At 53.4% G+C, this 60,356-nt stretch overlaps 7 protein-coding genes across 8 annotated transcripts; 6 read left to right on the top strand and 1 right to left on the bottom strand.

Moving 5' to 3' along the window:
* Window positions 1-1,008: 1,008 nt before the first annotated feature.
* On the bottom strand, window positions 1,009-4,709 carry EVX2 (even-skipped homeobox 2). Its single transcript, XM_047082747.1, has 3 exons — window positions 4,283-4,709; window positions 3,066-3,358; window positions 1,009-1,731 (listed from the first exon to the last, which is right to left on the bottom strand). The coding sequence occupies exons 1-3, from the start codon at window positions 4,707-4,709 to the stop codon at window positions 1,009-1,011; spliced, it is 1,443 nt and encodes a 480-aa protein (XP_046938703.1).
* Window positions 4,710-13,683: 8,974 nt separating this feature from the next.
* Window positions 13,684-15,512, top strand: HOXD13 (homeobox D13). The gene is made up of 2 exons (XM_047082190.1): window positions 13,684-14,458; window positions 15,262-15,512. Exons 1-2 carry the CDS (start codon window positions 13,684-13,686, stop codon window positions 15,510-15,512), a joined length of 1,026 nt encoding a protein of 341 aa, XP_046938146.1.
* A 5,134-nt stretch (window positions 15,513-20,646) lies between these two features.
* Window positions 20,647-21,608, top strand: HOXD12 (homeobox D12). Its single transcript, XM_047082555.1, has 2 exons — window positions 20,647-21,220; window positions 21,370-21,608. Exons 1-2 carry the CDS (start codon window positions 20,647-20,649, stop codon window positions 21,606-21,608), a joined length of 813 nt encoding a protein of 270 aa, XP_046938511.1.
* A 6,596-nt stretch (window positions 21,609-28,204) lies between these two features.
* On the top strand, window positions 28,205-29,962 carry HOXD11 (homeobox D11). Its single transcript, XM_047082302.1, has 2 exons — window positions 28,205-28,985; window positions 29,727-29,962. Exons 1-2 carry the CDS (start codon window positions 28,205-28,207, stop codon window positions 29,960-29,962), a joined length of 1,017 nt encoding a protein of 338 aa, XP_046938258.1.
* Window positions 29,963-37,554: 7,592 nt separating this feature from the next.
* On the top strand, window positions 37,555-40,129 carry HOXD10 (homeobox D10). Its single transcript, XM_047085909.1, has 2 exons — window positions 37,555-38,509; window positions 39,852-40,129. The coding sequence occupies exons 1-2, from the start codon at window positions 37,555-37,557 to the stop codon at window positions 40,127-40,129; spliced, it is 1,233 nt and encodes a 410-aa protein (XP_046941865.1).
* Window positions 40,130-43,677: 3,548 nt separating this feature from the next.
* Window positions 43,678-45,081, top strand: HOXD9 (homeobox D9). Its single transcript, XM_047086029.1, has 2 exons — window positions 43,678-44,494; window positions 44,840-45,081. Exons 1-2 carry the CDS (start codon window positions 43,699-43,701, stop codon window positions 45,079-45,081), a joined length of 1,038 nt encoding a protein of 345 aa, XP_046941985.1. The 5' UTR covers window positions 43,678-43,698.
* A 6,241-nt stretch (window positions 45,082-51,322) lies between these two features.
* On the top strand, window positions 51,323-52,740 carry HOXD8 (homeobox D8). Of its 2 annotated transcripts, none has more exons than XM_047084869.1 (2): window positions 51,323-51,917; window positions 52,305-52,740. In XM_047084869.1, exons 1-2 carry the CDS (start codon window positions 51,323-51,325, stop codon window positions 52,595-52,597), a joined length of 888 nt encoding a protein of 295 aa, XP_046940825.1. In that variant the 3' UTR covers window positions 52,598-52,740. The 2 variants fall into 2 exon arrangements, with proteins under 2 accessions (XP_046940825.1, XP_046940823.1); XM_047084867.1 differs by having other exon boundaries at window positions 52,302-52,740.
* The last annotated feature ends 7,616 nt before the right edge of the window (window positions 52,741-60,356 follow it).

Below are 60,356 nucleotides of genomic sequence, written 5' to 3'. Positions count from 1 at the left end.
TCAGGATAATATATATCTAGAGATTCAAGTATTTCCCAGATCGAGTGGAACCCGGTAGTTGGAAAACTGAGCTGGAAACGCTTCTTCAAACATTACAACGATCTGTCAATCTTACCCCTCCCCATTCTTTCGTTTCTCTTTCCTTTTCTGGCCAGGCTGTGGCACCCTTATTAGCCATTGCTTTCTGCTTAAAATATGCAAGACGCCTGCATCCCACACCAAAAGATCAAAAGAGAGAACAGCGGAGGGCCGAGAGGGGAGGCGAGACCACCACTCCTTCCTGCCTCGGCTTTGCCCTTCCCCGGGCAGGAAAGACCGCCAGGGCCCCCGCCGGCCTTGCTCCCGCACGCGGTAAACCATCTCACGAACACCCGCAGCCGCCCGCGCTCTCCGTCCGCCCTCCTGGCCTTCTCAGACCTCCCTCCCTCCGCTCCCCGCGGACAGGGCCCCTAACAAGCTCAGGCTGAGAGAAAAATTGCCACCTCTCCTCACCCTCGTGTAAAGAAAAGAAAGGATGGAAGAAAAAGAGCAGCCGCAGGAACCTCGGGGGCGACTTGCCCTTCCGCACAAAGCACTAGCGCACAGCATTCCCCCCTCTCTTTGTTGTGGCTCTCCGTTGCTTCTGGCCACGTGGTTCAGGGGGGCTTACAGCCAGGACCCCAAACCTCTGAGGACCAGTTTGAGGGCTAGGGGATTGTCTTCGGGAAGACCAAGAGCTCCGGACAGAGGCGGGAAACGGGGCATGGGCGGTGGGAAACACTTAGAGGAAAAGATGCTGCTGGGTAGCCAATACAAAAATAGAAATCATTTGAGGGCACACCGCCGGGTTTTTTGCGCGGCTCTTTCCCCCAATTCGGTCGGGGCAAGTTCCCTTCGGCCTCCCGCGCCGGGGCGCCCCCTGGCGGCAGCTTTGGCAGCGGGCAGCGCGCAGAGGGCACGTAGGCGCGCGGAGGGCGCGGGGGCGCTCAGGGGACCCCCGGGCACGGCCCCCTGGCGGCGGCGACGTAGTTATCTGGTGAGCGGTGCCTCGTCCCTCTGGTCCGGCGGGCTCACGGCGGTCTTGCTAAGCACGGCGGCTGAGTAGGGCAGGAAGCCGCTCTCGGAGCGAGGAGCCGCGGCGCTGCAACCGAAGTCCGAGCCGCCGGCGGCCCCCGCGCCGCCGCCGCCGCCACCCCCGCTGCCGCCGCCGCCACCCCGGGAGCCCAGGGCCGCCGCGGCCGCTGCTGCGGCCGCCGCGGCGGATTGACTGCTGTGGCAACTGAGGCACGAGCAGGGCGCGGAGCCGCCGCTGGGGGGCGCCCCGGCCGCCGCGGCCGAGGAGGCCGCAGCCGCCGCAGCTGCTGCAGCCGCGGCGGCCGAGGCCGCGCTGTTGAGCCCCGCGGCGGCCGCGGGCGTCTGGTAGAGGCCCGGGTGGCGGAAGCTGCACAGCAGCTCCGGCCGGGAGTAGGGGTGCGAGAGGGCACGGAAGGTGTCCAGCGGGCGGATGGAAGTGGCGAAGGGCGACGAGGCCGCGGCCGCTGCGCCGGAGGCCGCAGCCGCCGCGGCCGCAGCCGTGACACCCACGTGCGGGTAATAGTGCAGCGGCACGTGCGAGTGGAAGGGGTAGGGCAGGCTTCCGGTGGCGGCCGCGTGCGTCATCATGTAGGTGTAGAAGCTGGGGTCGGCCGGGTGCGGCCACGACATAGCCAGGCGCTGCCGCTTGTCCTTCATGCGCCGGTTCTGGAACCACACCTGAAGGGAGAGCCGCACCGCGGCCCGAGTTAGGGAGTGCCCTGAGGCCTCAGCCCCCTCCCTGGGCCTCTGCACCCTTCTCGGACCTCCGAAAGGCCTGACCTACTCCCCTTCGACCCGGCCCAGTTTGGAGACCCCCTACTCTCCCAGCTGGCAGTGAGGGAGGCAGTGGGAACAGGAGTGGGCACACCTTCCTCAGGAAAAATAATCTTCTGCCTTGTGTCCGACTGCTGCAGCTCCTGCTCCCTTACTCTCCGCTGCGTTTTACGGTTCCCAACGCAACCTTCCCTCTCCTTCCCGCCACCCACTGGTGCCCAGCCTTGCTGAGCACCGGTCTCTCAATCCCAGGATTTGCACGGGATTCTAGGCCACCGTTGAAGAGGGGCTACCGCGGCAGCTTTTCTAAAAGGTCGCCGCTCGAGGTCTTGAGTCCTCTGAGCTGCAAGGGCCTGCCCCAAGGGCACGGGTACGATTTTGATACTGAAGGGATGATTTTTGTTGGAATCATTTGCCTCAAGTGAGTGGCGGGAACAACATCCTCTTAAACTGGGAAAGGGACTGTTACACCCCTCCCAAGACAGTCTAATGAAGACATCACTCGTCACAACTCTAAATTAAAGAAAGCCCGATCAAACCAAAGGGAGACTTCCACAACCTCCCTTATCCGTTGGAGCTTCCTCTTTGCTTTTTCTAGAGTGTGAGATCCTCCGCCAAGCGTTCGCCAAATCGCCCAACCTCCCAGCTATCGCTCCCAGGTTAATAAAATTAATCACTTAGAGATATATAAGTAAGGACAATTTCGTTGTAGTCTCCCTTCCCCAGGAGGTTGCTTTTTTCCTGCTGCCCAGGAGAAAAAATGTTTAGGAAACTACTTTCTGAACCCAATCGATTTTTAAAATACAGTATTCCTTCCTCCATGTTGTAACGATTTATGTGGAAAATAAATCTCCAAGATCAAGAGCAGATGAAAAGTTTCACCTAGGGTTCGTGCCAGAGGAACAAAGACCAGCCGGCTTTGCCGCCGAGGGGAAAGTGGGGCCATGGACATGGGCTAGGGGCACCTGGGCAGGCGGCTGGGCAAAATTGAACAGAGGCCAGTGCTTCCGGCATCAGCTCCGCCATTCCCCGGGCTTCCCAGGTCAGCCAGGCCGGCCAACCCTTCGGATGCGGCAGCTGAGAAACAAATACACCAATTCCGTTGGTGACTCTACCCCGCAGATTTTCAGGCCCTCAGCTAAATGTGGCCACCCAGGAAAGAGAAAGGAGAAACAAAAACCAACCCAGACCCCCCCCCCCCCGGGGAGTCTAGAAAAGGCGCGTGCTGGAATCGATACCTTGATGGTGGTTTCGGGCAGGTTGAGCGCAGCGGCCAGCTCACACCGGCGGGGCCGCGACACATAGTTCTCCCTGTAGAACTCTTTCTCCAGGCGCGCGATCTGTTCGCGGGTGAACGCCGTGCGGTAGCGCCGCACCTGATCCGCGCCAGAGCCGGAGCCGCCCAGCGACGCGCCCCCGCCGCCGCCGCCGCCGCCGCCGCTGCCGCTGCCGCCGCCTCCATGCAGGCTGCCAAGGCCGGAGCCCGACGCAGACGTCGTGGTGCCCGCGGCGGAGCCGCTCTCCGAGTACCCTGGCAAACAAACGGCCGACAGCGCGAGAGTCACTGTAGGGCCGAGATCTCCGCGCTGGAGCTGAGCGCGGATGGGGGAAGCCGGGAGAGAAAGGCAAGAAGCTGCCTGAATTGATGGGGTCTGTCATGCTTACAAATTGCTGCCGTGAATGGAATCAATAAAGTTTGGGGAGCCCTTCTTAACCAAATAATAGGAACTCAATTAGGAAGTTTCTTTTTTTCTTAATAATTAGAAATTTTCAACTCAGGAGGAAAAGTGGCCAAGGGAAAATGCCTACATCTAGGCGTAGTTTGGTAAACTCTAGGTTTACCATGGTCAGGAGATGGCAGGGCAGCTTTCTGTAGGGTTTCCAACCATTCTTTGATGGTCTTTTGGGTTTGGTTAAAAATATTTTTAGAATTCAAAAGACAGCAGCAGCTCAAACCCGAACCATTAGGGGGTGGACTCTACTTTTCAACTCTTTCTCCCGCTGACCCAAGCGGGTCTCCCAGAGGCGCCCGGCGAGGCTCCCTCCGACTTACTCAGGATGCCCCCTCCACTCGGCCTTGGGGAATCAGGGGCAAGGGGGGTTCAGAGCAGCTACCCGGGGCACCCTTCCCTTAGCGCGACTCAGCGGTTGGCTAGAGGTCGGCCAGCTCGCATGGGCTTTTAGACCAGCCCGAAGAAACATTTTCACAGACTCGGGCGAAGGCGGGCGGGCGGGCGGGCCTGGAACCTCCCAGGCCTGCGCCTCGCTGGGAGGCTCAAGGAGCAGAGCAGGAGGGCAAGGTTCCCAGCATGCGTCCCGCCCCCGTTCGAGCCCGCTGGGTGCAGCTTGCCTGCGGAGGGTCGGTTAGGGGCAAAGGCAGTAGGAAGGACCAGCAGGGGCCGCGGAAGAACCGGGAGGATAGGACTAGAGAGCGCGGCAAGGGCGGCGCGGTTACCTTTGCCATTGTTTTCCTTGAGCGGCGCGGCAGCAAGGCCGCCAGGGGAGCGCAGCGCCGAGCAGCCCACCTCCACGTCGCTGCTCATGTCCGCCTCGGCGGCCGCCTCTGAATAATGACCCGGCTTTTTACGGCCTTCGGCGGCGGACGAGATTTCGGAGGAGACGGTGCTTTCGCTGCCCGGGTGCTGCAGGTTGAACAAAGTGTCTATTTCGAATTTGCCCTTGGCAGGGAGGTCTCCCAGAGCGCCGTGCAGGGGGGCGGACGGCAGGCGCGGGCTGAGGCGAGCCGGGTGCTGCGAATTTTCCAGGGCCTCGAGCACAGCATTGCCAGCCGAATCGGATAAATTGGAGAACCGCTTGCCGGTCGTGGGGCTGTGCAGCCCCCTCTCCATCAGAATCATCTCTTTTCTTATTCTTTCCATCATCTCAGCTTTCTAAAAAATGTCACAGTGGCCCGGCTGTCCCGTCCTAATGATGGGCTGCGCCTAGGGCTAATTCTCATTCAGCCCCAGCGAGCGCCTCTAAATATTATTATCTCTTTTGGAGGGAGGCGGAAAAATTGTGGGATGCCAGAGCGAGGGAATGACTGGTCAAAATGACCCATACATCCTTCCGAGCCCGAGATGTCATTCATCAAAAAGTAGCGCTCGCTCGTCATTAAGGTACGAATGACGCCGTTCGAATAATCATTTATTGTAACAGGTTTATAAGCAAATAAATACACGCTCCTGTCAGTGGGTAATGAAGGCAGCTTCGGAGCAGACAAATAGATCCAGGTAGGAGGCGAGAAGAGACAAGAAGTGAGGAGGAAGGCTCCGGTCCTTTGCCCGCTCAGAGCCGGTTCTGTTCGCCCGGGGGTTTGGCCTCGGGGGTGAAATTGACAGTCTGATTAATAGAGCGCGCCGCGGCACATTTCCCCCTTCATTTAGGGGCATCATTACGCTCTCAGTTTGCTGGGTTGCCCCTTAGGTCCTAATCATGCAGCGCCTTCCTCATTTTTCCTCGGACACAGATACGTGTTAAATAATAGATAATGCTTTGATTTTCCAGAGTAGATCGTCGGGAAGGTTTTTTTTTTTTTTTTAACATTTACAAGCGGGAGGGGGTAAGGGAGGGGACAAGAGGGAGGATGTAGAAGAGTTGCGTAAGGAGAAGACCTTGCGCTCCTGTCTGGATTACTTATCTTTCGAATTTTAGAATCAAATATGTATTTTATTTAACAAATAGGATGCCTAATTTTCTCTCTCCCCACTGCTTCGCCTCAGCGTGGCTGTTCTCCTCCCACCCCAGCTGAGAGAGAGAGAGAGAGAGAGAGACTGAGAGAGAGACAGAGAAAGGGAAAGGAAATATCATAGAGTTTTGAAAGCACTTTAGTGCTACGTGGCTGGGGAGGTGCGTTGGGCCCGCGCCTCCAAACGGAAATCATTAGGTCCTCTCTGATTTTTTAACACCGTTTGCAGAGTGAGTACTGAACTTGAAGTCCTGGGTTTTTTACTTTTATAACCCTGCTGATGGATAGGCTTCTCGCCTACGCATTTTCCCTGGGGGAAATGAACTCGGCTGGACGATTTCATAGTAGAATTCGACAGCTAACTTTAAACACAGTCGGGATTTACAACGCCATATGGGCCGCCCCAGATCCACTTTTTGCGTTGCCAACTTTCCCCCTCCCTCCTCAAATCGAATTATTTGTGGCAAAGTTGCCGAATTTCTAGGTCAAAGGGGGAAAGAAGGGACTTAGCTTCCTTCCCCTACCATCCCGCTATCCTCCCTTCTCCACTGCTCTTTCTTCTCTCCTTCCTCTCCTCCCCCAACCAGGCCTCTTACCTGTGGCCCTGAGTATTCCCGGTGCTGAGCCCGGGCGCGGAGAGTCGCGGACCAGCCTTGCTGCTGCTTCTTGCGGCCTGAGCTTGGCGGCTGAGCCTCTTGGCGATAACTTTGATGGTCATAATGACGCCGGTGGCAACCATTTTAACGAAGATCAATCTTCACTCAAGGCCGTTGCACATCTCCTCCTGCGCTTGCGCCCCACCCTGTCCGGACCCCCAATGCGTGCGGGTCTGCCAGCCAGCAGCAAAAGAGGAGAATCCGCGGCCACAGGCGGGAACGAGAAGATAGGGACAGGACACAGAGGTCGCCTGCAAGCTTCCGAAGCGGCCGAGAGACCCTGGCAATCTGGGCGCCCGGAGCGGGTCTTGCATCCTCGCCTCGGCGCCAATTCAGACCCCAACCCAGCCCCCCTTCTTCCTCCGTGCCGCCACACCCAGCACATTGGGGTGTGTTAGGGGCAAACCCAGAATCTATTTGCCCATCTCTCCGTTGGCGCTTTCCTTTTAACCTTGAACCCGTTGGGGGCGCGTCAGGAATGTAAGGGGAGACGAGGTGTTAAATATATTTATATACATTTATACACATAGTCAATGCCAAAAGTTTCTCTCCTGTTCCCCTCGGCGCCAACTTACTTCAACAACGCGAGCTTTGCTTAGAAAATCAATTCCACCTCTTTAGGTAATAAACGGAATTCTCCCCCAAGGTGAGAAATGGAAAGCTGGATAGGCACGCGGTGGCTACAGAGTTGGGGGGGGGCCGCGGAGGGGGCGTCGGGAACCCAGAACATGACTTGACTCAGCGTCCGCCTCCCACCCTATCCTCGAGGCCACACGACTCCGAGCACTATGACCCCTCCTCGAGCCGGCTTTCTGGCCATTAACGCGGTCAAAGATTAGTCTTGTGGACTCCCCCACCTCTCCCTCCTTGCTCCACAGTCCAGGCCCCCAGTTCTGCCACCTCTGGTAGGGTGCTCCTGGCAAAAAGAAGTCGCTGTCCCAGGAACCTGGGAAGGGTACCCTCTCCCTAGTCCCACTTGCTTAGGGAAATGAATGGGACATTTCGGTCCAGGCTTGGGTCCGTGGGTGGCCAAGGCCCTGGCGGGGGTGGGGGGGTGGGGGTGTGATCTGCGGAGGCGCGACCCGGGCGGAAGTCGCAGATGCCTTTATTGCTGTCGTTTGGCGCCCCCGTCTGTTTTATTCGCGGTTTCGGCAGCTGAGAGCTGCTTTCAATCGCAGAAGCCGCCGCTGGGGGCTGGGGTGCGGACGGCAACCCCTTCCTCCTTCGCTCAAGGCTTCTTCCCTTCCTCTGGGACCTCACGCCTCTGGTCCCAAAGCCTTCGCCAAACCGGACCTCAGGCTGTTGAAAAGGTAAAACACCGTTTCTAGGCGACACCTTCATTCATTAGTGGGTTTGAAAACTATTTTGCACCTTTTAAATAAAAGTAATATTTCATATTCTAGCACGTTTATTATAAAAGGTACACTGGAGACCATGTCAGAGAAACTATTCACAGTAAAAGACACATAATTTTCCCCTAAACCGTGTTTAGCAATGTTTCACGGGAGACAGTGAGCACTCCGTTACAATATTTAATGTTCCTTAATTTATTTAGATTCCATACCTACTAGTATAGTAATATTGGGCAATTTATTTATAGCTTTTACACTAAAATTACACGTGCTTTTTACATATATTATCTCCTCTAAAGCTCACAGCAACTCTCCAGATCCACTCTATTACCCTTTTACTGAGATGAGAAACTTTCCACACAGAGAGGTTGAAGGACTTGCTGATTTAAACTTTTCTCTGATAATATCCAAGTTATATATCCAAGTTTAAAAGCTTTGGGGCAGCATTTTTGGTTGATTTTTTTTCATTTTACATATTTCTTCTTTAAATACAGGCCCACCTCAAAAACATTGAGCGTGTATAGAGGGTAGTGAGAAGATTAACATTTGTTGATGTTTGTTAATGAAATGCCCAAACCGTGGACCTCTCTCCAGATTGCAGAGGTTGAAACTGAGAATGGGCCTCTCAAGTGTTCCTAGTTTTTAGACGTAGAGTCCGGGCTATATCAAGGCCTCCTACCTACTACCAAGGTACAGGACTCACTCAATAAAACAAGACAGGAATCCAACCCATGCCCCCGTGGTTTGGCAAGAATTTTTAAGGTGCATTGGGGGGGGGTTGGGGGGGGGGAGGAGGGCCTGGGAAGGGCTTTCTCCAAAGGGACTGAAAAAGCACTTTTTGGTCGAAAGGAGGAATTACATGAAAGAGGTCTAATTTTTGTCTGTGTGTTAGGCTTCCAGACTAAATATTTGTTTCTTGAGCAGCAGCAGGTCCTCCGAGGTGAAGTGGTAAACACTTTTGGCCTTCGACTGAAGGTAATAAAAATTTGTCCAGGCTGCCCGAAGGGAGGGCGCCGGTAAAACCGGAGTTGTAACGGGAGACCCGCGTCCGCCCGGGCCTGGCTTCGGTCTTCCGCACGGTAGGCTCCCGGCCAAGAGGGCCCAAAACCCGCAGGCCCGCATCGGGACGCAAGCTCGTTCGGGGACTGGGACCGCCTGGGTGTGGTGGGACCTCAGAACCGCTAAAGCCTGGGCTTCGAACCACTGGTACATTTTCTTTTGGGTAAATGCAGTCCCCGCGGCTTAAGGCTCGGAGGTTTCGGTTTATAAGGGAAGGAGCCTCGGCTTCGGCGACTCCAGGCCAGACTCCTTAGTGGCAACTTTTTGCTGCCATCCCTCGGCAGGTCGTCCTCACGTTGTCTCTTATAGGTCTCTCTGGCTGCTTCTGGTTGTCCTCTTCCCGCTACAATTGCGCACCCTACCAGGGATGACCAGGGAATGGAGGTAGGGTACTTTCTCCCTGGACTCTGGGGCTGGCCGCCTGAAGCTTGTGCGCCCTCGGACGCTACAGGAAAACTTGCAGGGACATCTAGCGCCAGGCCTGAGGAACTGCGAGCTGCCCGGCCGGGAAACTAAGCCTGACCACTTGCCCCTCCCCCTCCCTCCCTGCGCGCCCCCCCCCCCCACCTTCGTAGTTAGGCATTTCCCTATCCTTCATCCCTTCTCCCTGCTGGTGACCACACGTGGATTCCTCATAGAGACCGCGGGCTCTGCGTAATAGACACACACACACACACACACACACACACACACACACACAGACGGTGGGGAGAAAGAGAGAGAAACATTTATTTTCTTTCATCTCCAAAGGCCCACAGAGTGAGCACTTACAGGACTTTAGTTAACAATGACATTGCTAGAGAAGTGTATCCTGAGAACAATCCCACACCTTGAGATACAGGACAAAACAGTAGAAGATTGCAGTCCCAGCTTTTGTTGTGGAAAAAAGCAGCAAGTCACCAGTATCCTCGAGCTCTGGGCCCACCCTCCAATGCACTCTTCTCCAGGAGATTAGTGTTTCTCTAAGAGGGAAGACTCTTGCTGTGTTTAATTTTTGCCAGGGCTGAAGGTGTTGTCTTCATCCCAAACAAGGGCCCACTACCCTGTGGGAGGCAGACCTGGGTTCATCAAATAGCGCTTCAGGTTTAGAGAGCGTTCTGTTGTCGCTGTTGCAGACAATTTACATTTAATATAGACTAATTGTATTGTCAAATTCAAATGGAATACATCTCAGACATAGAAAGTGCCCAAACTGAGGATTCCACTGTCTGGCTTTTGCTAGAAACACCTTTCTTTACCCTAGATTTGTTGTTTAAAATTAAAAAATTATATATCCAACCCGAATGAAATTGGGTATTGCCTACAGAGAGAAAATTCACTTCAAAGTTGGCAGGGTACAGACTTGGTTGAGAGTTAGGACATTCTCCAGCCAGTTCCGCTGGATTTAAGACTTTATTTTGGAATTAAGACTTTATTTCTACACTGAATTGTTGGCTTCTTATGAGTTAATTAGGAAGGTGTCTTGCCTTTCCCGGTGTGACCATCAAGGAAAACACTTTCAAAGGAATTTCCAGCACCCCGCTCTGATGGGACTTGGTAATTGTTATCCTACCCTAATGGTCAGGATTATGTGGTTAATTGAGCTCACTGCTGTCTTGGCTAGCAGAGGAACTTATGTTCATCAATAAATCTAAATCGCAGCCTTCACCCACCCATTCCCCAACCCAGGACAAGGACATGATTTGAAAGATCGTCTACAAGGAGGACAAGGGAGGATGTAACTTTCAGAACCTTATTAATTCCCAAAAAGGGTGCCTATGGAAAGAGAGGAGAGAGAAAAGCAAGTGATGGGAAAGGAAGGCAGAGCTGACCTCTCTCTCCCTCTCTCCCTCTCCCTGCTGCTCCCTTCCCTCAGTGGGACCTTGGGCAATGAAGCGTTTCTCACTCAAATCAGGAAATGTGACAAAACGGGTTTCACTGAGTAACACATCAGTGTTTGGAGACATTTCTGTCTGGTGGCAAAGGATTTTCATTTAACAAAGATTATGCCTGTTGTTAAAGCCCCAACATGATGCACCTCCACACATACACAGGGTTCAGTCTGTGCTCCTGGCCAGTAAAGAAAATTATTCCCATTAGGTTTAAACCTAAGATCAACTCGGACACAAGGGTACACAAGCTAAATGAAATGTTTCCACAAATTCAGCCTCAAAATTCCTCCACTACCTACCACCCCTGGCTTGTAACCTATGTGTCTTATTAGTTCATAAACACAGCAGCCCTGACTTTGCTTGGTACTCAACCACAGCCCTATGATCCAATAGTAGCAGCTGCCCTGGGGTGCTGGGTCCAGTCTGAACCTCTTTCCTAAGGGGAATCCCAGTAGGGTCCAGTCTGAACCTCTTTCCTAAGGGGAACTGGCTCCCCCAGTGCCGTGACTTCGAAGGCTGTACTGGAAACAGGTTCAGCGGCAGGGTAGCAAGAGCCAAAGCTCCTTGTTGTTCAAAACCTCCGTCATCCCTGAACATCCGCTAGGATGGGCAGAGAAACCCCAAATCCTGTGAAAGTCCCCCAGGGCAATTGGAGGCAGGGCCATCATTGAGAAGCCTCTTTCAATTAGAGCATTAATGTCTTTCAAAAAGAACATGAATTGGGACTTTACTCCCAGTCCTGCACAATTTAATTTGCTGCATGGAAAATCAAACCAAAATTGAAGGGCTGTCTCAAATCAGCAAAACCTGACAAATTCTTCCTTCCTAGCTTAATTTCATTTTCTTCATTTTTTTGGCGTATAATCGGCTAATAAAGTGTATCAGATAGAATATGGCATAGAGGTCCCGGTGTGCAAAATCACAGGGATATTTAGTTTTAAAAGACTGAAAGTTCATTGGTGCCTGTTATGTCTTAGAAATTATTTCAACAACTTTGCTTTTTGAGGTCACAGGGAAAAAAAAAACTTTTAAAGATGCCTGTATTTTCTCTGAGAAAAAGCAAGGAAGACAAAGGAAAAATAAGTGTTTCAGGGCAGCATTCCATGACTGGTTTGGTACCAAAATTGTTGGGTAAAGACGACCCAGCCAAACTCTTTCAAAAAGTCCGCAACTCTGTCACCTGGCCCCGCTGGTGTTTTAAAAACGCCAATTCAGCTTCCGTTACTAACTTTTGCCTCCTTGTTTCGAGTAACCAAAATTGCTCTCACCAGCAAACTTCGATTCCCTATGACTTTCTAAAAAGGCTCAGCCCCCTCTGACTCAAATTTGATCATGAACACATCTAGGACTTCAAAAAGGTCAAATTCCCCTGCTTTTCCTTTCCAGCGCCCCTCTCATAACTTTCCCCTTTATTTGAGCCTTTTATGGTTACTGCGTTTTGCGTGTCAACACTCCCAACACCAGCAGCCCACCCTGCAATGCCAGGCCAGGCCCAGGAGGGCCTCTTTGGCGTTTTTACTTGCCCCATCCAGTCATGTCTTGGGTCCAGGAATGGCAGGGCTGGGTGACAAGCTGGCTTCACCAATCAAGGCTCAGGGGAACAATTTTCTCGGAGATGGGCTGACCTGGGGAGTTGATGCTACAGAACCAAATGGGCTCACTCTGAGGGCTCCTGAACCCCACCCAGCACCTTCAACTCCTCAAATGAAACGTTGCTCCTAAGGTGTAGCCTTAAGTCTACAGCCGGACACATACCAGCTCCCCATTAATGGCTAAGGTGGGGGGGCGGTGCTGGGGCTCTGTGTCTGAGAAATGGCACGAAGGGATGAATCCGGTCAGGGCTGTGATGCTTGTCACGGGAGCCCACTTTATCCGGGAGACCAGACCCACTTGCTCTGGCTGCTCCTATCGGGAGCCCCAACTTTGCTCGCGGGGGGAAAAAAAAACTGCCTTCCTAATTTGCCCCTCTCAGTTCTCTGCAGTTGGCAGCTTGGAAAAGAAAGCGAAACAAAGGTCCCTGGGAAAGTGAAGTTTTCAATTAATTGGTGTGAGTAATGGGCGGGGGCGGGTGGTGGCTGCAAAATGCAAGAGGCAGTTGGGCTGCAGGGGAGGCGCAGAAGTTTCGTGGCGGGCAGCAGAGTGGCTTTCTCCAAGAGCTTTCCACAGGGTCTTGCTGCTGGCCAGGGGAATCTGAGCAAGGGCCGGGGAGCCCAGTTCGGGAGGCGACTCCCGGCAGGCCTGAGTGTAGAGGCGAATAGTGTGGACCAGGCATCCGTCCTTTTCTCCCTGGGGCAGATCGTCACGTTCGCCGCGTCAAGGCCGAGTCTTTTCGTCCGCTTGACTTACTTGTAAGTCTCTGTCCCGGCACCAAGGGCGCTTCGTGGGCATTTTCCTGGTGGACGGTGTGTGTGTGTGTGTGTGTGTGTGTGTGTGTGTGTGTGTGTGTGTAGGGAGGGTCTGCTCCAATTGGTCTTAATTCGGAGGATCCTTTATGAGAACATGCGTGAAATGCCTTTGCCCGGTAGCAATGCTTAACGTAGGGAAAATCAGCTCCCTCGGGTTTGGGGTCTAGGTCAGCTAATCCAAGGGATCAAGCAACAGGGTCAAAAATCAGGCTGTTTTCACATCATTCTGACCATCTCTGTCCTTCGCCTTCGTTTAGTTGTACGGCTCGGGGATCCGAGGAGAGGTGGCAAAAACAGCCGTGGCCGAAACAAGCGGCAGGCCTCGGCGCCCTTCTCAGTCGCAGACAGGGCCTAGGATGGGCGGTCGCGCAATCAGCTCGTGGGGGTTGGCTTCGGCGCAAACGCCAGGGTCCAGAGGAGGGCGGGAAGGGGCGGTGGGCTGCGCTAGGGGCTGGGAAGGGGTAGGGGCCGGGGTGGGTGGGTCCTGCGGGGCCCGGGCCCGGAGCCAGACTCTCCCGCGCCCCCACCCCCACGTGGCCCCGCGCAGCCAATGGCGCGGCCCCGAGCGGGAGCCCTCGGGGAGGGAGGAGGCCCCCCGACCGGCCCAGGCCCCCTCCCAACCTGAACTTCGTTTTTATAAACGTCCCGCGATGAGCTAACCTGTTGGAGGGCGGGCGGGCGGGAGGCGGGAGGCTCGCAGAGGGAGAGAGGGCGAGAGGAAGAGGGCGGGAGCCAGAGAACGAGAGAGAAAGGGGAGGAAGCGCGCCGCGCCATGGTGTCCTGCGCGGGGCCGGGGCCGGGGCCAGGGCCGGGCCGGGCCGGGCCATGAGCCGCGCCGGGAGCTGGGACATGGACGGGCTGCGGGCGGACGGCGGGGCCGCCGGGGCGGCCCCAGCCTCCTCCTCCTCCTCCTCCGTGGCGGCGGCGGCGGCCCCCGGCCAGTGTCGCGGCTTCCTCTCGGCGCCAGTGTTCGCCGGGACACACTCCGGGCGTGCGGCGGCGGCAGCGGCGGCGGCGGCGGCGGCGGCGGCGGCGGCCTCGGGCTTCGCATACCCGGGGACCTCGGAGCGTGCGGGCTCCGCCTCGTCGTCGTCATCTTCGGCTGTGGTCGCAGCGCGTCCAGAGGCTCCCTCCGCCAAAGAGTGTCCCGCGCCCGGCGCGGCCGCTGCAGCGCCTCCGGGCGCCCCAGCTCTGGGCTACGGCTACCACTTCGGCAACGGCTACTACAGTTGCCGCATGTCGCACGGCGTGGGCTTACAGCAAAACGCTCTCAAGTCGTCGCCGCACGCCTCGCTGGGAGGCTTCCCGGTGGAGAAGTACATGGACGTGTCGGGCCTGGCAAGCAGCAGCGTACCGGCCAACGAGGTGCCCGCAAGAGCCAAGGAGGTGTCCTTCTACCAGGGCTACACGAGTCCCTACCAGCACGTGCCTGGCTACATCGACATGGTGTCCACCTTCGGTTCCGGGGAGCCTCGGCACGAGGCGTACATCTCCATGGAGGGCTACCAGTCCTGGACGCTGGCCAACGGGTGGAACAGCCAGGTGTACTGTGCCAAGGACCAGACACAGGGCTCCCATTTTTGGAAATCCTCCTTTCCAGGTAGGGGCGACGGGGGAAAGGGGTGGCCGGGAGGGAGGGAGGGAGGGGAGGGAAGAGGGAGAGAGAGAGCGCGAGAACGAAAAGAAAGCGCTAGTAGTGTATGCCCCTACTTGGGAGCTGCGCTAGTCCTCCTGGCCGGCCAGGGTTAACCTATGGAACAATTCGTCCAGTTTGCCTGAAATCTGTACATTTCTCCTTTGATTTCAACTGTCTTTCTCACAACCCTTTTCTTCTGCGTGCGGGTACAGGCCTGTTTTTCTCCCACAGTTGAAGGTCTTTGCGTGCCCTTTGCCCAGGCCTTGGCCCCTCCTCCCCAAAGAAGTGTCAGTGTTGGGCCCCACTTTTGAAGCACAGGTCTGCCCCAGGGTGACCACTAAGCTTCTAAGAGCTCACAACCTCCAAACACAGGAACACAAGAAATCAAAGCTTGAACAACAACAACAACAAACTGGATTTTTAAAAGACTGTTTGTATGTATGCCACAGGCATTTGCAGAAACTGTCCTTGTAACTGTCCACAATAACCATGCCATAAAATTGAAGGCTTGTTAAGATGCTGGTTTGAGAAACCATGATGATCCATCAGCATCAAATGGCCTTCACTTTGAAGTGTAAATAATCTTTCTTTAATAATGTGTAAATAATATGTCTGTGTAAACAATAATAAAATGCAAACAGCCTGGTTTTCTTTATTCTCCATACCCCTTCCGAATGTACACACACAGTCCCCAGTGGTGCCCCCAGAAACCCTGGTCTAATTTTTTTCGTGCTTTTTTTCTTTTTTTTTTTTTTTTTAAATACCAGGGGATGTGGCTCTAAATCAGCCAGACATGTGTGTCTACCGTCGGGGGAGGAAGAAGAGGGTGCCCTACACCAAACTGCAGCTCAAAGAACTGGAGAACGAGTATGCCATTAACAAGTTCATTAACAAGGACAAGCGGCGGCGGATCTCAGCCGCCACGAACCTATCCGAGAGACAAGTGACCATTTGGTTTCAGAACCGAAGAGTGAAAGACAAGAAAATCGTCTCCAAGCTCAAAGACACTGTCTCCTGATGTGGACCAGATTGGTCAAAGAGAATTTAAATGCTTTCAGTTGTCTCCAAAAGACCTTCGGAAAGACTTGAATATGTATTTAATTCCTCCCACCTCCCTGCCAATCATGGCAAATTTTGTGAATTGTTTTTCTCTCTTCCTCTATCAGGCTCTAAAACCTTTTGCTACCCCAACCTGACTTTGTAGTTCTGTTTCTTACTTGCTTATTATTGATTTTGTTCTTGTCTAGGTTTATTTTTTATGATGTTTTTAATGTTCTGTTTCTCCCTCCAGGCCAGTATAAAGGACTTGAAGTACTTTTGAATAATACCCCCCCCCAAAGAATTTCAGAAGTGCCATTATGATTTTAGGGTTTTATTCTCTTAAATTACTTCAAATGCCTGTTTCCAGCACTGATTATCTTCATAATCTATTAGGGCAGAACGATTTGCAGTCATTCATATCCTGTGATTGGGCAATTTAATCATTAGCTCTCAGCAGTCACCCTGAGGCAAGTGGAAACAGCTCTGGGCAGGCAGCGCTCTAAGGTCACTGGGAAAGTCTAAAAACAGTCGGCTGGAGGTACTCTGATGGCTTTAAAAGCAGCTACCTTATTAAATAGGGTTTGTATCGATATTGAAATGAAGACAATCTTCCCTACTTCGGATCTTTCATTTGCTGTTGTACTTCTATGTGTTTAGTATATGTCGTCGATTTGTGCTTTTATAATCTTTAATTTGAAAATAATTTGTCCTCACGGATGCCTTCATTTCCCCAGCTCTGAATGCAGATATTTAAATGGCTGCAAATGTAAGAGTAATCCATGGATGGTATAAATGCACACCTTCTCCTTGACCCTGGGTCTGTGGGACTAGAACTGAAGTGATCTCCTCAGTCCCCTGAAAGAGAATGAATCAATGTGGCCAAGGGTGGGAACTTTTGTCCAGAACCCAATGAAGAACTTGACTGTCTGAACAAATGTATTGAGCCCCTCTTGGAATTTTAAAACATCTAACAAATATGAAAATGTGGAGCTCTAAAGTTCAAGGTGGAAAAAAATGATGTGATGATAAGTAACTACTTTTTAAAGTGCTGCATATTTATACAACCAAGAGATATTTTTGTAGATGAAATGTCTGTGAGCTGGGATATGTGTGCAGTGCTTCAGGCATTTAAAAATGATTTTTTTTTATTCCTAGGGAGATGCAAATAAACAGAACTCTCTTGTTTCTTCGTCTTTTATATATTTTCTTTTTCCAAGCTTGTGTTACCTCTTGTGTTCTTATTTATTATAAAATCTTGTTGTCCTCAATATTATGATGTTCGCTATAGATGAAGGAAACTCAATACCAGTTCTACTCTCTGAAACTCCACTCCATTTCCGCCACCCCTCTCCACCGTTTTCCCTGTGGCTTTAACATAAGTAGTGATGTCTTTAAATGAGAATATAATTTGCGGTGTCTGAAATGGTATTTTTTACCGGACAAAAAAAAAAAACATCTCCAATAAAATTTTACTTCTCTTTCAATATTATCACTTTATTCAAATAGTTTTATTTTTTTAATCAATATGTATGTTTGTGTCTGGGTGTAGGAAATTGTGCTCACTTGAAGGTGTTCTTCCTAGAAAGGCTGTTATAAATATCTACTCTTGGAAGATCCTGAAATTAGACACATCCATATTTGGCAATTGAAAAAGAAACATTTCAGGCTGATCCCTTATCGCCCTTTCCGAGCAGCCTCCAAACAGCGTTTGAGGACTGAAAACCATAATTATACGCCCTAAACCTCTAGACGCAATTTTTAGGCCCAATGAACTTGCTTTTTTGAGGCCTTTTTGCCACTCAGGGAAATGGCCGCTGAGGAGCTGGGTGCCTCGTGTTGTTAGCGCCTAGGCACAATCAGTTTAGTGGTTGCTAACTTTTTGGTATGTTAGTTAAATACGCATGTTTAAAACCTCACACAGTATGTAAACTCTTATGGCGGGAGGGCTCCCTTATGGATCCGCTAGAGAAAACGCAGAGACCCAAGGTCCGGAGCTACTTTCGTTTTCTCTGGCCCGGCTTGATTTCTTTCATATCTTGCATCGATGGTTGGCTATGGGCGGCCAACTTCGTTTTAACTGGCAGAGATAGAGAGACACAGAGGGAGACAGAGGCAAACAGAGAGAGAACGGACTACGACTCAAATTCTGGAGAAGTAACCCTGAACAGAACTAACCCTGGACATAACTACCCCGACCTTCCACTTTAAGGAAGAGTTTCTAATTAGCATGTTGCTTTCCTCGCAAGATGTGCTTTCATCTGAAGCAGGCCTGTTTTCCCTTCTTTTCCAACGTCGTTTTCCCTCCTTTTTGGTAAATTCCAGACTCCAGGGCCGCACTCCATTTCCCAGGTCCATTTCTGAGGTTTCCTGTCGGATGCGGGGATTGCCTGGAGGTTTTCCTTTCATCCGTAGTTTGCTGGTCAGTTTACTCTGCCTAGGAGAAATGGGGAGGTTTGCTGAAGATTAAAACTGCTCAAATGCTCTCCGGTGGAATTTGAATTGATGGCTAAATCAATAACAGATGAAGACGTTGCTATTTATATGCATTCCTTTTATATTCCGAATTGAGGAGGGAGGAGAGGAGCCGGTAGGTGGCCGGAGCGCTGGTAGGGAGGCCCACGGGGAGCAAAGGCGAAGGGAGCTTGGGAGAGAGGCCTTTCTTCGGGCGGAGACCGAGAGGCCGCAGGGAGGACGCGTCTGAAACCTAGCAGGTTTGGAGTGCCGCTGGTGGAGACTCCAGGCCCGCGCGTCTACGCGTGATCCAGGAGGCGAAGGAGGCGTTTGCAGCCGGGACGCACCGCCAGACAAAGGGGCGGCCGCGACACTTCCCCGTGTCTGGCAGCCTGCCGGGTGCCTCTGACTCCGCTGTCCCCGCCAGCCTTGCTGCCACGATCTCCGGCTTTCCGAGACGCTTGGCGGAGCCTGGCAGCGGGCCGTGACCGCACGGGCTGGCGACCCCAGGCCGGCTGTGCCGCCCTTCACTGTTGATCTTGACCGTGCGGCGGCGCCTCGCCAGGCGTGGAGCTCGCTCGCCATCTCCTGGGCGGTCGGCGGCATTGGCAGAACTCGCGGTTTAGCTCCGCGGCCAAATCCTCTCCCATTCTCCAGCTCACCAGCCAAGCCTCCTGCCCTTCCCACCAACACCCCCACCCCGCCCCCGCCCCCGCCCCGCCCCGCCGGCAGTCCTCAGCTCCAAGCTCTTAGCTCCCAGCGTACAACTTTGCCTGTTGGACCTCGGAAATTACAAACCCAGGAGATAAGGTGGGGCAGATGGACACCATTCTGAGCCAAAGAGAAATGGAGGGAATCTAATTGTTCTAGTCTTTCATTGCTCACTTAGTGCCTTTATGTCTTTAGTCCCCAGGGGTAAACCGCTGCTGTGCGGCTGCCTAAGGGTCCGGAGAAGACACCCTTGGACTTGGAAATACCGGAGCATCGCTGCATGCTGAGACGGGAGGAGATGAGACTCCAGGGATCCCTGGAGCTGGAGCTTTTGGGCCTGGGGAGTCTGTAGCTCCTGGAAAACAGGGAGAGTTTCCCAAAACGAGAGCCTGGATCCCTTAAGCCCCTAAGAACTGAGGTTGCAGCTTATGGCTACACCTCCCCACACCCCCACCCCCAAGGATGGGGAGTGGAGTTTTTTTCCCTCTGTGTCTGAGCTGGTAAGGAAACTCTGACAGAACCCTGAGGAGTCTCGGACATCCCCATCCTCACCCCATACCCCCGCCCTAGAGCGGGAGGAAGAGACCGACTGCGTTCCCCAGAACCGCCCAATTGGTCGCCATAACTCACAATAAAGTCGCAGCGCGGTGGTCAGCCTTGCCCTCCGGCGGCGCCTGTGTGGTCTCCGTGCCGGAGCTGGCGGTCTAACCAATTCCAGCTTGGCTCGGGGACCGCGAGGAGGGCTGCAGGTTGGGGTGGCCGCCAGTCACGCGGCCGCTAGGTTTCTTGGGACCGAGGCAGGGGAGGAGGACCCATAGCCCTCTGGCCAAGCTAAACCGGAGGGCCTGCGGAGGGGGCTGCCGCATTGCCCCCGACGAGGGAGCGCCGCCCCTCCTGCTCAGGCCCCTGTTCTCCAGAACCCCGAACCCGCCAGCGGCCTTGGAGGCGCTGAGCGGAGCAACGCCGCTAGCCTGCTGCCTGGGCGAGCCGTGCTGTTCCCCCGCCGAGTGACTCTGGCTCTTCTGTCCTTCCACACCAAGTCCGGGGAGCTCGTTCTGCTCTGCCCGCTGCAGAGGAGATGAACAGCTTGGAGTTCTGGTTGGCAGGACGTAGTCGCCAAGGTGACTCCTGGCAATAAAAGGAATGTAGCCTTTGGCCACGATTGGCCAACGCAGCTGCCCCTTCCTGGGCCAGCATTCTCCACGGACCGGGATGGCCGCAAATTTCCTGGGAGCAGAGGACTTGGCCATAAAGAAGCACACCAGAATTGGTTTGAAACCACCTTCCTGGGCACCAAACTTGGGCAGAGTTTGTGATGCATTTCTCCTCCATCAGCAAACCTTTGGAGCATGCCGGGCTCAGGCCGTGTGTGGGTCCTCGATGCAACATGACCAGTGCAGAATCCTCTCCAGAGGGACAGGGGCAGGAAGAAATCGGCCTAGGAGTAGCATAGCTCAGGCCTAGGGACAGAGCTGGTGGCCCCACCAGACAGTGGACTCTCTAGACAAGCCTAGCCAGAGGTGCACAGCGCTAGAAAAGGCCTTGGCTGCAACTTAAAGCTCGTGGAAGCAAGCCTGGTCTAGGTAGCCAGTGGGAAGGGGGAGTGCAAAGCCAATCAAGACCAAGAAGGATCCCAAGGGACATTGGGGCAAAGGCACCCAATGTCCCCCGCTCCTGAAGCTGAGCCCGGAAACTCACAGTGGTTTCACCTTCGTTCCACGTTCCTTGGTTCTTCTGCCTGGCAGCCTCCTCCTTCTCCATCGAATATTGCGGGAGTTATCATAATACCCTGAAGGGGGGGAAAACGGGTCGGGGGATGTAGGCGGTGCTGAAATGACCGGCTTTGAAGAACCTGCAGGCAAAGTTTCGTCCAATCGTCTGAGCCTGTCCTCTTATTCCCGGTTGTAACTAAATACTGCTGCGAGCACAGCCGAAGCCCTTTGTTGGAGATGTGTGAGCGCAGTCTCTACAGAGCGGGCTATGTGGGCTCGCTTCTGAATCTGCAGTCGCCTGACTCCTTCTACTTCTCCAACCTGCGGCCGAATGGCGGCCAGTTGGCCGCGCTCCCCCCCATCTCATACCCGCGAGGGGCGCTGCCCTGGGCCACCACACCCGCGTCCTGCGCCCCAGCGCAGCCTGCCGGTGCCACCGCTTTCGGCAGCTTCTCGCAGCCCTACCTGGCCGGTTCCGGGCCGCTTGGTCTACAGCCCCTGGGCGCCAAGGATGGACCCGAAGAGCAGGCCAAGTTTTATGCGCCCGATGTGGCCGCTGGGCCGGAGGACCGTGGCCGTGTGCGGCCGCCCTTCGTCCCCGACTCTAGCCTGGCCCCCGCGGCCGCTGCTCTCAAAGCGGCCAAGTACGACTACGCGGGTGTGGGCCGTGCGGCAGCGGGCTCTGCAGCCCTGCTCGAGGGGACCCCCTGCGCTGCCGGCTTCAAGGACGACACCAAGGGCCCGCTCAACTTGAACATGACAGTGCAGGCGGCGGGCGTCGCCTCTTGCCTGCGACCTTCGCTGCCCGACGGTAAACGGTGGCCATGCTCCCTGGGCCAGTCTGGGCTGGGCTGGGAGGTGGGGTGCAGGGGAGAGTGTGCAGAGGGAGGGAGCCGCTGGGGGCGGGCAGACAACTGGGAGCAGCCGGCAGGGCTGACTTGGGTTGGGGCTGTGTTGCAGGCCTGCCGTGGGGGGCGGCCCCAGGGAGGACCCGCAAGAAGCGGAAACCCTACACCAAGCAGCAGATTGCGGAGCTGGAGAACGAATTCCTCCTCAACGAATTCATCAACCGCCAGAAGCGCAAGGAATTGTCCAACAGGCTGAACCTCAGCGACCAGCAGGTCAAAATCTGGTTCCAGAACCGGCGTATGAAAAAGAAGCGCGTGGTCCTGCGCGAGCAGGCGCTGGCGCTATACTAGCCCCCCGCGTGGCCTCGGCTGGCCAGGCCTGCCCTTTTAAGCCGAGGCCTGGCGTGGAGGAAGAACTGGGACTAGGGGCTTTTCCTTCCGCTCCTTCTCCGCTGGTCCCAAGTACCCTCCCACTAAGTCTACAGCCCAGGAGCCCTGGCCAGTTGGGCCTCCACGCTTTCCGATCTCTGGGAGGGGCCTGCAGAAGTTGCAGCACAACCTTGGCCTTGAGGCTTCCCAAGTGGGGGCCTGGGGTCACCTGTCCTAGCTCTTGTCCGGGGCATTTACACGGGGGCTCACTCTAGCACCCTTGTACTTGGAATTCTGCTTCCACCTAGACTCCCTTTCCTCTCCTCCCCAGTTCTTTTTGAATTTAGCAGGCACCTCACTAGAGCGCAGAGTGGAATTGAATTTAGGAAGGCCTCCGGGAAGGAGTAGAAAGGGCTGCGGGCCCAATTCTCTTTGCCACCAAAGCCGCTTGTGGCAAAGCCAGAATCGTGGCTCTGGAGTGAGGAAAGGGTGCCGCCCCTCTCCTGTCTGCCCTGGCTGCTTGCGGAGGACAAGAGCTACCCTAGACCTTCAGACTTGGAGAGGAAAGGCAAGGGGAAGAAGGCTGGGGTGGCTGGACAAACTCATGGACACCTCGGAGTTTGGGCTGGGCTGACCCTTCCAGCTGGGCAGAATGGGGTGGATACTTCCTTCCCATGGATTCGAGCAGGGAGGCTGAGGCTCCACCACAAACTGAAATCTCTAGACTGTACTGGTAAAACTCCCCTACGTCTCCTATCTCCTGATACACGCCTAGGCCAGAGCCCTGCACTCTGTAACTGGACTGAGCTCTGGTGAGGACAGCTGCTAGTCTGCTTTGAGGCTGGAGTGCACTAAGAGGTGGGGAAAACATCCAGGGGGAGGAGAAGGGAGTGAGCAAGGATAAGGGTGTCCTACATTCCAACTGTAAATATGGCTGTCCTGTCGAGGTGGGTAAGGGTGCGGACATGTCTTTCTTGAATTAGGATAATTAGGCAGAGGTGAGAGGCCCTCCAGTAGTCAGGGGGTGAAGGAGGAGGCCCTTCAAATCCTCAGCCCCTGGTCGCTGCTCTAGACCAAGTAGAGAGAAGTTCCTCTCTCTCACCCTCATCACCACCAGACAACCCCACTGGGGGCCTTTCTGTGCCTCAGCGCTATGCCCTTCCTGAGCCCATGCCTGGCCTGCCTCCATGGAGCCTGTAAGGCCCTGGGCCCTGCTGGGCTTGCTTTGTTGCAGCTGGGGTTCCTGAATGCCAGGTAGAGGTGTTTTGCATGTGCTGGGGTGTCCTGTCTTAACCTCACTGAAACCGAGCACCCCCCTCCAGCTCCTTCTACCATCCCCTACCTCTTTTCCCTCTCCTTCTGAGAAGTAGCGCCCCCCAACTTCAACTGAGATGTATGACAGCCAAAGAGTTGATTCCTTCCCAAAGTCGGATGACTTGTTTTTAGTGGGGGACTAGGCCCTAGATGGGGAGTGGGCACCCCACATAGCCCCAAGCCTCAGCCCAACTGACCTCAGTTGATGTTTTGACTAATTGCATTTTCTCTGCTATCTAATAGTTGTTGTGCATGTTTTATGTTGTTTTGATTTTGTCAAAAAAAAAAACCCACAATAGCTTGTACATATCAGATACATAGAAATGTTTTGAATGGAAATAAATATCCAAGTCCCAGCCAAGTTGTCAAGGGACTGATGTCAATTTTTCTAAACAATTCAGATTCCCTCCTAATGATTTTAGGCCACCAAATTCGTTTTTCTTTTCTGGTTGTGGTTTCACTGCGGGTGTTGACTGTTCATTAAATGAGAAAATGGCTTCCAAGTCGGTCAGAAAATGGTGCATAAAAGCCCATGAATAAAATGTGTATGAAACATCCAAGTGGGAGGAAAGGGGACTGTAGGCAGACTTGAGCTCGTCTCCAACCTTAAGGGAACTCTCCGCTTGTTGCACACCAGGGCTTCTGTATGTTGCCTAAATTCCTCAATTTTGAAGCTTGCTGTTATGGGGAGGGGGTGCTTGCCAAAATAGGAGGTTCCTCAGATCTCAATACAAAAGATCTCCTTGCCATGTTTTTGGTCAGGCTTCTTTCAAACAGGCTATGCCCTGTGGAAATTCTCCATGCTGGCACCTTTGCCTGGAGCCCAGCATGGTCCCTTGGGAAATGTGGCCTCGGCACCCTTATACGCCTTAGGAGCCTCCAGCTGAGGCTGGGAAAGCTGCCATCCTCTTGCAGACCCCAACTCCCAGCTAGCTCTGAGATGGAAACTAGAGAACTGTTAGCTTTTAGCAAGTGGAAGAATTAGCAAGAACCACTAAATCTCTAAGACCAAGTGTTCATGGGTTCCAACTCCCCTTTCCTGAAGCCAGTTTGATGTGTATGTTAAAAATATTTTTAAAGTAGCTCCTTTAAGAAAAACACAATGGTGGGGGGGTGGGGGGGTAGGAAGCCAGAGGCTCCTGAGGCCCTGTCTTTAGAAATGTTTTCCCATCTGATGGGGCTTAGGGAGGTGGTGGTACCCGGAGCCGGATCTCTCTCCCAGAACAAGGGAACAAAGGCGGAGGCCACACTCAGACCTCTCAGACCTCAGGTCCGGAAAGCTGGGTAAAAGACTAGGAAATCAGACTTAGATGCAGACCCTACAGTAACACAGAGAGACAGTTTCTTTCCCATGTATACCATTAAATCCCCATGTTCTTTCTCTTTAGCCTGGGATGTGGGGTGGGAGGAGAAATTCATGGAGACCACTCCCCAAAGAGATCGAAAGGATTCTAAGTGTAAAATCTTGACTGTTGGTTGGGGCTTCAGCAGTGTTTTTTCAAATCTATCCCTTTTACTGACCCGCACAAATACAAAGGCAGTGGTGTCCTCTCTCCTTTCCTAGCCGAAGTCCTATCAGGGATTTGGAACCACGACGAAATTCGTAAGAAACAAACGCCGAGAGAAATGATGCTGAAATCTGAGTGCTCAACATTCCCTCGCACAAAGACAAATGCGTCCTCCGAAATGCGGCAGTCCAGGCAGGCCTCTTGATCAAGAAAAAGGGTTTTAAACGAGAAAAAATGGCTTCGTCTGGCATTCAATCGGCTGCGAGCTCAGAGGGCCGACCGGGGGCTCTTAAGGCCTGGGGGCTCTTCCCGAGGGAGGCGGGCTGGGGAGGCTTCCGGGAGGCCGGCGGGTGGAGGAGAAATTCAGAACCGTTGTAAATATTCATGTCTGCGGGGGTGGGGGGGAGGGTGCCTCTTCACCCCGCCTCTCCCAGCTGCATTCACCACCACCCCCCCTTCGTGGGGGGGGGCACAGCGCCTGTCCGATCGTCCTTGGACAAAGGTGATCTCCCCACATTTTTGTTCTCCGGTCATTTGACTTAGGGAGTCCATTCCAAAGGTTCTGCTGGGAAGGGACTGGCTCTGGGTGTTTTCCCCCCGCGTTTCTCCTCTTCTTTCGTTTCCTAAAAGAGCATAAATAATTAAAGTTTGGCAGGGAGGAAAAGCTTTCTTGCAGAACTGTAGTGGCAATAAATGAAATGACTCAGAATCCCTTCCCCAGTCAGCTTTTACGAGGGCTGCCAGACAGTGTCTGTTCACGTTCTCCAGATACCAGGGGCGCCCTGACAAAGTTAAGGTCAAGTTAGTGTCTTATCTTGGGTGGCTCAAAATTACCGCATCGCGTCTGGGCGCTGCGCGGAAAGCTACCACTCGCGGAGCAGCTGGATGTGCCGGGAGGGTCGGATGCGCTCTCTGTGCTTCGAGTGGGGCCGTGCAGGCAAGGACAAGGCCACAACGCCGGAGTCTTCATGGTAGGTTCTCGCGGGACGCGCGGGTCGGGAGGCTGCGGTTTTCCTTAGGTTTCGGGGTGAGGATCGAGGAGGGAGCTAGGGCAAAAGGCCGTAGCGGGCCGGGCGGAAAATGAAAGCCCAAGGTTGGGTGTGGGGGCGGGGGTCCGCGCTAACGCGCAGAGAGGGGTCCGCTGCCCCTTCCCCTGTGCACCCGCGCGCCGCTGCAGATGGCGCACCCTCCCCCGCCAAAGCGCGGCTCCAGCCGGAGCCGCCATCGCCATGTCGTTGAACTTGAATGGTTCCGTCCTCCCCATTTCCCTCTTCGGCGGTCAGCAGGCTCCGCTTTGGGGGCAGCAGGCTGCCTGCGCCCCACCCCGTACGAAGAGAAGGTGCGAGAATTTTCCGCACTCCCAGACCCATAAAGACTCGGCTGCGGGGGTGGGGGTGGGGGGCGCAGCCGCTGCCCTGGGTCCTGAGCGGCCGCAGGGCCAGTGTGCAGTGTCCGGGGAGCCATTTTAGGAGAGAGATCCAGGGGCGTCGACCACGAACGAGCCCGAAAGGGAGAGGCTTGGGCGGGTGATGGAGATAGGAGGCAGATAAGTGTGCTGGCGGTCTGGACTGAGGAGAAAGGGGCGAGCGGGAATCTGGGCGAGGGTGCCAGCTGGGAGGAAGGTGCACAAAACGATGGGTAGTTTGGGGGGCTGGGGGAGCCTCCTTGCCCTCCAGTCGCCACCGACCTGTTTGCGCAGCGTTCGGAGGAAAGCAGAGGTGGGAGGGGGGCGGAGGAAGAAGAGTGGGAGGGAGAAAAGGAGGGAGGAGAAAGAGGAAGAGGGGGGGACAACGGCCAGAAAATAGATATGAGCTCCGATCACCCGCCTTTTCTCTGTCTGTCGGCATGGTGGGCAGAGCTCACCACACGGGCACTGCGGCAGCCGGGGCCAGGGAGGGAACCAGCTTCTCAGCCTGCGTCGCCCGCCCTGAGCGTAGGGTTGAGGCCCAGAACCCAGTTCTGGGATTGCCTGGGCAGAGGAATCTTGGGTACAGGGGCAACTTCTTGCCCTCGGTTCTGGGATTTGGGTTTGGGGAGCTTCTTTCTGAGAGACTGATTCTTTCCTTTGGAGAGCGCTGGCTCTCCCAGAGGCCGGAGTCCAGGCCTCGCCCGGCCCCACGGGCTAGGAAAGAGGGACACAGCGGCAGCGGAGGAAAGTGAGGCCTTGGGGCAAATGGATGGGGGGCCCTGGGGGTCAGGTGGTACAGGGAGGCTCAAGCAAGGAGGAAAGAGCTGCTGAGAGCACTCCCCCCTCCCAGAGCCACCGGACCACCTGGAGGAGCCCCTCAGTGATCATGCCGGCCCCAGGGCACCGCAGGAGCCTGGGGGAGACTCGGCGGCGTAGACGCGTAGGCCTTGGAGGGGCTCCGAAGCAAAGAAGGGGCTGGATGTGAGGCGGGCTGGTCCCAGTCCAGGTCAAAAAGCAGAGAGGGTGAGGAGGGTGGAGGCGCCAGTGGTTTGTCTCCGGTTGGTAGGGAGTGGGAGGCCAGGCACCTTTAGAGTAGGACTCCAGATCCTTTTGTTCACCAGACCCCCCACCTTCTAGAGGGGCATGGGGCGTCTCCGCTGGCTGAACTTCCTCCTTGCGTTAGCATTGGGAGAGAAAAGGCAGAGAGGCGACAGGGAGAGCACAGAGGTGGTGACACACAGCTAGGGCCAAGGAAGAGAGAGGATCAGGGGACAGAGAAAGGAAAGGAAACGAGGAAAGTAAGAGGAAGGAAGAAGGCAAGAGGATCGAGAGTCAGATGTTCTGCTGACTGAGCCAGCCAGACACCCCAAGGAGGCAAGAGGAAACAAGAGAAGGGAGTGGGAGAAGAGAAGACAGGAGAGAGAGATGTGAGAAAACTGAAGGGAGACGAAGGAAGGAGAAAGAGAGACAGGAACACAGAGAGGAGGAGAGAGGGCGAAAGATCCGAGTGGGCACCGAGGCCCTGGCCTGGGTGAGCTCCTGGTAGGGTTTTGGCGTGGGTTTTTTTCTGAGGCTGGCACTCGCGTTCCCGGGGTCAGGAATGGAGAGAGCCAAGTTATTCCGCGATAAACGCGCAGGGCTGAGAAATATGTAAATCAGGGCTCCTCGCGCCCCGAGAGTGGCGCAATTACGCCCCTTGAGCAAGAAGCAACAAGCTCCTGGCGGGCAAGCTGCAGAGGGTGGCGGCGTCGCGGGGGAGGGAGCGGCTGCAGGAAGAGGTGTGGGGGGTGGGAACCTCACAACCTCACACCTAGTCCCCTGTGCCCTGGGCTGGGGCTCCCCCCTCCGCTCTCCGCTTCTTTCCCTTCCCCCTTCCTCCCCCTTCCTCCCCCTCCCTCCTCCTCCCCGCCGGCTTCGGTCCGCGTACTTAAAGCGGCGCGGGCGGGCGGGCGCGGGCGGGCGGCCCAGCCGGGCGGTGGCAGATGCACCCAGCAGTGGCAGCCGCCGGCGGCGCACAGGTGACCGGCCTGCGGCGCAGCCTGGTCAGGGGGCGCCCGGAGAGTGCCGGCTGGAGAGGGAGACCGATCCGCCCCCAGCGCGCGCGTGTCTCGGCGCCAGGAGCCGTCCCGGGGCGTGTTGGCGAGAGCTGATATAGATATAAGGACATTTCTCTCCATGGCGTCACGTGACATAATTACCACCAGAATCAATCAAGATGAATTGCACGTCAGCGCCCGGTGGGGATTTTTGCTTAGTTGATCCTGGCCCAAGCCTCTTGTGCAATCGATGGCTCAGGTTGGCGGCGCGGGGAGCGGCCCGGGGCTCGCCGGCGCGCACGCCGCGGAGCCATGAACGACTTTGATGAGTGCGGCCCGAGCGCAGCCAGCATGTACCTGCCGGGCTGCGCCTACTATGTGGCCCCGTCGGACTTCGCCAGCAAGCCGTCGTTCCTATCGCAACCGTCGTCCTGCCAGATGACTTTCCCCTACTCTTCCAACCTGGCGCCGCACGTCCAGCCCGTGCGGGAAGTGGCCTTCCGCGACTACGGCCTGGAGCGCGCCAAGTGGCCGTACCGCGGCGGCGGCGGCGGCGGCGCGGGGGGCGGCGGCGGCGGGGGCGGCCCCGGCGGGGGCGGCAGCGGCGGCGCCGGGGGCTACGCTCCCTACTACGCGGCAGCCGCGGCGGCGGCGGCGGCGGCGGCGGCGGCTGAGGAGGCGGCCATGCAGCGCGAGCTGCTCCCTCCCGCGGGCCGCCGGCCGGACGTGCTCTTCAAGGCGCCCGAGCCAGTGTGCGCCGCGCCCGGGCCGCCACACGGCCCCGCGGGCGCCGCCTCCAACTTCTACAGCGCTGTGGGCCGCAACGGCATCCTGCCGCAGGGTTTCGACCAGTTCTACGAGGCTGCTCCCGGGCCCCCGTTCGCCGGGCCGCAGCCCCCTCCGCCTCCTGCGCCGCCACAGCCCGAGGGCGCTGCCGACAAGGGCGACCCCAAGACGGGGGCCGGTGGCGGCGGGGGAAGTCCCTGCGCCAAGGCGACCCCCGGCGCGGAGCCCAAGGGGGCGGCAGAAGGAGGCGGCGGCGACGGCGAGGGGCCCCCGGGGGAGGCGGGGGCTGAAAAGAGTGGCGGCACAGGTAGGCACCCGGTGCGGGGTGGGCGGCTGGGCCGGGGGGCCGCGGGCGCGGGGGGGTGGCGGGGGCCTCCCTCTGCTTGCGCCGTTTTATGTGCTGCTTTATAAGCGTTCGAAGGGGTTTATACATCCTATAAGATTTCCCGGGCCGTTGTAAAGTGTGTTTACGATAGGAAACCAATTTAGGTGGGCTTAAGGTAGACTTCGAGGGGACATTAATCGCTACAGAGAGCTTTTCCCCAGTTTGGGGGGGTGGGGTGGTGCTAGAGACCATGGAGTGAGGGAGGGGAGATTTCAAGCCACTTGGTGAGTGTGGACACTGGAGCCTCCTGCTTCTAAGGGGGGTGGGGTGGGGAGATCCTTGAACTGGACTTTATCCAAGCCTCTGGCTGACGCGCGCTGCTGGCTGGAGTCGGAGCAGATGCCCCGGCGCGCTCGTGTTTCTCTCCCTTAGGGTTCCAACTCAGAGCCTGCCTTGCCCTCTGCTTCTCCGCCTCTGTGCCAGTGTGTGTGTGTGTGTGTGTGTGTGTGTGTGTGTGTGTCCGGGCGTGTACACACGTCCACGCCCGCACTCTCCTGTGCCCGCCCATATATCATCCCCCACGACGCAAGCAGGGTCTTTCAGCTGCGGCAGGGGACGTCCCCAACGGGCCGAGGCCTGGCCCTCGCTTGGGCCTGGGCCGCAGGGCGGGTGGGGGTGGGCAGTCAGCGGTCTCTCTCACCTCTTGGTTTCTTTGCCTTGCAGTGGCCCCCCAGCGGTCCCGGAAAAAGCGCTGTCCCTACACCAAGTACCAGATCCGCGAACTGGAACGCGAGTTTTTCTTTAACGTGTACATAAACAAAGAGAAAAGACTCCAACTCTCTCGGATGCTCAACCTCACTGACCGGCAAGTCAAAATCTGGTTCCAGAATCGAAGAATGAAAGAAAAGAAACTGAACAGAGACCGTCTGCAGTATTTCACTGGAAACCCCTTATTTTGAGAGCTCCAGGAAGCACCCCTCTCCCCGAGCCCCACTCACCCACCCTCCTCCCCAGCAACCTGCCCTCGGCAGGCCCAATGTCCTTGGGTTTAATGACGCCTCTTCTCTGTGGAACTCCACGATTCCTTCCCACGGTCAACTCGGGACCTCCCAGCGACCACTGCTGCCTGCGGACGAGGCCGGGGACTTGGCCGAATGGATCCTAATAAGGGGAAAATGGTAAATGCAAACGTCCCTTTACAATTTTACCGCCAATGTGCTGTTGTTCTCCCTCCCTCACTCTGAGTCCCCGTGGGGACGCTGTGGGATCTGTAGAGAGTTTAGGCCGCTGGGTTGGTTGGAAGGCACTTGTTTTTGTTCTGAGTTTAAGGGACCCGACCTTCCCCTTTGGTGAATGCAGATTATTTAAACTCTGGGAAATGTACCTTTGGTCTGTCGTATCGAGGCATAAGTCACTGTGTTTTGTGTGAATAAATGGTTTCTAGTAAAATGGAGGTTACAGCTTCAACACACTATATGATTTTTTCCTCTTTAAAGAAGTTTATTGTCTGATTAGGGTATTTTAGTAGCCAGAACCTTCTCCCATATGCAACTGAAAATCCAAGTGAAATGTTTTTTGATCCTGCTGAAATAAGAGTAGCTCTCTCTCACCTTCTCTAGGTTACACTCATTTTAAAATTCACTCTAGAGATGAATTTCTGAATCGAGGGTGGGACCCAGCCATGGTGGTGCTCCTTCCTCCAGGCAATGAGGCTGGGAGAGCAGGACCTAGGAAGGACGTCTCCTCCCCCCTATTTCCCAGCTTAGTGAACTTGGAATTTCTGAAAAGGCAAAAACCATTTAAAAAAAAAACTTGTTAGACAATCCAAATTCACTCTTAACAAGCTGTCAAGGAGCCAGGGTCCCCCCCAAAAGAAACCAAGATTAGAAACCTTCATTGAAAAAAAAATAATTTGCCACAAGGAAGTTACCAATGGTGGAGAGGGCTTGGGGTCCTTGCTAGTGTCACAGCGGGCCTGCAGGAGAGGAGGTAAGACCCCTCCCTGCAATAGGGCCTGAGGCTGCAGACCCACTCCTCACTGCATTTATCGCTTCAAGTTAAAGAATGTGGTGGGGGCTGAACAGCACTTTATGTTGCAGGGCCAGGCCAGGCTGTTTACAAAACCTTGAACTGTCTAGACAACACCATAAAAGCCAAAGTTCTAAACAGCTTAATTGGGTTATATTATACACCTTCTGGTGGGCCCAAAAGAGATTTCCGCAATGTGCAATAAACTGTAGGAGTGAGAAAAGCATCTCTTTCTCTGAAAAAAGTAAAGTGAATCTTATGACTCTTAACCTCTCCTAAGCCCAAAGTCAAAAACAAAACAAAACAAAACCATAAGGTGTACAGGACCCCATCCATCTTCAGAGGAGGTATGCATTTCCAAATGCAAAATTTTTTTAATTGCCAAAGTTTGGGGGGGGGAAGGAAAAACATAAGTGCATAAGTGTATGCCTTTGAACTTCCAAAATGTCAAGGTCATCACCTTTAACCTTTCTGAATAATTAGGCGCCTTAAGGTTCTCCTGTGATATTCAGCCGCCACCCACTCTCACACACACACATGCTTACACATATCCAGACCCCCACATACATTTATGACCACACAGAATCATAACAGGGGCTCACCATAAATCTAAGCAAATTCCTAATTTCAGGATCAATAACCTTAATTTCCCTTCAAACATTTGTGTAATTCGATAGCAATTGACTTCTTTTTTAAATACTGGTTAGATTAAAATGTCTACCAGCATGCTTTTTATACAGCTGGCATATACTGAGGTGGGATTTTTCTGGGGGGGGAGGGTGTCATAGATAGCAGTCCCCTTTGCTGTAATGAAGAACCATGACTTTAAAAGCAGGCGTCTGAAAGAGGAAGCTCTAGTCAGATTTACACCTTCGCTATATTTGGGGGGGGGGAACTGTTGCCCCGTCAGATAAATTATTGTACTTTATGGAACAAAACTAAAAATATTTGTGCTGTTTTCTAAAGTGCCCCCTCAACCTTTGGTGAAAATTGCAAGAGAAACAAAGCCTACAATTGAATAATTTCGTTCGGAAGGGGATTCCTTTGTGTGGATTTCTGGACGTCCGTTAAAATGTCAGTGCCCTAGTAGTATGATTGTTGCAGGATCTTAAAACTGGTTTATTTCTCTCTCTCTCCGTCTGTCTTTTTTTTTTTTTTAACTGCGTCTAAATGTAGCAAGCTTGTGTGTCCACCCTCTTAGGTAAGCCCAACCGAGAGATACCGTTTCCCGTTTGCATGGCCTTGGAGAGCCACACGGGGGCGTGCTCACGTTCCAGAAGCCGCGTTTGGCGGAATAGGCCGCGGTACCGTATCTTTCCAATACTGGATTCTAATAGGCAATCTCAGCCCGTTAGAAACCGGCGGCCCCTAAGGTATTTGTTTGCTGTTTGTTTGTTCTCAGCAGCCACGAGGTGTGGGAAGTTGTATAAAGATAGAGAAAAGGGAGCTACCCGGATTCCTGAAATAGACAATCACGTAATCGTTGTCTTCCTAAAGATAAGGCTGTCGCAAAGAATACCGTAGTATAACCTGGTGGTGTGGAGGAGAGATTTTTTTAGAAGACAAATATGTGCATTTCGAAATAAGCCATGCCACTGCGAGTTAATTAAATTAGAGAAAATCCATTTTCTTGTTGGTTTGAGTATGAAGAAGGATACAGGGTAGGACCAACTCCTCCCCAAAACAGCATCCGCCTGGTACGCTCTCCGACCGCCTGAGATGATTAAAAGGCTTTTGTTTAAGACAGATGAGGGCGCCGGCAACTTAGCTGAGTGTGGTCTCAGAGAAAATGAGCCATGAGCCGCGTTGGGACTGAGGGGGTCGTTCTGGGCAAGGGAGTGCCCCCCAGTTGAGCTGTGCCTGGCGCCCAGTGATGGGAGGCTCTGGCAGAACTATGAGTTGGGGCGACAGGGTCAAGCTGGGCTTGGTGGCTTCGGGTAGCGGCAGACCATCCCGGGGAAACATTTACACTACAAGGTGGCAGAGAATGGGGGTTGCATTTGAAGCAAACGAGCTTTGCCTTTGACAGAGTCCTAGACATTCTTCCCAGCTGCCTGCTGGCCTTGAGCACGGAGTTTGATTTTGGCACCAGCTCTTGGAAGCGGTTTTCTTGCTGCGTGTCCTCCTTGTGCCCCATCCCCCTTTTGCAAAGCCCCTGACTTTGGGAAGGGTCTCTGTCACCATCCTTGTCCAAAAGGGAGGTTCCAGAAGGGAGGGCTGCAGGACCTGGGCCGTTCTAAGGGAAGGTGGCTATGCCTTCTTTCCCGAAGTTCATTGTGAAGCGCCTCCATCCCCCAGAATTAGCGCTGGCCTCTTCGGCTCCGCTGTCTCTCTCTCCTTTCTCCAGACCCTAGACCAAAGGCCCTGGGTCCACCCCTGGGAGCCGGCCTCGGCTTCAGTGGAGGCTGGGGCACCACGAGCCCCCAAGTGAGGCGTCAGCCAGAGGCATAGGTGTTCCCCGCGGGCACCCCTGACTCCTGTCTGTCTGACCGCGGGTCGGTATCGTGAAGCGACATTTCTCGGAGCCTGACCTGGGCCTCAGTCCAGGTGGGGCGAGAACTCTCCTCCCCAAATGTCGTTGTGTTCCTCTTTAGGCAGCTGCAGCGGGGGTGCACGTGGCCTTTCGGGGGCGGGGGTCTCTTGGCCTTGGCTGGCAGCCTTCCTCAGACAACGGGTACTCGGCAGTCCGCAGTTCCCTTCCTACCAGCAGCGCCCTACATGGGCCTGAAAAAGGACAGAGGATTGGACCAGGACTTAGGGGGGCTGCAGAGCCAACCCCTCCTGACTGTTCAGAGCCGGTGGCGCTCGTGGAGTGTGGCCACGTATCTTGAGTCACCGAGGTCTCAGATCCTGAAGTGGAGGGAAAATGAGCCAAGTAGGAGTCTTTTGTGTCTGTAACGGAAAGAGGCTCCCCAGCGGCCAGCCTTTTTGCACAATCTCCACACACTCTTCATTGAGGTGGTGGTGGCTTCCACAGCCTCCCCACTTGCCCCCCTGATTGCTTTTCACGTTGCCTGGGAGGTGCACAGTGCAACCCGGAAGGGCTCCCTGGGGAAGAAGCCTTTAAAATTTGTCCCCATCCGCTCTGCCCCCAAAGAGTGACACAGCCCTGAGGCCACTCAGGGCCCGAAATCAGGGTGCACCTAGGAGTCCCCAGGTCTACTCAGGCCCAGGGTCACTGCTCTTCTTCCTGGTGACAGAGGAGCGCAGATGCAAGCCACTTCTTGATTACAAATGCTAATTTCTTGCTAAAGCGACCCTATTAATTTTTCTCTGGGAAGAGCTGTGCCAGGGAGAAGGATGTCTCCGCACAAATATGGATATTCATCTCCTTTATAGCGCGATATTGATTTATTATTAATGGTAACTGCTCCAACTGATCTAAAGATGATCGAAAACAGCAGCTATGGACCTACATTAAATACTCGTAAGCAAAATACAGGCTGGCCCCGAAAGCCACTGCCTTTTCATTCCATTTGCCCCATGTTAGTTAGCCTTAGAGTCTTAGCCAGATGTTCCATCCTCCCAGGTCCAGATCATCCTCCTGTATTCTTTCTATTTTGCTCAATTTTTATGATAAAATCGCCCTGAAACACTGGAGTCTCTGGCCTCAAAGAATTGGTCTGAAGGCAGATATTTGAGAAAGAATAAAATAGAATTTTGTGACAATAGATTCAAAATTATATCTGATACACATTTTCTGTGAATGAAGAGGACCTATTTAAAGCTTCCAGTGCGGGGGTGACTTAGAGCCCCAAGCCACTGAGAGTTGAAACAGAAAGGCCCCCAAATTCGGAAGGCAGATCTTGTTTGTTTTGGCTCACCGCTAGACCTACCCGCTCCGCAAGGAATTGCTGGGTTTTCGCCTAATGTTTTCTTCGTGTATAAATAAAGATTATGAAAGGGCATTTGATGGGCATAAAATTCCCGATTAGATTAAACAGTCTTGTCTCACGAGTGGGATAGGGAGAATTGGACATCCGAGTTCCAGGCAGCTCCCCTGGCTGAGATGCAAAGGGACGACAGTCCTGGAGCGCCAGGCTGGCGTCAGGGTGCCTGCCGAGAGTGTGTGCAGCGGGCACTTTGTCCAGCCTTGGGCACGCTTAACCGTGGCCGGGATCATGATCTCCACCTTGTGATAAAACCATTTTGGGGGTGATGGTCAGCGGCTGTTAGCTTTGAACAGGACTGTAGCAGGCTAGAGTGAAAAGTTGGATTTTTTTTTTCTCCTGCTTTCCTCACCGCCACCTCCCCATCCTCAAGCTTAAAATCAGCCACCCCTGCAGAAAGGTAATGTTTAAACCCCGGGCTTCGCCAGCCGGCATCCCGCAGCCGGAGCAGTTAGAGGCGCCAGGCTTTTAACCTGACAATGATGTTGTATTTGAACAGCTGCGTAAAGGTTTAAAAGGTCTGTCTCATTGCCACCGTGGAGTTTTTTAAAAGGGGTTATTGTTTGGGCGAGGGCACTTAGAGGGGACAGGCAAAGTGGTCCCAAGGCCGAAAATAATGTTCAGCGCCTGTTTCCACCAGGCCAGGGGAGATTCCTTTTGGGGAGGGGGGACAAAGGGTTTATTGGAAAAGGTTTTTGTGAAGGAGTGAGCAGGCTCCTAGTTCCCCAAGAATGCTGAGACGCGTTAATGAGCATCGGGCTCCAAAGAAATGTTCTGCTGAGGCGGAAACCCAATTTGCCCACAAGTTCAGTCTCTGGGCCTGAAATCCAAGGCCAGCCCGCACAAGGCGAGTGTGGAGAGAAGAAAACACAGACGCCTTCCCGGACCGAGAGAAACTGGTTCCCAATCAGGGTTTCTGGGGCCCTTTTCCTCTCTCAGATGCTGGGAAGGGGATCTGGGAAGCCCGAGGACGGCTCCTGTGCCCTGGCCCGGCCCCTCGCCTAGGGCAAGCCTTTGGAAATCAAGGTTAAAGCTCCCCGCTGCTGCCCCGAGGCCGGGGCTTCCGAAGGGCGGCTCACCCGCCTGCAACCAGAGAACAAGAAAGGAAGTTGTTGGAGAAGTTTCTCATAAAACTCTGAGTTTCCATGGTGGTGATGGTGGTTGTTCTTTAATGAGCTCGACCACAACCCCAGACCAAATCCTCTTTATAGAACTTTCCGTCACCAAAGGAAACAGAGGACTAAGGTTCTCCCACCTCCTTTTTTTCTCCCTCCCCTTACCCAAGCAAACCGGTGTCAAATAATTTTAGGAATTGTCCAAAACTATAAAACTCAACTTCTGACAAAAGTATAGCTTTTAATATTTGACGATTTGTGTTAAAACAAAAATTGACCTTCTTGGTTAGTAGCGAAGGGGAAAAATCAATAGTATAATTTTCAATAATTCATAAAGCGAACGCCATTATGCTAAATCTTAACTATTAATCTTATCCTTTACAAAGTCTCGATTGATTTGTTAATAAAATATCTTCCCGTGTGTGGCAACAGCGGGTATAACTCTTTAAAAACCTTCAGAAGCAAGAAAATTACCAAGTAGCCCAAGAATGTAGATGAGAATTTTATTGATCGCCCTGATTCTTCTTAATATGTATTAATAAATTCCACAACCTTTTGTACCTTGCACTTGTCAGAAACCAATGCTTTTACAAAATCCATAAAAGGAAAACATATTTTTCTTTGCAGAAGAACCAAATGACACCTTTGCATCTCTCTCTGTCTGCTACTCGGCCCAGTCAGTTTTCTAAAACTTCTGGAGTCTGTGGGCGAGAGTTTTCCCTTTCCTTGCAAAAAATTCTTTTCTTTCTCCCTCCCTTCCTTCCTCTTTGCTCATTATTATCAGGGTGTGTGGGGAGGGAAACCTCGGTTTCGTTCTCCCGCCGGGAACCGGAGGGACGCTTTCCAGGATAGCCCGCTGCTGGCGAGGGATTGTCTCCGGGCTGAAAGCTCCCAGCGGCCCGGCCGCAGAGGTCGGGGTGTGGTTCCTCCGACTGCCGAAGGCTCCAAGGCTCGGAGAGCCCACTGGGGCGCGGAGGGGCCGGGAGCCCGCATCTCCCTCGGGCCGGAGGAGGGAATGGACAGCGCCAGAGCCGGCCGGTCCTCGGGGCTCCGGGCTGGCCAGCTGCTTGGCCTCTTAGCCCTCGCGGCTCTTCTCGCCTCCGCTCCCCACCATAACTTGGCCGCGTCTTTGCGTGAGAGATCTTTACTGTGGCTCCCTGGGGTGGGGTGTCGCAGAGCCCGGGGAATCCGACTCACCTTCCCAGGCTGCCCGGGAGAAACTGAACCAGCCGGGCACCCACCCCCCGCCCGTGCCCCGGCTGTGGGGCGCGTTCTGCCTGGGTGTGTGCGGGGAATGCTTCTGTGAGCTGGCGCCACGGCACTGCGGCTTCCCTCCCCGCGCGTGTCCTCCCGGAGGCCCCTCTGGCCGAGACTTTCCTTCCGCCAGCGGGGCCCGGCGGCCGGAGCGGGGGGACGCGAGTGGGGCTGGCCGGCCGAACGAGCCCCGGGGAGGCTGGCGGGCGACGGAGAGCGCTGGGCCGGTTGTCTCCAGCGCGCACTATCACGGGCGCGTAGTAGATGTCGCTGTTGTCCGTGCTTACGCGGCCGGCCGGCCGGGCTCTGGAGCACGTGACCTGCGAGGAGGCTGCGGCTCAAGGCCATTTTCAAATCTCATTGGCTTGGTTGTCATGTGGTCGGCAGAGGCATCCACAATTACACGGGGAATGTTTTCCTAGAGATGTCAGCCTACAAAGGACACAATCTCTCTTCTTCAAATTCCTCCCCAAAATGTCCTTTCCCAACAGCTCTCCTGCTGCTAATACTTTTTTAGTAGATTCCTTGATCAGTGCCTGCAGGAGTGACAGTTTTTATTCGAGCAGCGCCAGCATGTACATGCCACCACCTAGCGCAGACATGGGGACCTATGGAATGCAAACCTGTGGACTGCTCCCGTCTCTGGCCAAAAGAGAAGTGAACCACCAAAATATGGGTATGAATGTGCATCCTTATATACCTCAAGTAGACAGTTGGACAGACCCGAACAGATCTTGTCGAATAGAGCAACCTGTTACACAGCAAGTCCCCACTTGCTCCTTCACCACCAACATTAAGGAAGAATCCAATTGCTGCATGTATTCTGATAAGCGCAACAAACTCATTTCTGCTGAGGTCCCTTCGTACCAGAGGCTGGTCCCTGAGTCCTGTCCCGTTGAGAACCCCGAGGTTCCTGTCCCTGGATATTTTAGACTGAGTCAGACCTACGCCACCGGGAAAACCCAAGAGTACAATAACAGCCCCGAAGGCAGCTCCACAGTCATGCTCCAGCTCAACCCTCGCGGCGCGGCCAAGCCGCAGCTCTCGGCCGCCCAGCTGCAGATGGAAAAGAAGATGAACGAGCCTGTGAGCGGCCAGGAGCCCACCAAAGTCTCCCAGGTGGAGAGCCCCGAGGCCAAGGGCGGCCTTCCGGAAGAAAGGAGCTGCCTGGCTGAGGTCTCCGTGTCCAGTCCCGAAGTACAGGAGAAGGAAAGCAAAGGTCGGTATGAGCAAGTTGCCACCCCAGCGGGGCGTGCAGCCCGGGAACCCGGCAGAGAGGGAGCGCCTGGGTGCCCAGCGTCGAGCCGGGGCAGCTGAGGCGGGGCCCGACTGGCAGGTGCTGCTCCTCCCGGCTTTTAGAGGGGCAGTCTCAGTCTCGAGAAGGTCCCAGCTTCTCCCCGGCTGCCCTGGCCCTCCTGGCTAGTCCTGGCCCCACGCTGATGGCGCCTGGGCAGAGGAAGGGCTTGCCGGGTTTATTTTTCCTGAGCTAGACCTGAAATGCAACAAAAGAGGGCAAATGAGACCTGCGGCTCGTAAACACGGCCCCAGAACCTCCTTTCTCCCGCTCAGATTTGCAGTCCCAGCTTTGCCTTTCACCCAATGATGATTTTAAGGTGGTCCAAGGCACCGTGTTCGTGTTCAAGTGTGTGCACCCCGCATCCTGCGAGCTTGGGGGCGGCAATGGGAACGAGATGACTGGGCTGATTGGCGCTTGGGCTGGGGAACAGGGCTCCCTACCTCTGCGGGGCTGGGTAACCTTGGCTTTGTCTGGGGAAAGTGCCGCAAGCTTTGCAATCCATTTGCAAAGGGGGCAAAGGCTGAAGGGAGGAGAATGGAATCTGCATGGGCTAGGGCAAAGAGCCAGGGGCTCTGGCTTTTTGAGGAGGAACCCTGCCCCAGAGCCTCTCCCCCAGTGTCCAGAGGTGGGCCACAGTAAGAAGCTCGGGGAATGCTTTTGTGTGGAGACAAGAAGGTATGAGAATTCAAGAAATTCTGGGGAGTACCTCAATGCCCAGGCAGGTCGGAGAAGGTGCACTCAGTTCCTTGGTTATCTTTTGAAAGAGAAGGGCAACTATAAACCTGGTTGTGGGGCTCCCCGCCTGCGCAGGAGAAGTGGGGAAGAAGTGGCAGCCTTGGGGATGTGAGGCAGCAGTGGGGTTGGCAGTCTTGTTCAGGCTGTGGTTTGTTTCTTCCACTCCAGCCCTGTTGTGAGCTGACCACTTAGAACGTTGCTGGGGAGATCCTGAAAGTTTACTATTGTACTAATGTTTTGTGCAGGTCAGAAAGTTGAGAGAGAAAAAGAGAGAGGGAGAGAGAGACAACCCTACTAGCATCGAGGGCGAGAGTACCCTCCATCGTGTCGTTGTGGGCATTTAAACTAATCTGGCATCAATTACAAATCCCTTCCAGGGCCCACCTCATAAGAGGAATGTTTAATACCAGCATTTCCCAAAGCGGCCTGGCTGCCAGCGGGGTCATGGCCAAGGGTACATTTGAACAGGCTGAGAGAGAAAAAAAAAAATCTTGATTTTTTTTTCTTCTTCTCCCTTTAATTTTGTTAGAGGAAATCAAGTCTGATACTCCAACCAGCAATTGGCTCACTGCAAAGAGTGGCAGAAAGAAGAGGTGCCCTTACACTAAGCACCAAACGCTGGAATTAGAAAAAGAGTTCTTGTTCAATATGTACCTCACCCGCGAGCGCCGCCTAGAGATCAGTAAGAGCGTTAACCTCACCGACAGGCAGGTCAAGATTTGGTTTCAAAACCGCCGAATGAAACTCAAGAAGATGAGCCGAGAGAACCGGATCCGAGAACTGACCGCCAACCTCACCTTCTCTTAGGTCCCAGGCCCGTCGGAGGCCAGGATCGGAGAGGGGGCACCGCGTTCCAGGGCCGAGTGCTGGAGGACTGGGAAGGCGGAAACAAAACCTTCATTGCTCTTTGTTTTTTGTTTTGTTTTGTTTTGTTTCCTGCTAGAATGTGACTTTGGGGTCATTCTGTTCGTGCTGCAAGTGATCTGTAATCCCTATGAGTATATATATTAAAGAAAACTAGCACGTGTAATTTATTATTTTTTCATCGTAATGCAGGGTAACTATTACTGCGCATTTTCATTTGGGTCTTAACTTATTGGAACTGTACAGCCTCCATCGGTCCATTCATCCATCCAGCAATGTGACTTTTTCATGTTTTTCCTAACACAAAAGGTCTGTGTGTGTGGTTAGTCCATGATCTCATGGCGTTTTGAATACATCCAGTACTTTAAAGTACTTAAATTACATATATATTTAAAAAAGATTACGAAAACCCACAAGCTTTGGGGGGAGGGGGACTAAAAAAGCACATTACAATGTATCTTTTCACAAATGAACTTAGCAATTGTCCTTGGTGAGATGGAATATTGACGACTTATGCCTTGTAGCCTTCCCTTGTGGTGCATCTGTGGTTTGGTAGAAGTACAACAGCAACCTGTCCTTTCTGTGCATGTTCTGGTCGCATGTATAATGCAATAAACTCTGGAAACGAGTTCGCTCCCTCTGCTTTCTGAAATGGATGTATGTTTCGGTGGAAATGAAAGCCTTTGGTGAGATTATCTTCCTGTTAAACTGCTTGTTTGGGGGCAGTGGGGGGGGCGGTGATAGAGGGCAGGGGGAGAAAGATAGGAGAGGCTGGAGGAGGCCTAGGGTGCTAAAATTTGGCAGTGGCTGGGGGAATGATAATCCAGCCTGGGTGTGCTGGCTTCATAGTTGGGAAGAAGGGGAGTCTTCTCCCCGCCTCTCCCACCCTCCCCCCCCACCTCCCCAAGGTAGTAACAGAATTGAATTCTAGATGGGTGTGAGTTCCCCTCTAACCAGAGCCTGGTAAGTAAGCCTGTGCCCACGCTGCTTTTTTCTTCACAGCACCTCATTTGTGTGTTTTCCTGTCTTTGGTTTTGGTTGTGTTATTTTTTAATACTTTTAGTGGGGTCTTGGCGATTTCTGGCTGGCACGCCATCGTCAGGGGCTAGGTTGAAAGCGGTCTTGCCCACCTGGAAGCCGCCGGGCCTCCATTACAAGAACAAGGACAACCAGCAGCTAGCATTGCATCGGATCCAGTTCTGCTCCCCCTTCCCTCACCCCCACCCCTATCCCAAGCGCAAGACAAGCCAGGCCACAGCGAAGCCGAGGATGGGTGAGTTTTCCCATCCCACTTTGCCCTGGTTTCCTTGTGGAAGGATTTTATGTTCAGTCATTACCTTTTAGGGTCCCACATGAAATTTTCTTAAAGGAGGAAATTTTTTTCCCCCAGGTAATGCTCTCTCTATTTAATTACAAAATGCTGGTTGGAGCCACTGTCTCTGGGAGGCAAGAAAACGTACAAAAGGTGACTGAGAGAGAATTTGCAAATGAACATGACTTCCCATGAAGGCCAATGTTCCAGCTGCCGACACAGCTTGGAAAACTCCAGCCAGCCTTCACCGAGAGAGTCCAGACTTATCTAGTGCTGCCTGGGAGAAGGAGAAGAGCTGACAGAGAATTCGTTTCCCCAGGTTGTGCTGTGGTTGCAAAAGCTGTCCACCAGCTTCAAGCAGCCTCACAGAACACGGCCTTTTCACTTCTTCCTTTTTCTCCATAAAACTATCTATTGAGGGGCTCTAGGCCTTACAGTTCTCATCCAGGAAGTCAATGGGAGGCTCCGTATTTATTCAGGGTTGTAAACCTCCTCCTGAAAACCAAGAACCTTCCCCAGTTCCAAGACAGAACCCTTTAGGGGAGCCATTTCCTAGGGGTGGGAGAGAGAAGGCTCGGAGTCAATGCCAGGTTGGGAACACTGGGATAGATTTGCCCAGACCTCCATTGGTTGGGCAGGAGAAGGAGGGCAATTTTAACTTATCCGTTTCCTCCGCAATGTGGGGAGCGCCATTAGTTGTTGACAGGGGGCCGTGTCTCAGAGGAAAACCCGTGCTACAGGCAAAGGCATCTCTTCTGGAACAAAATCAGAAAGCCATTGGCAAAGGCAATCAATCAGGCCATAAGTAGCCATTTACCCCCTTCCTTTCCGGGGCTCGAGGTGGGCTGGGATCCCTCCAAGGGTGCTCTGAGCAACTTGTAGAGTGAGGAATATATTCTCTGCCGCCTGCTCTGGGGCTGCTTTTGTCTCGGCTCCCAGCGGCGCTTCCGAGGCTTTGTACCATGGATTTGGGAGTGACAATGGGCATTTCCCTCAGATTCAAGGCTGCCCAGCCTTACCTCTGGAGGGGGGGGGTGGGGAAGGAAGAAGAAGAATTCAGAAGACAGTGGCCCAAGGACAACCACAAGAAGCGGTCCTGGCCCCGGGGAGATGCGGTTCCCGCTGGCCTCTTCAAGGCAGGGTTGGGGCGGTGGATGGGAGCGGGCCTGCGCTAGCATTTGGGTTCTGCCCTATGGCGTGTTCTCTTCCAGGGCCTTTCCGGCAGCCCCGGAGAAGACAAGGCACCCTGGCCGCCACTGTCTTCGCGGTGCCTACTCGACAGCCTGCCGGCACTTCCGAGGGCACACAGAAGCCCCACCGGTGGCCAGCGAAGCACCCAGTCGGCGGGCCAGGCCGCCCCAGCTCACCCTTCGGGCCGCGGCGTGTGCTCAGCCTCACGTCGGGGGTGTGTGTGGCTGCGCGGGCGTGTGTGAGTGTGGTAGGGGGAGGAGGCCCTCGAGCTGCTCCATCCGTCCGTTTTATTAGGGACACATTAATCTATAATCAAATACACCTCATAAAATTTTTATTGAAAGGCATAATATCATTACAGAGGTCTTCCACCTGTTTTAAACAACACGACAAGCTGTGAGAGAGCGTGTGTGGGTATGTGGAGGGAGGGGCGGGTTTGGGTAGGGAGAGAGGCACAAGGAAAAAACTCCCCTCGGGCGCCAGGGGGCCGCCTCGGAAGGCCGGCCTGGCTTGGGCCTCATCCCGCCCTGCGCTCCCCGGGCTGCTCCGGGCTCTGGCCAAGCGCTCGGTGCGCCCTGGACACGCTGCCGGTGGCTCGAAGTCCAGGCGCCAGGGAGGCAGCGTCTCGGTTCGAACTGCAGGACCGAGGACGGCTAGAGGAGACGAACAAATAGTCCCCAGCGCCTCCTCCGGCCACGGTCGGGCGTAGTGGTTCCAGCCACCGCCCGGCTGTCCGAGCCCGGCCGGACCGAGCCGGGCGCACGGACCGGGCTCACGCGCTCTAATTGCGGCGTTTATGTTGATGATGATATATATATATTTTTTAAATCACAGCAGCCCCCAGTTTAGCGGACTGATTTACTCCCGGTATTGGTAAATATGATCACGTGGGCCGCGCGACCAATGGTGGAAGCTGCAGCCTGCGAACTAGTCGGCGGCTCGGGCGCCGGCGGGGAGCGGCGCCGCGGCGGGCAGTGTAACCTTGGGTGGGAGCGCACGGCGCCTCAAAATGTCCTCCAGTGGCACCCTCAGCAACTACTACGTGGACTCGCTCATAGGCCATGAGGGCGATGAGGTGTTCGCCGCGCGCTTTGGACCGCCGGGGCCCGGCGCGCAGGGCAGGCCCGCAGGTGTGGCCGACAGCCCGGCCGCCGCTGCCGCCGAGTTTGCCTCGTGTAGTTTTGCCCCCAAATCGGCCGTGTTCTCCGCCTCGTGGTCCGCGGTGCCCGCTCAGCCCCCGGCGGCGGCGGCGATGAGCGGCCTCTACCACCCGTACGTGCCCCCGCCGCCCCTGGCCGCCGCCGCCTCCGAGCCCGGCCGCTACATGCGCTCCTGGATGGAGCCGCTGCCCGGTTTTCCGGGCGGCGCGGGCGGAGGCGGTAGCAGCGGCGGCGGGGGCGGAGGTGGCCCGGGCCCTGGTCCCAGCCCCGGCCCCAGCGGCCCACCCAACGGGCGCCACTACGGGATTAAGCCTGAAACCGGAGCGGCCCCGACCCCTGCCGCCGCCGCCGCCACCTCCACCTCCTCCTCCACTTCCACGTCTTCCTCCTCCAAACGGACTGAGTGCTCCGCGGCCCGGGAGTCCCAGGGGAGCGGCGGCCCCGAGTTCTCCTGCAACTCGTTCCTACGGGACAAGGCAGCAGCTGCGGCTGGGGGAACCGGGCCCGGGGCAGGGATCGGGTCCGGGTCTGGGGCAGGCGGCTCCTCGGAGCCCTCGGCTTGCAGCGACCACCCCAGCCCAGGCTGCCCACTGAAGGAGGAGGAGAAGCAGCATCCGCAGCCGCCGCAGCAGCAACTTGACCCAAGTAAGTGCAAAAGAAATTGCCCCCTGATTTATTGCTGAAACCTGTAAGGCTCGAATGTGCAAAACTGATAGTTTTACTAACCTATAAAAACGTCTAGACGCCTACCCTAGCCTAGGCGAGCAACACGCATCCATAAAAAGCTTCCCATAACCACCTACCCTAGGCGCGCGGTTTGTACGGTAAACAGAGCGCGGGCATTAAGGCTTTTTATGATAATTCCCCCCAAGTTGTGAAAAGCGGCCATCCTTGGTGAAATTAATTTAACGACCTCTCTCCCCCACCCTGTCGTCTCTCCTTGCCTCCCCTCCGCCCTCGATCCCCTTCTCCAAACCCCCCTCTTCGTAGACAACCCTGCAGCAAACTGGATCCACGCTCGCTCCACCCGGAAAAAGCGCTGTCCCTACACCAAATACCAGACGCTAGAGCTGGAGAAGGAATTCCTCTTTAACATGTACCTCACCCGGGACCGGCGCTACGAGGTGGCAAGGATTCTAAACCTCACAGAGAGACAAGTCAAAATCTGGTTCCAGAATCGTAGAATGAAAATGAAAAAGATGAGCAAGGAGAAATGCCCCAAAGGAGACTGACCCGGCGCGCCGCTGGCGGGACCACTCTGCGCTGCAAAAGCAGCGGGTTTTTTTGTTTTTTTTTGTTTGTTTGTGGGTGCTTGATTTCCAGAAACTCTCCAGCGATTCGGACATTCCCCCCCCCCTTTTTTTTAGGTAGAAGTGACTGTGCGGTTGGTCTCTGTGAGGTATTTGGGGGACTCTGTATTTTGCTCGCTTATGTGTTGGAGAAACGAAGTGGCTTTGGGGTTTCGCCTTTTCCCGCTCCCTCCCTTTCCTGACCCGTTGGTTCCATAGGAAATGCTATATTTTGTGAGTGCACGCTGGATTGAAGAGCCCTCTCTTGTGTAAATGTCCCCTATGTTTCTGAAAAGTGCTGTAGTTTAGCCCCCAGAGCTGCTCAAGCAAGGGCCAAGTGCGCCCCACTTCTGAGAATGAAGGCAGAGCGACAACCGTGGGGGGCCCGCCCAGGTTGCCCACCAGTTAGTGAAGTCCTCTTCCCTCAGAGAGCCCGCGGGCCCTCCGCTGAGACCTGAAATGAGGCCGAGAGAGGAGCCCAGGGCCTCTGGTGGGTCGGGGGTTTATTCTCAGTGCACTGGAGGAGCCGCTCTCTCCTGGGGAGGGCTCACCTCGCGTGGGCGGCCGCGGGTGTAGGCCCTCCGGGTTCCTGCCTGAGGACCAGTTGTAAATGTTACCGCTTCCTACCAATAAATGCTGACCTGATCAAATGGAGCCCAGACGCTGCCCTGAACACTGTGTGCCTGCTTTCTCTTTTTCTCTGCAAAATATCACCCTCACAGGACTTCTCCCCCATCTCTGGGAGGGAGACACTGCTAAAAATCTGGAGCCCTTACACCTGAGAGGTCTGTCTGATGTGCCTCTGAGTCTCCCTTTGTGTGGGCAGAGGCAGCCAGAGCACAGCCTCTGGGGGGCCCTTGGCTGCTCTGTCTTTCCCCCAGCCTGATTCCAGCTTCTCGGCGAACTCTGTGCCCTGGGCCCAGTGTCAGCCTCACGGCAGTGCCCAGCAAAGCCCACGCCACCCCCCCCCCAAGCCAGGCACCCTCTCGCTGGAGCTTTGGCACACTGCACCCCACCTCTCCCGCTGCTGATGAAGTACCAGCCATCCACTCTCCTCTCTAAACAAGGGAAAGGCCAACTCTGTACTCGGGAGCAACTCCCCCCAGCTCGTCAGGCTGGCTGGCTCCCGGAGGGCTGAGCCAGTTAGGCTGGGAACTTCCGCCCTACCCTCAAGAGCCCCAAAGTGACCTTAGCAGATCGAAATGGTCAAGTCTCTCCTCCTCAGCTATCCCCACCCCTTCTCAACGCCCCCTCCCCCCCAACTCAGTTTCGGTGACTGTTTAGCCCCCAGCTTGGCCCTCAGAGGGCCGCCTTCAGAGACTAAAATGAAGGTCATTGTAAGTGAGGGTTCGGGCCCAGCACAGCCTTTGCAGGCCTGAGGGGCGGCGGCGCCGTGTGGCCTGGGCTGGGTGGAAGGCGGGGGCAATGGCAGAGTTTGGGGGGATCCTGATGAAAGAGGGGACTTGAAGAAAAAGCAGAGGGGGGCTGGGAGGGAAAGCCAAGGCCCAGATCCGGCAGAAGGTGCTGCTTACTCCCGCCCCTGCGGCCAACCCGATACCTAGGGCTCTTTGAAAACAGGAAGAGCCAAGGTGTCATAAAGCCATCGAGCCGGCGAGACGTCTGGAGGTAATGAGTTTACGACAGGCTCGGCGCTTCGCTTTGAAACCATCTCATTTTGATGTTGTGTTTGTGGGAGGAAGGGAGAAATGCAGACAAAACTGGGTCTTAAAATCTGGACAATAAAATATAAACAAGACTGTGTCGGACCAAGAAGGCAGGGGCTTGGGAGCCCCCGGTGAGGTGTGAGCACCTAGGAAATAAAAATGGGGGAGGGTAGGAAGGAGGAGATGATGTAGTTCTGATTTTTTAAATGGGCCTGGTATTAGAATTAGCCTACGGCGGGTGTCTCTTTACAATATTTCACTGTGGTCTCGTCTAGCTCGTTCTTTTCTTTCTTTCCTTTTTAATTGGCCTGTTATTTGGAGGTGTGAGAGTTCGTGATCTTGAGTCATTTACTCCGGCCGATGGGTCTCCCAGCGGCATGGTTGCAGAGCCGGCAGGGAAAAATGAAGTTACTTACGTGTCCTTTCATAAAAATACCTGGCCCTCCGCTCCAAACTTTGCTGCAAAAGTACTGTTGGAAATTATATCTACTTGCTTATAGAAAATGTAATTCTTACAGCTGAATTAGAAGAAAACATTTTTGAAATTGAGAAAAAGACTAACCTGGAAGGAAACAAGCTGATTAAAGCTTTGCTTTAACAAAAATTCAAGTGGAATGCTTAGTCAATTCCTTTCACTCTGTGACTTTTGATGTAAATTTAAAATCTCATTTATTGTGTATAGAAATTCCAATAAACACAGCCCAACAGGGCCTTTCCAGATAGCCGCTCAGAGATCCAGCAGAAAGCTTTTAAATTGGTTTCTATTTCTGCCTCTCCTGCCCCCAGATTGCCCAGCGATATGGGCCTGAAGGATTAAAATTAGGAAGTTAAAGTAGCAAATATTCAGGTTTTAATGCTAAGAGTAACATCTTTAAAAGAAAATAATAAAATGAGCTTGGGTCATTTCTTCGTTTTCGAAGTGCTTGGCTCCTCTGACCAAAAACAAAAACAAAACATGTTACAGTTAATATTTAGAAAGTTGTAATTTGTTCGGTCTAGCCCGTCCTATAATTGTGGGCGATTACGGAATGGGGACCTACTGTGTCTGGCAAAAGAAGGGCTGGAAGCTTTTGAAAAAGACTATTGGAAGCTCTCGGGAGTACAAATATGTTTGGCGTTCAGAAGCCCCAGCTTGTTGCACTTGACTTGTTGACAATCAAAGGGATGAAGCAGTATTAGTGTCAGCGATCCAAGCCCCAGTCAAACTAAAGAACAAGATTAGAACTGCTTTCAGTCGAATAAAGGGAAGTTAAACTCGGTCAGTTGGAGGCGGCATTTTGCCACTAGAGGGCGCTGTTGCTCCACTTTGTGATCTCGTAAAGCTGGCGTTGCGGCGGCGGATGGTTTTGATTTAATATATTTACAATCTTATTTTTAATTTCAAATTAGGATAAACTTAAGCAAAAATAAGCAATGTACACTATTAAGTTCTCCAGCCGTGTTTTTGTTAGGTATAAAATTTTGGATTAGTCAGGATTTCAGAAAATTTGGACTCAGGCACGGCTGAAACTATAAAATGTTATGGTTAAGTTAATGCATTCTATCAAAACAAACGTGTAGAAGCATAGATCTTTATTTCCAAAGTTAATCGTGCCCTTTTCCCATTCAGATTATGAATAGAATGCTTGGGGGGGCGGTGAAACTGTTTTGTCCCAAGAGGAAATGTTAGTTTGTAATGTTATCTTAATTAGGCCAGAACATGTAGAAATGAATTTCGTAGTGCTTGTGTTTCTTTTTCGCCCCCCACCCCGAAATCACACAGTTCTGGAAGGTGCCTTGTATAATTGACATCTGGGCTCGTTCTTCTTTTTCGCCATTCTATTCCAAAACCCACTCACTGGTCCAGAGTTTTAATACGCATACACACACATGCCAAACATTGAAGTTAAAAAAAAAAAATTACAAAGTTGGTTCCAGGGCTTTATTGAGAAGACTTCTCTTTTAACTGGGTATTTGCAAGATTGGAGTACAAGTCGTTAACTATCAGAATCTATTTGTTCGCCTTCGGATCTCAAGGAAGTTTTACCTGGCGATATCCAGCAGAAAACAACCCCCCCCTCCCCGCCCCCAGTCTCCTCCACTCCATGCTAATTTAAAAAATAAAGCATGCCCTTATCATCTGGAAATTCATTAACAATCCGTTTACCTTAACCATTTCCAGGCATTCCCAGTAGAAACAATTGAATGAGTATTACATACTATCTTGTTATGCCTTTCCATCTCGACTTCATTTTCTCCATTTGCAAAATATGATTCAGTCCTTTTGCAAAATATGATTCAGTCCATAAGGACTGACCTCAGGATCGCACTCCCAGACTGGACCAACCCACGAGTAGGGGGTAGTTGAAACGACTCGCCTGCTGCGCTTTTGGGGGCCGTCTCAGGTTTTTAGACATTTGTATTTGGCGTGAAAAGCCGGCGTGCTGTTTTAGTTTTAGCCGGAGCGTCCTCGGTGGGCTCGGGGCGTGTTTCCGAGGAGGTCGGTTCCCAAGGCTGGTGTGGGCCTGGTGCCCTCACAACAATGGGTTAACCCTGAGTGAAAAGGGTTCGTCCGTCACCCAAAGAACCCACGGAAAAGGCCGAGCAGGCGAGGGAAAACTCCCTCAGCATAGACTCATTACATTTATTGGACATTAAAACGGGAGTAGAGAGGGGAAAAAAAGAGATGTGGAGGTCAGAAGATAGTTGGTGGTGTAACGCCAAGCGGCTTTAGACTGAGCTTCTAAAATCAGGAATATTTTGCCGATTCACACTGGACTTGCCCACATGACTCGGGACGGTTCTCTTCCTCACCGCTCACAAGCTAGGATCAGCCTTCTCTTTCCTTGCTTTTGGAAAAGTTAGTAACTTTTTAAGCTGAGTCTAGCGCCCGCTCTCAGCAGAAAGTTCACAGGCTTGGCAGATGGACTAGAATCGTTAGCAGACGATGGGCGCCGCCTTCAGCTGCCTGGAACCGGCGCGATCCGAAAGCCGGCCCGGAGGTTCGATGGGGGGAGGGGGGTGGGGGAGGCACTTGCAGGCGTCGGCCCCCTGTGCTCCGCCCGGGGCCACTGCCCGCCCTGGTCCGCTCCGTGCCGGGGCTGGGACCCCGGAGCCGCGCGTCCTGCCCGAGGAAACACCACCCACCCCAGCGTGAGTTCTCCTTCCCGCCTCGGAACATTTCTGTCCGCTTTTCTATTTACTCCCTCAGCAATGCTAATGCCTGCTTCCCCCCCCCCGCCCCCACATTCTTCAGCTTCCCCCCTGAGCCTACTGCTGACGTCTATCAAGGGTGAAATGATGGAAACTATATTCATGGGCATGATTTCCATTAAATATCAATTAACCTGGGAGCCTCAGCCAGGCGTGCAGTGCGTCAAGGGTAAATGTACATCTCATTTCCACAAGGCCTGCTCGCCTGGAAAAGAAGGGACTAGATTCGCTTTGATAATGCCAGGTTTTGGGGTCACCCTTGTGGCCTTTAATCAAACCACTTAGGACCCAACCCAACTGTACGCGGTCCGGCCTGTCTACACCGTTTGCCCTTGTTCCCTGGGCTGCGCCCGCGTGTCCTGAGGTGCAAAAGCCACGGCCAACCTCTGGGGGGCTGCTCTAGGGGCCAAGGGAGGGAGTCATTTGCTCCTGTAGCCTCTTGGGAGTGGCCTCCCTGCCTCCCCCAAGTGTAAGGTTCTCTCGCGCCCCCGCCTCGCCGGCCGCGGGCCGCTTTCCCCCGGCCCAGGGGGGCAAGACGAGCCCTTGGCAGTGCGGCTTTATGGGCCCCCTTTAAGGCCGGCGGAGGCATCTCCCGGCCAGCGTGAGACGTCCCGTCGGGAGCGACGGTGTCGCCTCCGCGCGGATCCCTCCGCGCGGTTATCTCGCCCCCATCTTCTCCTCACAGTGGCGTGGTGCGAAAATGCCTCGCCGGGGCGCACCGGGGCGGCAGCCTCGGCGGCGGCGGCGAGAGCGGTGGGAGGGGGCCGCGGGGGGGCCGAGGTGAGAGGTGGCGGCGGGTAGAGGGTGTTTTTTTCTCTTCCCTCCAGAGCGGGGGTTTGTAAACCGAAGCCAAAGAGTGTCCCCGTGGGCCGGGCGCACTTTTTTTTTTCTTGTCCCGGTGCGCTCAGGGCCGCCTGGTGCCTGAGAGGAAACAGTGGAGGCAGCGGGGCAGGTCACCCGGGGCGTCGGCGATTATATTGTGGCCCAGCCGGCGCGCGCCGGGAAAGGCCGGGCGGGCGTGAGCGCGGGGGCTGGGCGAGGCCCCGCGACCCGCGAGGGAGGCGGTGCGAGGCCGAGTCGGCGGGCGCGAGAGCCGGGCATGAACGCCCAGTAGCCAAGTGCCCGCGGCTGCCGGGCCTCAGAGGCGACGCGCGCGCAGTCGGGCGGGTGGCAGCAGCAACGTAGCCCGGCGGCCCCGGCGGCGGGAACAGCCGCCCCAGAGGCCCCCGCGGCAGTGCGGCCGCGCTGAGGCGCGCTCCCTGCCAGCTCCGCACCGCCCGCCCGGGGCCGCCCTACCTCGGCCCCTGGCCGCCGCCGCCGCCGCCCCGATGAGCTCTTACTTCGTGAACCCGCTGTACTCCAAGTACAAGGCGGCGGCCGCGGCGGCGGCGGCGGCGGCCGCGGCGGGCGAGGCCATCAATCCCACTTACTACGACTGTCACTTCGCGCCTGAGGTCGGCAGCCGCCACGCCGCCGCCGCCGCCGCCGCCGCCCTGCAGCTCTATGGCAACAGCGCCGCCGGCTTCCCGCACGCGCCCCCGCAGGCGCACGCGCACCCGCACCCGCATCCGTCACCGCCGCCCACCGGGCCGGGTTGCGGTGGTGGGGGCGGCCCGGGCCCCGGCCAGGACTACTTCCACCCCGGCGGGGGCAGCCCGGCCGCAGCCTACCAGGCCGCCCCCCCTCCTCCGCATCCTCCGCCTCCGCCTCCCCCCTGCGGCGGGATTGCCTGTCACGGGGAGCCCGCGAAGTTTTACGGATACGATAACTTACAGAGACAGCCGATTTTTACGACCCAGCAAGAGGCCGAGCTGGTACAATATCCTGACTGTAAATCGTCCAGTGGTAATATTGGCGAGGACCCAGACCACTTAAATCAGAGCTCGTCTCCTTCTCAAATGTTTCCCTGGATGAGACCACAAGGTTGGGATGCATTTTTTTTTTTTTAATGCGGGGAGAGGGGGAGAAATCTGCTTTCATCTCACGTTCTAGCTTTAAAAACTACCTTTTCCTCTCTCTCTCCTTTTCCTTCTTGTGTAGCTATAGTGGCTCTTATTCATAAAGTAATACTTTTTTTTTTCCCTTAAAGTAGAAACCGCGTAAAGATGATGGGGACAGTAATTGTGAAGATCTTCCCTCTGTTGCTCTTGCCTGCATATCCTATATATATCAGAGCTAAAAAGACTTGTGTATGTTTCATCCTTTAGACCTGTTCCAGAAAGCTCCAGCAACCTGCAGAGGCACCATTTCATTTCTAAAACGTTTATTTTCCTCTTTTTTTTTTTTTGGTTTGTTTATTTTAATCAGCAGCTCCTGGTAGACGAAGAGGAAGACAAACCTACAGTCGTTTCCAAACCCTAGAGCTGGAAAAAGAATTCCTTTTTAACCCTTACCTGACCAGGAAGAGAAGAATTGAGGTCTCCCACGCCCTAGCCCTCACGGAGAGACAGGTAAAAATCTGGTTCCAGAACAGGAGAATGAAATGGAAAAAAGAGAACAACAAGGACAAATTCCCAGTTTCCCGACAGGAGGCAAAGGATGGAGAAACCAAAAAAGAAACCCAAGAGCTGGAGGAAGACAGAGCCGAAGGCCTGACAAATTAACTTCTACCTTTAAATTTTTACCACAGACTATTAAAACTAATGATCAACACATGCTGTTGGACACCGTCTATTTTCTTTGTTGGAAAGAACTTTACCTGTATTTCAAGCTACCTTCATGTCACTGCTCTTGAGGTTTCTGCGCTTTGAGAGGGGCTTGGGTGTTAAAAAAAAAAGTTTCTAGTATCGAATAGAAGCAGCCCTTGAGCTGTCCTATGTAAGGGTAATTTGATACTGACCTTGTTGCTATATTTTTATAATGGTAGTTTTTAATGTCTGAGCTGGTGATTCGCCTCAACAACATAAACTTCCTAATGATTAGCACTAAATAATTGAATATAAAATGCTTTATTAATCAAACAAGTGCACTTGAACACTTAAAATCATTTCTTTATGGTGAGTAAATTAAAAGAGATCTATTAATTTTTTTAAGAATTATGCCTGCAGAATATTTACTTTATGTTATTTGATTAAAACATATTTATGTTTTATTTCTGCTTTTATAATGAATGGTTCGGGTGCCTTTTGTTTACTCCTTAAAGGTTTCTTTGGGTATTTTGTAAATGTAATATCTCTGGGAAAAGTCTGGGCCAAATATTGGAAAAGCACATGTTAGCTGAAGAGTGTAATGTGTAGTTCGGCTCTGCAGCTTCCTTAAACTTGGGGAAAACGTTGGGCCAATGAGAAAAGTTTCAGGAAAGTGTCAAAGTTGACATTTGATAATTTTTCATAGTGTATACAAATTATGGCAATTTAATCATCTAGAGTGAATGAATACTTGAAAAGCCAATTATAACATTTTCACTCATTAATTTTTCACTCTGGCTAGTCGCCTTGTGGAATGCCCCTCATTTCTCAACTTGCTTTCGTTTTGAACTGCGCTTGGCATTGCCTGAAATCGCTAGGTCTCTGTGTTGTGGCCGCTGCTGTGATTCCGTTTCTCTGAATAGGTGCCATATTTATTTGTATTCCCTTCGCTCTGTTTGCACGCCCATTTTGAGCCATCTTGTGTGCGTCTCAGATGTCGGTTGGTACGTCCTCTGCTGTTCTCCAGGATGGCCTCACCTATTGAAACAAGCCCCGAGAGCAAATGCAGAAAAATCTTGAGTGTAAACAACCGCTCCAGAACATAGCTAGCTCCTTAATAAAGAAATGAATCTTTTTCTAGAGCTAGTGTCTTTGAGCGCCGCACATAACCCTTTCCCTGAGTCAGGAAATACCTCCTGGGCTCACTAGAAGCTGTAAAGCTTCTGTTTGATTTAAAAAAAAAAAAAAGTAGTGGGGATTACAGGCACTGCGCTGCTATAAAGATAAATAAATAAATGCAGGGGATGGGGTGTCTTTTTCATTCCAAACAGGGCTGGCAAGGCTATCCTAGCTTCCTCTTGCTGTAAATAACCTTGCCAAGGTACTGTGAAAGCTTTGAACTTCGCAAAGGATTCAGAGTTGTGGGCCCAGTGGGGGAAGACCCAGAGTCCAGGTTACACCACAGCTTATTCCACTGAGCCTGTGCTGATGCTGGGGTTTGGGATGTGTTATTAACAAGATATCCATTTTCCATTGGAGGCTTCTCCTGCAGCTGCCATTTTATGAGGGAAGAGGAGGGGGAAGAGGGGTAGTGGAGAAGAGAAATTCAAGTGTACCAGTATTTCTGCCCCCCAAACGGACAGCACCTCATCAGATAGACATTGAAGAGTTCTTTGCTTTTTCTAGATGTTTTTATTTTTAAGGAGGTACATTTTGATTTCCAAAGTGGTTTTTATTGCACAGGTGAAAAAAAAAAACAAACCCGGAATCTGTTTTGGGCCTGAATCAGCCCCTCAGGCATTGGGGGGCTATTTGCCTGCCACTTCAAGGACCGGGGAAATGTCGGCATGGGTGGGGCCAGAAGTGAGGCACCACCTAGCTTTCCATCCAGGGAAGAGGCCGTAGCTGTGGCATTCGCTGACCTGAGCCAGAAAAGACAATTTTAAGTCACGGGCGGCCTGCGGCTTAAGAAACATTTGCACAAGAGGAGACAGCTGCAAATGTCCATGCTGGATTTGGAAACGTTCTGCTGTGTGCCGCCTGAGACTCTGCTGTTGGCTTCTACAGAGCAAGGGTGCCAAGCGCCTGAAAGCGTGGCTAGAGAACAGCCTGTGGGGGTGGGGGTGGGGGGCGGTGGCGGTGGTGGGGGTGGTGGTAGCAGCGGCAGTGGTGGTGGCAAGCTGGCTAGAGCTTCTCGCTGGCTAAACTCCCGTTGCCCTCCATTTAGGGGATTCCTCTGTTAGCAAAATTCGCGGTCTCCTGCTCAAGAATATTCCCCAAATACCAGTTTTAGAGTCACTGATTTGGGGCAAGACTCAGGTAGGAGACCTGGTACGTGAATGGATGTGGAAATGAAGGAATGAAGGGGAAGTAGTAATGTCCTCATTTCCTCTGTATTCTGTGTTGCTCTGGAAGTGTTGTACCTTCTTGTCCCATTGGCCCCAAATCCACAGTAAAATTGTAGCTCTTGTACAGAAAAAAACTCTGTTGCAGTAATTGGTGCATTAGAGAGTATTTGTACATACACAAATTTGGTATTCTGGGGGTATATATTTGGTGTATTTGTACATAAACATGGATTACATATTGCAGAAAGTATTGGTCATAAATGTAGGTATATATGTTTCTTTTTGTAGCTGGGAAAATCATAGATCTGCTTCCAAATAAAGAGTTTGAGGAATTATACATCTGTCTCTCTCTGTCTTCCTCTCTCTCTCTCCCCCACACACACACCCCACTGTCTTTCTTACAGTGGCTAGAAATCCCCCCCATCATGGTATTTCATGCAGCCGAGCACAGAAGATACCCTTCTAATTGGCTCAAATCTGTAAACATCCGAGGGGTGCGGCAAAAAGCGAGCAAACATTTTTGCTGCAGAAATTTGCATAAACCTTCAGAGAATCCTTTGCAAACCCAGACGATGCTTTTCAGCCCTGGATTGCTTAGAGTCTGCTTAGAGAGGTCTGTAAACCGTTCAGAGAAAAGGACCCTCCAATGTTAACACTGAATGAAAGAACCAAGCCTTCGAAATGATTTAGGTTCTCTGTTTTTGAGAACCAGGAACACACAAAAGAGGGTGTGGGTCTCAATGGTTTCTAGAGAAAAGTCAGTTCAGGGACTGCCATTTTGTGAGGTTCCACAAAGCCCAGCACACCCGCTTACCTCTGCACAGGAGAAAAAGTACAAATATGGCTGCCTATTCAACAATGCAATGTCTTTTTCCCATCCCTCCTTCCCCAAGCTGAAAAGGAGGGTCACAAAGCTCCGCTTTTATTTGGGCAGGAGGAAACTGACAATTGAGATTATTTCTTAGAATATTTTAGAAGTGAACAATCTCTGTTCAGTTCCACATGTACAGACCAGTATAAAGTGTTCTAGCTTAGAAAGGGCCCCCAAAACTTGCCCCACGTATTTTTACACTTTTCTTATACATTTTCTTTTGTAATTAAAAACATTGTTTTATTATTCTTCAGTGCAGAAGGTGTTGCTATTTCACATCCAAGCTTGTGTCCTCTGCTTCCCTGGTGTTTGCTGAATGTTCCGGCATCTGGGGGTAGACAGGGGAATACAGAGGACATTTTAATGGACTTTGGCTACTGCTGTGGTTCCCTCCAGCAAAACTAGAGCACACTGTTTCTAGAAGGAATATGACTTTTGCTGACAGATGGCAACAGAATTCCTTTAATAAAAAACATCCAAGGTCATCGGAACCTTTTCAAGGGATACAAATGGCCTGCTCCAGAGGGTGCTATGTATTTCCTGCTTAGGTCTACGTCCACTGAGGTACTTACTGGGTGTGAGGATGTTAATAGCAGAGAACCTACACATACACATCCAATGAAAATATTTATAAATGCATTACTAGAAGTTCAAAGACAGTGTCCTTGAAAGCTTAGAGGGATGGGTTACCTCTTTCACACAGGTTCTGAAGCCTGGATGGCCATGCCTATGAATGCATTAATGATGAGGAGAATGCTGGGGACCTCAAGGACATTTACTTTCAGCTGGTGTTCTCTGCAGCAGCTCCTATCAGAAGTGCAAAAGGAATGTGATTCCTGCCTTTGAAGAAAAAAGACTATTTTTTCCCCCAAGGTTGAAATGGGGATCAGCTCTTTTCCCGAACAAATGGAACCCCTCTCCTCTTCAGTGTTGCATTGCGCAGGCTTTCCAATGGTCAAACATTTTGGGGACAAGGCAAGAGGGGGAAATTAAATTGCATAGAAATAAGAAGTGCACTTAGGGGAGACACAGCAAGGGGTTTCATAGGGGATCCAGAAAGACTGCTTCTCCTTTAACCCGGTACTGTCCAGGAGGACATTTCTGCCAAGATCAATTGCCAAGCATTGGGAGTTCAGACTGTTATCTTGGAGAACCTGACAAGCAACCTAAAACCATCACCAGGATTTGAGCTGGTTGGTACCTCTCCTACCCCCAGAAACCCAAAGAAATGGGAGGGACCCCAATTTATGTTGGAGAGGGAAAAGGGGACGGCGGGCTTTCTTGGCCTGCAGAGCCCAGGTTTTCTGCGCAAGATCGCTGGGGGGGGCTGGCTTGCCTGCAGATAGATGAGAGGGGCAAAAACCGAAAGTGCTTGGCTGCCGCTCCGGAGCGGGCCTTTCTGCGAGGGGAGGGGAGGAGAAGCCAAGTGACCCGCGCAAGGAGAGTCAGAGGGGGGTGACTGCCAGGATCAACTCCCCGAGCGCCTGGGCAGTACACCGCATTCATTTCCCCTCTAACACAACGCCCTATTCAGCAGAGGTTTCGAGCCAAATCAAAAAAGAGCAAAAGAAATACTTCCTAGAAGAGGTGAGAGTCAGGACCCATGGAGGCAAGAGACGCAGAGACAACAGAGGGGAGCAGAGAGGAAGAAAGAGGAGAGGAGGAAGGAAGGAAAAGGAGGAGGAAGAGAGAGAACAGAAGAGAGCGGGGAGAGAAAGAGAGGAAAAAACATGGCGCTTGCGAGCTGTATGTGCAAAATCCGCAAGGAATTGCAGCAAATTCCTTTTTGTTTGAAGAAAATTTACAACTTGGTAATAGACCTTTTTATGACCTATTTGCGGTCGTCATTGGCTGCGGCTGGTCATGTGCAGGCGCCGCTCGCCTTCACGGCCTTTTTCCTGATTTCCCAGGCGAATTTCCCCCCGCATTCTGCCTTCCTGGAGCCTCACCCCCTCTTTTTCTAACCTTTGTCTCTGCAGAGGTGGGATCCAGTCGCCGGCTGCGGGATTGCGGGGTCCGCGGCGGCCTCCGCTCCCGCCCGGCGCCCAACGTGGCCCCACCGCCGCTTCGCTCGGGCCGCGCCGCTGCCGCCTCCGGAGCCGGTGGGGAGCCCGGCGGGCGGGAGAGCCCGGAAATAGCCCTGGGCTCGGAGGCCCCCGCCGGCGCCGACAACGCTCGCCGGGAGCGGCCGGCCTGCTCCGGGTGACTGCAGCCGCGCGGTTCCGACGCGACTCCTTCCCCAACACGAGCGGATCCCTGCCGCCCCGAGTGCGCGTAGCCCGGCAGCGCCCAATGGATTACTGCAGCCGCCCTGGCCGACCGCCGCCTCCTGCTCGGCAGCCTCCGGGTAAGAGTCGCCCCTCCCCGCGCCCCTGCACTGCCACCGAGGAGCTCCAGGCGCCCACCCCCTTGGGCAGCCCAGTGAGCCTGCCCCGACTCCCTATACTTCTCCGGGACCTTGGGGTGACTGCGCCCCCGGCTTCCTCTTCACTCCATCTCTGAGCAGGCATCCCCTGGGGCCCCGGATGGGGTCCAGCTGAGCTCAGAAGTCGAAGGGAAGCCCCATTTCCTCTCGAGCTTCCGAGAGGTGGAGAGCAGCAGATAGGACCCCACTGCCTGGATGGAGAGCTCCTCAATCCCCACCCTGGGAAGAATGGGTAGATGGTTCCTGGACGGCTTAGCTTTGCTGTGGATCAGTTGAAGGCATTCTATAGTATAGAGCAGTGTTTTGCGGCTTGTCTGTGGTCAAAGGTATCTGGGAGGCTAACAGGTGTTTTTTGAGGGTTGGGGCTTGGGGTGGGGGTGGGGTGGATTCTGTATACCCAAGATGTGTTTGGTTTGTTAATCTAGGCTTTGGTGAGTGATGCTGGCTGATTTCTAGGCTTTATTGAGCTTTATGTATGAGATGGAATTTTAAATATTTTAAACCGTTTCTCTAGTTTTTAGAGAATTTTTGTAACGAGAACGTTTCCCCCCATATCTAATAATCTGTTAGGTGAAATTGGATTATTTTATGTCGCAAAATGTATACATGTTTTGGGAGGTAATAGTATCAGAAAAGCTGGTGCAGGTCTTGGGTAAAAAGCAATAGATATTTAAGAAATGCAAACCATGTCTAAGTTCAAATATCGCGTGTCTTTCTTATTTGCCAGAAGAGGAAAAGAGTAGATGTTTTGATTTCTAAATGCACTGTCGTGGTGTTTGCCTACAAATAAACGTTGTATAGCAACATTTTACCCTCTACTTCAAAATTACTGAACTGAAACATTATCTATGCATCAAAAGAAAATCCTTTGCAGAAAAAAAAGAATGCTTTTATCCCACCCATTTTGAACAGTACTTAAGGATGCAGTTCTCAAAATCCTCTTGACTCTTCCCTCTTGAACACCTTGCGAAATATTAAAACCTGTGGACAATCTGCCGCATTGCGCATGGGATGGACCTGCGCACCGCTGAATATCTTCCCCAAAGCACCCAGCGGCGAGTCCTAGTAGTCCAGATATTCCTTTGTAATCGTTTTGACCATAAATGTATTTCTAAACAATAAATGACATCTTTGTAGAAAGGTGTTTTTAGCAATTCACGATGGAATCACACTGGTTTCAAAATGGAGGGCCACTATTTGTGGCCAGTTGATGTCTGAGGGATTGTGGTGGATCACTATGATCTCACAAATAAGAAACTGAATGATATTTTTTATTTGGAATGTCTGCATTTTGTAGCTATTTCGCCACTACGGTACAATGGCTGTTGAGATCATTGTTTCATATTGGTAAAAAGCATTGCCTATTGAAAAGCAGGCCCCTGGTCAGGCACGTAGGCCTGTCCCCTGGCCTAAGGAGCCCCCTAGGTGGGCTGGGACAAGTGTGGGGGTGGGGAGGAGTTGTGGCTGTGATGGCCAAGCCCTAGTGTTCACTTTTCCCTGGGTTCGGTGGCTGAGTGCGCCCAAGTGGCTAAGAACTTAGGCGGGCTGCAGGTCCTTTTAAGAAGCAGAGGGTGAGGTCATGGGCAGATATGGAGGACTGAAGGGTTCTTTGTAACTCCTGTGGTAGCATTAAGAGTTTATTGGAACTAAGTGGTCGGTTGCATTTAAGGGAGTAAATAATCTGCAAATCACATTTGAACTCGGGCCAGAAGGAGACCAGTTAACGCTTTTGCTACTGCCGGAAATGCCCCCATTGTTCCGGATAACCCAAAAAATTAAACCCAATTTTTAAAAATTAAATAAGAAACACTTGGATTGTAAGAGCTCACAAGCCGGGAAGTGTAACTCCCAGCGTATTCAGTGGGAACCTCCATCCGTTTATAGTTCAGGCAGCCGGTGGCATGTCTGGGCCTTGGTGTTTACCGGTCAGGCTGTGAGCTGGGCTTGCACTCTTCACGGGGACCAGCGAAAAGAACGAAGCTCGCTCTTATAAATGTGGCCAAGCACCAGGGCTAAAAACCAAACGTATTTTCTTATCAGATGCTCCTCCAAACAAGTATATTTCGCCAGAATTCTTTCTGAACTAGAGAA

The sequence above is a fragment of the Lynx rufus genome, unplaced genomic scaffold (assembly GCF_022079265.1).
Source record: "Lynx rufus isolate CCGP_SWC_20201006 ecotype Redwood Valley unplaced genomic scaffold, mLynRuf1.p SCAF_2, whole genome shotgun sequence".
NCBI lineage: Eukaryota > Metazoa > Chordata > Mammalia > Carnivora > Felidae > Lynx > Lynx rufus.
This window is presented reverse-complemented; position numbering and strand designations above follow the sequence as displayed.

Excerpts from the sequence above, each read along its gene's own strand:
- EVX2 (XM_047082747.1), bottom strand. The coding sequence starts at position 4,709 with ATGATGGAAAGAATAAGAAAAGAGATGATTCTGATGGAGAGGGGGCTG. Across the intron at positions 3,359-4,282 it reads CAAGGAAAACAATGGCAAAG|GGTACTCGGAGAGCGGCTCC; the intron begins GTAACCGCGCCG and ends TTTGTTTGCCAG. Across the intron at positions 1,732-3,065 it reads TGCCCGAAACCACCATCAAG|GTGTGGTTCCAGAACCGGCG; the intron begins GTATCGATTCCA and ends CTCTCCCTTCAG.
- HOXD13 (XM_047082190.1), top strand. The coding sequence starts at position 13,684 with ATGAGCCGCGCCGGGAGCTGGGACATGGACGGGCTGCGGGCGGACGGC. Across the intron at positions 14,459-15,261 it reads TTGGAAATCCTCCTTTCCAG|GGGATGTGGCTCTAAATCAG; the intron begins GTAGGGGCGACG and ends TTTAAATACCAG.
- HOXD12 (XM_047082555.1), top strand. The coding sequence starts at position 20,647 with ATGTGTGAGCGCAGTCTCTACAGAGCGGGCTATGTGGGCTCGCTTCTG. Across the intron at positions 21,221-21,369 it reads GCGACCTTCGCTGCCCGACG|GCCTGCCGTGGGGGGCGGCC; the intron begins GTAAACGGTGGC and ends GCTGTGTTGCAG.
- HOXD11 (XM_047082302.1), top strand. The coding sequence starts at position 28,205 with ATGAACGACTTTGATGAGTGCGGCCCGAGCGCAGCCAGCATGTACCTG. Across the intron at positions 28,986-29,726 it reads TGAAAAGAGTGGCGGCACAG|TGGCCCCCCAGCGGTCCCGG; the intron begins GTAGGCACCCGG and ends TTTGCCTTGCAG.
- HOXD10 (XM_047085909.1), top strand. The coding sequence starts at position 37,555 with ATGTCGCTGTTGTCCGTGCTTACGCGGCCGGCCGGCCGGGCTCTGGAG. Across the intron at positions 38,510-39,851 it reads ACAGGAGAAGGAAAGCAAAG|AGGAAATCAAGTCTGATACT; the intron begins GTCGGTATGAGC and ends TAATTTTGTTAG.
- HOXD9 (XM_047086029.1), top strand. The coding sequence starts at position 43,699 with ATGTCCTCCAGTGGCACCCTCAGCAACTACTACGTGGACTCGCTCATA. Across the intron at positions 44,495-44,839 it reads GCAGCAGCAACTTGACCCAA|ACAACCCTGCAGCAAACTGG; the intron begins GTAAGTGCAAAA and ends CCCTCTTCGTAG.
- HOXD8 (XM_047084867.1), top strand. The coding sequence starts at position 51,323 with ATGAGCTCTTACTTCGTGAACCCGCTGTACTCCAAGTACAAGGCGGCG. Across the intron at positions 51,918-52,301 it reads TCCCTGGATGAGACCACAAG|CAGCTCCTGGTAGACGAAGA; the intron begins GTTGGGATGCAT and ends TATTTTAATCAG.